Below are 53,757 nucleotides of genomic sequence, written 5' to 3' on the forward strand. Positions count from 1 at the left end.
GGAAATATGGTGTTTTTGTGTTTTTTAACATAAAAAATAACAGTGACAATAGCTGGCATATAAAGGGTGTAACATTGAATTTTTTTTTTTTTTTTTTTTTAGTGGTCAAGGTTGAAGTTGTTTAAGAGATCTGAAGCAGTGAAAGTAAAAAAAAATGTTGACACAACAAAAAAAATTTCAATGCATCAAAATCAGTTTTACTATTCATCATTGACATGGTCCAGACTCTATTTATTTAGAAAAAAAAATTTTATCTAGATCATTTTATATGGGAAATATAGTGTTTTTGTGTTTTTAGCATAAAAAATAACAGTGACATGGTGTACAATAACTGGCATAAAAAAGGGTGTAGCTTTGAATTTTTTTTTTTTAAGTGGTCAATGTTGGAGTTGTTGAAGAGATTTGAAGCAGTGAAAGTAAAAAAAAAATGTTGAAAAATGATTATTTTATTAACACCTTTCTGCATGTCTGTTTTCTATACAAACAAGGACAGATGGAGCTAAAAATTACAAGGGAGAGAGGGTTAAAAAGGCCAAATTATATTGACCATGATTGGTTTTTAAAACAATTGAAAGGGGTGCAATACTTTTAGTCGGCACTATAACCAAAAAAACAAAAAATAACTTACTGTATGTTGAATAATGATGCTGAAAAATGCAACACAAAAAATGTAAGAAACTGACAAAGTGAAACATTTCAAAGATCATCTGCAGAACATTTCAGACAGCAGCTCTCTCTCCTCTTGTTTCATAAAGACTAAACTGTCAGTCAAACGGTCCAGCTGTCAGGCACACACATACCATAGTAAGAATTTAAAGTATTCAGCTGACAACAGACGTGAAGTTCAGACAGTAAACCAGCAGGGGCGTCTGTACTCTCATAAACCATGTTTACACGTGCTGTAAGTATTTTTTTAAATCTGATTAGAGATTACAAAGTCTCAGTGTCAATGACTGCTAAATAACTGATCTGATCATGCTAGTGGTATAAATGCATCGAACATTTACCCAGAATAAAACCATCTGGGCATGCTCAGAGCTGTCTCGCTGGTTTCATCTGCAGAAGAAGAAGCTGTTCCTTCCTGTTGAAATATAAAGAACAATGTGCTCTAACTTCTTACAAACTGATGTTTTAGTATTAACTCATCAACAGCAGCAGCAGCAGCCAGTGAGATGCTCTGGTCATTTTTACCTCCACCAATGAGGTTATGTGATCAGCAGGGTTTGTTAGTTTGTTAGCAACATAACTCCAAAAGTTGTGGACGGATTTTGATGAAATTTTCAGGAAATGTCAGAAATGGCATAAGGAAGAACTGATTAGATTTTGGGAGTGACTCGGATCACCGTCTGGACCTGAATTTTTTAAAGGCTTCTGTACTATTGGGAGATAGGGCTAATGGTGGAGGTCTGCGCTCTCCCAATGCTTTTCTAGTTAAGTATGTGTTTCTGTTAATGACCATGTTTTAATAAACATGTATTCCTTCCTCTCTCTCCAAGCTGTTATACAAACGCCAGACTGACTGTTTCCCATCTCCGTCCATCCATCTGGGTAATGCCTGTTTATGCTTGACGCATCCGCAAGGTCGTGAGTGTCCGCGCGTGAAACGTGATGTCAAATATTAAGACATGCCCCTTCATGGGGGTCCTGTGCGGCCAATCTGGCCGTGCACATCCCCGAAATTTTTCCAGACGCAGACACGGCAGATGTCAAAATGGCATTAAACACACTACAGACGTGAATCTTTAAGACACTGCCCCCTAGCTTTTGGGAGAATATCAGTTTGCAGCGAAGGGGAAGCCAGCGCTAGGTATAAATGCACCAGACGTTTCCGCATCATGATTCCCCATCGGTTATTGTACGTGCAGCTGTACAACCGAGCCTTAACACCCTGTAGTCGGTGTTTGATGGGATACCGTCTACAGCAGTGGTCTTTCATGAAAAAATTGGTTTCCCTGAGATAACAAGGAAATTCTTCAAGAAATTACCAAATTTCCCTGCTGTCTGAGGAAAATTGAGTCAAATAAAATGCATGCATGCATGCATGTCCTTCTATAATGAAGCACTTTCAAACATTTTTGTTTGCACTTTCTCTTTGTTGATTCATGTTTTCTTCCATTAAGATTCCAAACTGTAACATTTTTCATCAAAAACACTTGGTAATGATTGGATTGCATAAATCAGGGTCGTGACTGGTCAACAAGAAGGTGGTAGATGGTCCTGGCTCTAGAGCAGTTGAGAACCTCTGGTCTATGGGATGGGTCAAGTCAAGGTCAAGTAAAAAAGGCCAAATACATCTTTTCCACCAAGAAAAACTTTTAATGTTTTGATCTTTGAAATGGAAATGTCCATTTCTGTTTAAACTGCCACTGTAGCTACATCCACACTAACCTTTTTACCAGGTATCATTTTTTTCCCACACTTACCCCTCATTCTCCTTAAATGATGCTGATTGGTCCGTTCATTCTTTGACCTGAAACAAGTATTTAATCAGCAGCCGTTTTATTACAATAGGAGGACTCTAACAGCTTTTGAAGCCAATCCTTGGCGGCCTCCATATTGAAATCGCTGTCTCAACTGAAGTTTAGATCAACCTAACGGCAGAGAAGAGGCTGCCCGCTGAGCTCAACTTCCTGTCAGCCAAGCTAGCACTAAAGCTAGCATTCTGGTGGTAGCATCTGCCCATCAAGCTATCTGTCAATCAAATGACACGTGCCAATCAGTGGCAGTGAGGTTTTTCCTAAATATTATCGAAACGACTGTGGTAAAAACAAATCCCCCGTTTGGCTTTTTGAACCAGGCTGTAAACCAGTTTATTTCTAAAAAACAGCTTTTTAACATGTATTGTGTACCTGGTGTTCCTGCAGCCAGCCTCAAGTGGACACTCGCAGTAATGCAACTTTTTGCACTTCTGCATTGGCTTCATTTTTCCCGGCCAGAGGTTGCTGCTTGGGCTTTCCAAATGAATATGCTGAATGACAGATTTGGAATCTGGAGAGTCTAGTGGCTTTGCACAGTTAGAGTTAGACTGAAAGCTCAGCAGCAGGTGAGCCCAGAGGCATAAATAGTTCCCCTCACAGGATGTGAAAAGATAATATCGACATCTGTGCACCATATAATTAGTGTTTGGCTGACATGCATCCTGTAGGCCTGTTTGGTTTAATTTTAAAACTGGAGGCGGCTGGAGAAAAATGGAGCCGAAATTGGACTTGGCATTCTGAGCATGCTCTGTGGTTTCACGCCAGGCTTCAACAAGGAAGTTAAACAGCATTAAACAAAATCACATGTGTGTGCAGATTCTGTATAAAACCCAAAACTGTTGCACCTTTTGATTAAGTTTACCTCCACGTCACCTCCCCCCATGAAACACACCCGCAGGAAATGTGTTTTGCACGCCTGGCTGTGATGATACTTCTGCTCAACAATCTCTGATTAAAGTCAGGTCTCTGGGCTCATAATAAACAAGATAATACAGGAGATGTGTCACACATTAGTGTTTGAAATCCTGGTTTATTTGTTGGTTGTAGTTGGCAGTATGTTTCTGTCTCCACGCAGGCAAATGCTGTGATGCTTTGTTAAAGCTCCACAATAAAGTGCTAGAGCTAAAACTTTGTAAATAAGCCAAAAGGCACAGCTTTAATACTCCCATAATTTGATGTAGGCATAACACTGCAAATACACACTGGTGCGCAGAGATGCTGAGCCATTATGCAATTATTTTGGGAGAAATCACCTCTTTCCATGCAAATCAGCCTTATTGCATTAATGCTAATAGAAGGACAGTAACAGGGCAGTCTTCAGAGCTGATGGAAGTGTGCTACCGTTTTTAACTTCCAAAACTTTTAAGAGATTAGTTACAATTTTCCCTCTGAATGACTGAATAAAAGATGTATAAGTAAGGTTACTTTGACATTATTACTCAGCCATAACCAGAAGTTAAGTCAGTCTGAGGCTCTCAGCTGCTCTTTCATCCATGTGTGGCATCTTTATGCATGATAAGGATGTGTCTGCTGTGGTCGTTTTCTAGACTTTTCCTTCATTCAGGGAGGAAACGTTGCCATACTGGAGCTTAAGTGAACTCAATATTGACATCCCTTTTATTAAACGTCTATTATTCTGAATATTTAACATGGATTGTCAGAATCCATTCATGATTTGAGGGGGACTGGACACACCTGTTGCAGGCTCAGGTAGGAGTGGACGCTAATGGAGGATTAAGAAAAGCGGCTAGACTCTAGTTTCCAAAATTCACAGCATGAATATGAATTTTCTACTCTGAACAAGTGTGTGTTAGCATTTATAGCCTTCAAAGATGCAATTCTAGTTTCCCTTGTGACATTTATCTTCTTGCAACATCCATTTCCCTGGATATTTGGTCACATTTAAGGAAGAAAAGAGAGTAAAGTGTCACTTCAGCTAAAAGATTTTTCTGAAATGACCCATTTCTGCTGCTTCCTTAAATCACATCAGTTTTTCCTCATGTATGTCCTCTGTGGGAAAGAGGAAGAGATAAAGCCGATAGATGTGATGAAGTTTTATTTTCTGTGACAACTGCCCAGGCTGTACAATATCATGAATTTCCTACTTTTTCTCTTAAGTTCTTAACACCAGATGTTGAGATCGATTATCAGCGAAAGGAGAAGAAGACGAGCCTGCACCCTTCATAAGTGTGTAAGCTTGTCCTCACTTTCTTTAAGAGGAAAAGGATTTTAGTCCTCTCATCTGAAAGTCTATGGGAATTTTGAATCATTTTTTGGTTAAATGCCTGAAATAAGGTCTGTGGTAAACACAAGCTCAAGAGAGTTTAACGTTTTATCCTATGACATAAAATACATCCGAAACGTGACCCAGCTTTGAATTGTGTATCTTTTCGCTTCTTAATACAGGCGGTTGCTAAAAGAGGACTACAGCGTTTCCCAGGAAGACTATATGTCATCACCCTCAAATACAACTGAATGGCAGGCTCAGTTGTATCTGCAGGTGATGACGTTAAATTCAGTTGACTGTGTTGTTCAATATAGCATGACGTTAGCTTTTTACTTTAGTCAGTTAGATTAACGAACCAGATATTATGCTTATATTGTCAATTTATTAAGATTATCTTTATCTTTATGAACAAAACATGTACAGTAAGTTTCATAAACTTCTATTGGATGCAGCTTATTTTCAGCAATAATCCAAAGCTCATTGAAAAATCCCCTAGGCTCAACGCTGAGGTTTGCCTACAAATTTACATCACGACTGCACCACCCTATAGTTAAAATGCAACCCCAATTCCAAAAAAGTTGGGGCGCTCTTTAAAACGTCTGTGTTAAAACTTTTTACAACAGTCTGTAAACGTATGGGAACTGAGGAGACCATTTGCTGGAGTTTTGGGAGAGGAATGTTGTCCCATTCTTGTCTGATGTAGGATTCTAGCTGCTCAGCAGATCTGGGTCTTACTTGTTGGATATTTTTTTTATGATGCTCCAAATGTTTTCTGCTGGTGAAAGGTCTGGGCTGAAGGCAGGCCAGTTCATGACCCTGACTCTTCTACTGTGAAGCCATGCTGTTGTGATGGATGTGGTTTAGCTTTGGTTTGCCAAAATAGTGAAGGCCTTCCCAAAGAGGGATGTTGTCTGGATGGGAGCATATGTTGCTCTTAAACCTCTTTCTACTTCTCAGCATTGATATTTCCTTTCCAGATGTGTAAGCGATCCACACCATTGCACTAATGAAACCCCATACCATCAGAGATGCAGACTTTAGAACTGTAAGTTAACAAACTGGATGGCCCCTCTCCTCTTTTCACTGTGATCCAAAATAACATACAAGTATGATTCCAATTAAACAAACATTTGAATTTTAGTATTTAAATTGTGCTGCTTCTCCTGTCAGTTTCCATCACTGACATCAGCCTCAGACAGGTGTGGTCATTAGTTTGCCAGGTGAGCCTGATTAAAGGGAAACTACCTAAGGAGGTTGTTGCACATTATTAAGCAAGTCACAGGTTTCACACAATATGGCAACCTTCCAAAGCAGATGGATACGCCCGTTTCCTTATTACTCACTGGTGAATCCATCTTGCAAAGCTCCCATCTAAACAGTTTGGGCCCAAAAAGTGACAGGACCAATCAGCAACGAGGGGCAGTACTTTGGGAGTGGTGGAGCCATGACGTAAACGAGCAGCAACAAGAGGACGGTGCAGTTATGGCAGAAGACATTAGCGTGAATGCTGCTAAAGCACCAGTTTTATCAGAACTTGACGCATTTCTTCATTAAAAGAAGGACAAGGAACAGCAGTGAGTTGTTTTCTTTTCAAAAACTACAAATGTCATGTACTGACATGTCTACAGTTGCCATGGTTCGTGTTACTCCTCGGTAACAGCGCATGCGCACCTCGACAATGTCACGTTTTGTTGCTCTGATTGGCCCATAAAGATGTGACGGACAGAACGTTCATCCAATCACCCTCAAAGTTTTTTTTTTTTTTCAAAGGTTCTGCCCTTTCCCAAATACTGTATATCGAAGGTATCTGACATGTTAGCAATATGGGGGACGAGAAAGATCTTTCTGCACATGAAAAGCCTGAAATAGTGATAGTGCAGTATCTTGTGAAAGGTATAAAACTCAGGATATTTCACAAAAAATGAAGAGAGACCATTGTACTGTGAAAAGATTTGTGTGTAATTCAGAGGGCAGATGGGTTCGTCCAGGTAAAGATGTATTCAGGAAAGTTTCTGTATGGCAAATTCATCGTATAAAGAGAGCAGCCAGGACAAAAGTCACTGATGAGTAGCAAGCAGGTATATGTAGCTGATGATGCCTCTGGAGTCCCAAGAACATCTGGACCAGGATCCTCTAGAGGCTTGCTGATGTGCATAAAGCTTAAAGTGTCTGAAGGTGTCAAAATGACCTCAGCAAAATTTGTGGTGATCCTCACTGCCCATTTCCTGCCATGGTATAAATAGAGGAACTGTGCCTTTCAGAGTAGAATAATTTTCATGCAAGACAACGCACCACACCATGCTGAGAAGAATCCCACTAAGGCCTCGGCTGCTATGGGCTTAAAGGTAGAAAAAAAGGTCATGGTGTGGCCACCATCATCCCCTGACCTCAGCCCCTATCTATTTATTTGTCTGTTTGTTTAAGTATGGACTTCTATGTCTGCTAATAAGGATGCTGAGGATGATGGTGATGAGAACCTGTGAAGCATCCTTCAAAGGAAGCTCTGAAAGGGTGAACAGCGGCCAACCTCAAAACAGCAGCTCTGGGAGGAAATTCTGACATCCTCAAAGGAAATACAGGCAGAACCTATACATGGACTTACAGGTCCAATGAAAGAGTTGTTAAGGTGATATAAAGGAAGGGCTCCTGTGCTAATGTGGAACTTTATCTGTAAAGATGATTTTGATCGAAATAGCTTTGATTAAAGAAAAAAACACTACATTTTAAGTTATTTTGCAAAAAAAAAAAAAATTAATTAAAAAAAAAAACATTCTCATCATTGGTAATTTTTTATCGAATTAAATCCAGATTACAACATAAATTGTTCAGGAATGAAAAATCCTGTTGACCCCCAATTATATAGACCACTTAGGAAAAATGAACAAAACAGTATATGCATAATAATTAAGAACACAGTGTCGTCCTCAGGACACAATGTTTGTGTTTTCCTCCAAAATTTTATTTCATTTTTTCACCTGACCACAGAACAGTTTTCCATTTTGCCTCGGTCCAAAAATGTCCACTTCCAAAAAACTGATATAAAAATAGTATACATTAATATTTTTTTCTGCATTAGCCAAAATATTGACTTTGATGCATTTTTAGTTTTTGTGTAGCATCTGATTTAAAATTTACTGTCCTTTTGAGTCACTTGTGGACAAAAACGTCCCATTGACTCCCATTCAAACCACATTTTTTGATCTTTAAGTAATCAAACTGGCATTTAAAGGGTTAAAATCCTCACAATGATTGAATGTTTGGTAGTTTTGAACAAAGCTGAAGTTGTTTAAGTGATTTATGCAAAAAAAGTAGAAAAAAATATAAATCTGTTAAGTTTTTATAGCAGTATTTTGGAAGTGGACGTTTTTGTCCTTAATGGCTTTGAAGGGTAGTAAATTAAAGTGATGCCTGAGGGTTAAGGGTGAACAGCTTTTTACAACTTAGACACAACAAGATGCTCTTTAAGTAGTTTTACAAGCAGTTGTGGTTACCTCATAGAGGACTCTCCTTTACTGGAAGCCACGACAGGTAAAATGCCAACAGTATTGTTTACACCTGAAACCAGCCAAGATGATCAACTGCTTTAGTCAGTGAGAAACTATCAGTCCCAGAGGATGTGAGAAGAAGTTACAGTGCAGTTTGTGTCAATAAAGTTCTTATCTTACCTCACCTTACCTTACCTGATCTATAAAGTACTTTCAAAGAACATATGTGGTTTCAGAAAAGGTGAATGAGGCCGAGGGGAGGTGTTGAGTCATGCTAGGCTTTCACAAGATTATGCCAATACCAGGAATTGTGCAATACAACCAAAAAATGATTCATTTCTAACTGGAAAGATTAAGTCAACATTTCCCACGATTTCAACATCTTAAAGCTAACCGAGAACAGTACCGTTCCACAATGATAGTGATGCATGGAATTTTGTTAAGAGCTCTACAGTCTCTGCAAAAAGAGCTCAGCATCATCAGCAAGTCCAGATCTGTGATGTGGACTTCACCCAATGACACTGCACGGTTTGCTGCCCCCCGTTACCCGCCCCATTATCAGGTCCATACAGGTACTGGAGAGCATAGGGGCTAAGACGCATCCCTGCCTCACTCCAGAATCTGCCAGGGAAAAGTCAGAGCTGGAGCCACCACACTTCATAGCACTCTCTGGACCAGAATATAGGGGAGACTTTAGCTGGATAAGCAAACGTGGAGTCCCGCAGAGCTCCAGAATCACAACTTTGGCTGCAAGCAACCCTCTACTGAATTCCCAAAAGTGCTTATTGAGGACCTGAAGTGCCAGGATGTGGTCTACCGTAGACTTCTAAGGTGTGAAGCCGGACTGGTGTTGGAACAGTAGAAGTATCAGAGAAGTGTAATACCCCTTTAATTGTTAGACTCTAACACATCACCCTTTCTCTGACAAATAGGAACAATGATGACCTTCTTTCAGTCAGCTGGGGTGATACCTGTCCTCTGAACAGGAGATGAGAGCATGCAACCACAGGAGTCTCAGCCTGGGTCCTTCTGCTTGTTCTCTGCCTTACTGTGGGGAAGATCTGCCAGATAGAACTTCTATAAAAATAGCTGGACCATTAATCCTTGATATCTGACTCCTTGGTCAGAATCAGGCACCTTATTTAGGAGCAATGTGGAGATGATGAAGCTGCCCTGTGAAAACTTTACCGGCAAAAGGCTTGAAGAAAATATTTGCATGGGGGATTTTTGGTTGTCACCAAAAATAAAACAGTTGAAGATTTTTTTTGCATCCTTGCATACTCTCATAAATGTAAAAAAAAAAAAATCCCAAATATTTTCCTTTGGGACTTTTTTCTCAAGACTTGATTAAAAAAAATAACTTTAACCTTCAATTTTAACCTCATGCCTTTCTCTCCAGGCCCACAGTACTTAGGCTGAAACCTAAAAACAACTTTAGCCTTCTGACACCTGAGCCTTTGTTTTGGAAACATTTTCAGTTTCTACCATTTATTTGGGAAAAGTAGGATCTGAAAGTTTGAAACATCAGTGTGGTCTTTAAACAGGAATATCTCGAAAATTTTCCTTTCCTAAATTCACACAAATTCCCCAAAAATTTCAAGGAAACACCCAAAATTTATGTTAAAATTCTTAAACATATTTATAAAGTATTCAATTAAAAGTGCCCAAAAGTCTCTCTGAAACATTCCCAAATGTTTCAGTGAAACTTTATCATCAAAACTATCAAAAAATGAATAAATAAATAAATGAAACAAAATAGACTTAAAAATCGTGGATTCCTAAAAATTCAAGCGGGACCTGGATGCATTGGAGGACCTCCACTTCACACTGGAAGTCGAATGAGTGCCGCCATATCTTGTGTTCTAATACCAGATGTCTCTTGAACTGAACGGCTTCTCTGTTGTTTTCTCCGTGTGTTGCCGCCATGTTAATATAGGCAAGTTCGTCACATGAGGAAACATAAGTAGACAAAAATATGTGACTTTTCAGACTAGCAAGCACAGTGTTTACATAACTTTAATTTTACTAAATCAAATACAAATACAAATCAAATACATTTCATTAAAATGAATGTAACGTTATCGCTGTGCTTGTTAACCCAAAAACTTGCAAATTTTTCGTCTACTTGTATTTCCTTACTTGGAGGACTTACCTGTATTAACATGGCGACAACACACGGAGAAAACAACGGAGAAGCTGTTCAGTTCAAGAGACTTCCGGTATTAGAAGACGAGATATGGCAGTGATTTTGAAGTGTGAAGTGGAGGTCCTCGGATGCATCCAGGTACTCTTGAAAAATTCCCCAAATTTGAAAGCAAATACCTCAAAAATTCCACAGCAAAATCCCAAAAATTTACAAAACATTCTCCAAATTTTCATGACAAAGACAAAACATCCAAACATTCAAACAAATCCTTTAAAATTTCCATGAGAATTATTTGGCATTTTAAGGAACACAACCCCATCTCTTAATTCCCAATCAAATTCCTAAAAAAATTCAAATTAATTTCCTTGATTTCCATTGAAAGGCCTGAAAATTTCCAAACAAATTTTCCCATATTCCCATGAATACGTCAAAAGAAAAATTCAAAGCAAATTTCCCCCAAGACTTCCAGTCCAACTCTCCAAAATGTAAAAACAATTATGCTTAATTTCCATGAGAATATCAAAATGGGTTATTGTCCCAAATTCTAAGCAAATTCCTCAAACTTTGGTGGACATTCTGGACAAATACCTCAAAAATCTAAAGAAGAAACTATTATTATGTAAGAAAGTTAAAATGCTATGTCCTCATATGTGCACACGGGGTCTTATGAGGTCAATGTTTTCCACTGATTTAAAAGAAACTTGAAGCATTTCCTTGTTTTTTCTTGAATTGACTCTTCAAACTGTTCATCAGTCTGGTCAGGTTCACAGAAGAGGAAAGACAGAAAATGCTGCCTGTCTTGTTGGCCTCTCTAAGTTAGGTAAGTTAAGTAAGCTGGTGTAGCAGATGTGCATTAATAACTCAATAAATCAAATATAACTTGTGAAGTGCCCATTATAAGTAAAAGCCTGCAGGAGAGCATATTCATGCAGAACAAACATTATAGACAAATGCACTAAAAAGTAGAAAAGTCTGAGTGTGAAGTAACCACAGTTTTAAAGACTTCTTGGAAGAATGAAGAGAACGTATGTTTGTTAATCCTATGGAGGACTTATTCTTGGTAAAAGCTGCTAAACAGGAAAATGCTGACTGCAAAAAATGTCTCTGTTCTTTCAGGGGTCTTAATCTTTTTACGGCTAAAATCCGCTCGCTCATAAGATGAGAATTTTACAAAACATCAGTCTAACAAAAGATTTATAATACAGAAATGCTGATCTTCCAGAAAATTATGCTCATTTATGCCTTCAGTAATTGGTTGGAGCTCCTTTTGCAAAAATGACTGCAATCAGTCTGTGGCAATGCTGAGGTGTTATGAAGACCAGGTTGCTCTGATAGAAGCCTTCAGCTCGTCTGGATTGTTAAATCTGAGATCAGTAATCTTCCTCTTGACATTTTCGCAGAGATTCGGTGATACCACGGTCAGAGAACCAGTTTCTGGTGGTTTTAGCTTCACTGTGGGCAGGAGAAAAGGAGATGAGGATCCCTGACTGTGGAAAATGAAAACACTGGACTTCCAGCTCTTAAGGATTCTGGGCCTGTCCTGTCTTCCTCCAGACTCTGGGACCTGGATTTGCAAATGAAAAGCAGAATTGATCTTCATCTCAAATCAAAACTTTGGAGCACTGAGCAACGGTCCAGTTCTGTTTCTCTGTACTGGTAAGAGGCTTTTGACGTTTAATGCATTAATAAGGAGATTTTAGTGGAGGTAGCATTTGAAAATATATACACAAGAAAAATAAATAAAAAGATTAATATTTTTTCTCAAGGTTATAATATATACTGTTCTATTGATGGTCAAATTAAACCTTTAATAAGATATAATAAATTATATACAGGTGCATCTCAAAAATAGCATATAATTTAAAAGTTCATTTTTCCTGTGGTTTCTTTCAAAACATAAAAATACACATATAGTAGATTCATTAAACATTAAGTGAAATATTTCAAAGGTTTCTTGTTTTAGTCCTGATGATTATAGCATAGAGCTAAAGATAAAATGGTATCTCAAAATATGAAGATTTGTGTAAAAGTCCAGAATCCTCCAGTGCTTACAGCAGTGGTTCTCAATGGTGTGGTAAGGCACACCAGTGTGCCGTAGGAATATGTACAACCATAAGCACTTACTACAACTGCACAATTACTTCAGTCCAGTCGGGACCCCTTTGTCAAGAAACACACCTGATGTACAGCTATGAACTCATTTCTTTATTAGCAGATATACATTTGCACTCATTGCTTTCATGAATGTTTTATAAGGAAAGCCTGGAGCAGGGAGAGAAGCAGCAAAAAGCCCAGATCAGAGCAGGCATCATGAGTCACACTTATAACATCAGAGGCAGAATAAAGGAGGAGCTGGGGTGGAGGAGGCCAAAGCATAGCCAGGCTAGAGCAGTTTAAATATGGCAGCATGAGTGCGATTTGCCAATAGCATGCTAAATGAATGAAACAGCTTGCCGTCAGCTGTTCTCAGTTATATGGCAGCGCTTGACTCTGTGGCCTGCCTGGATTTACTGTAACAGGTAAAAGATGTTTTGTACAGATATAATGTTGGTGTGCCTTGGGATTTGGCTTGATCTTAGGTGTGTCTTGGGCCAGAAAAGATTGAAAACCACTGGCTTAAAGTCCAGTGTTTTCAGTTTCCACAGTCAGGGATGGTTTGGGGTGCACATCTTCTGCTGCTGTTGGTCCTCTGGTTTTTATCAAGTCCAGAGTCAACACTGTCAAGCATCTACCAGGAGATCTTAGAGACCTTCATGCTACCATCTGCTAAGAAATTTATGGAGATACTGATTTCTATTTCACCTGCCCACAGCGAAACCAAAACCACCAGAAACTGGTTTACTGCATGGTTTCACTGTGTTTGAGTCGGACCTGAACCCCACAGTGAATCTGTGGGGAAATGTCAAGAGGAAGATGAGACACCAGATTTAACAATCCAGATGAGCTGAAGGCTGCTATCAGAGCACCCAGGGCATTTTAACACCTCAGCAGTGCCACAGATTGGCTCCATGTTGTACTTATGCAGTAATTTATGAAAAAGGAGCTCTGACCAAGCACAGTGGGCAAAAATGAACATGGTTTTCTAAAAGGTTTCCCAAGTTCCACCAGCATGTGAACTGTGCTACACTTGGAAAAAACCTACTGGATAAAGTCTACTCCAACATTAAACAGGGATACAGGGCCAAAACCATCACCCCACTTAGGCCAGTCAGACCACATATCCCTGTTTATGTTACCAGCCTACAACCCCCTCAGGAAAAGAGACCCCCCCCCCAACCTCAAAAACCATCAAGAGACAAGTCTCCTCACAGCACGACTGTTTTGAAAACACAGACTGGAGCATCTTTGAGTCCCAAGACCTGGAGGAGTACACAACATCTGTACTCTGGTACATCCAGTACTGCACAGACACAGTCACCAAGGACAAACGCATCCGGGTGTATTCCAACCAAAAACCCTGGATGACAGGAGAGGTCAGGACCCTGCTGAGGAACAGGAACATCGCCTTCCGGTACCGTCACATGGAACTGTACAGTGTAGCCAGGGCAGACCTGAAAAGGGGCATCTGACAGGCCAAACAGGACTACAAAAACAAAATTGAGGACCACCTCCAGAGCAAGGGGTCCAGAATATCACAAACTACAAACCCAGACCCAATGTTGTGGATGGCGATGCTGCACTGGCAGAAGAGCTGGACTGTTTCATCGTCCGCTTCAAACAGACAACATCAGAAGCAGCTCTTTCTCATCCAACAGCCAACACCAGCTACTCCTTCATGGTGGAGGAACATAACGTGAGATGTGTACTAAGAAGAGTAAATCCCAGGAAAACAGCAGGACCTGATGGCATCCCTGGCAGGGGCCTAAAAGACTGCACAGACCAGCTCACTGGGGTCTTTACAAAGATTTTCAACCTGTCCTTAGCTCAGGCCACCGTCCCACCCTGCCTTAAGTCCTCAGCTATCATCCCTGTCCCAAAAAAAGACCCCCATCAGCAGCCTAAATGACTTCTGGCCAATTGCTCTGACTCCAGTCATAAGGAAGTGCTTCAAGAAACTGATCAGAAGCCACATCATCCAAGGACTTTCACCCACATTTGACCCTCACCAGTTTGCATTTAGGGAAAACAGACAAATAAAAAATGATTCTGATTCTGAGGTTGACATTTTTGTATCTTAAACCTTTTTCCTGGTGTTTTGTGATATTCTAATATTTCAAGAAACTGGGAATTTTATTTGTGTTAGCAGTCAGCAGTAATCATCACCAAACCATTTCATGATAGTTTAATATTTTCAGATGCATCTGCATTCAAATCCGTTCTGCAGAGACGAGGACAAACCTTTCTTTAAAATTGTATTTATTTATAACAGAATACATATTTGCATGCAGGACTGATGAAGAAGAAGCAAGAATGACATAGCAGATGTTAAAGCAGTACATAGCAGTACACCAACCGTGGGTCTAAGAGGGGAATGTGTGCATAACTCGTGTATGCTAGGAATTCAAACCGACAGGAATGTCTGACAGCCTTTACACCACAGAAACAGCTCATTTAACATTTCTGCTCTTCTCATGCGAGCACAACAATGACAGGAGTAAAGAGAGCAAACAAGTAGAGAACAATGGCAACACAGAAGAGAGTCAATCCTGCAAAGAGGAGAAGTAAGTTGTTGAAGCAGCTGGGGTTTGGTTCAGCATGTGTCTGCTGACTGATCTCTGCTTCCTCAGCCAAGAAGCACTACATAAGACTTCAGGTCTTTGTGTTTGGTGGTACTCAGGGTCATAGCACAGGGGGGAAAAGGGTACTGATTACCTAGGTCCACAGTAGGGAGGGGCCCTTGAGAAGCCTGCAATGAAAAGTGTATTTGGTTTATTTTTTCTTAGTAATTTGTGAAATTATCACATCAAAAGTGACTAAAGCAGTGATCCTCGATGCAAATTAAGCTGCCTTTTGCAGTTAAATGCCACTTATTTCCCATTTTGCCACTCTTTGATGCTTCTGGCCCATTTAAATCGCTTTTCACAAATTTTTCGCCACGTTTTTGCCACTTTGGGACCATTTTTGTCATTTTTCTCCCAATGTTTGCTGCTTTTGCCATTTCTTTTTGTCACTTCTCGCCCATTTTTGACACTTTAATCCTGCTTTTTGTTATATTTTCCCCCTTTCTGCCTTTTTTTGCCACTTCCCCCGTATTTAAGCTGCTTTTTGCAATTAATTGCCACTTTTTGCCCATTTTTCCACCTATTTTCAGAATTTTCCCAGTTTAGTCACTTTTCACTCATTTTTTGCCATATTTTTGCCACTTTGGGACCATTAATGCCACCGTTATCTCATTTTTTGGTCACTTCCCACCCATTGTTGTTGCTTTCTGCCATTTATTGCCATTTTTCTCCCACTGATTGAAGCTTTTAGCCTATTTTTGCCTCTTCTTTGTTTTTTTTTTTGGGGGGGGGTACTGATTACCTTGGCCCACAGTAGGAAGGGGCCCTTGAGGAGCCTGCAATAAAAAGTGTTTTTATCTAATTTTTCTCAGTATTAGTGTCATTATTGAATCAAAAGCTACAAAATGAATTGGTCAACAGATTGAAATTTGTACCAAATAGAGTAAAATAAAAACTGTGGGGCCTCTGCTACTCCCTAAAAAATGTCCAAATGGTGTAGTCCAGTGCTGTGAAATAATGGAAGTAAATTCAGTTTAACCATAGTAAAGATATTGCTCATAAATTATGAGTCATTATGGACCTAACCACCATTAGTTATTATGATTATGGTTCAAACATACATTAAAATGCAGAGATATTTGTGAAAAATGATGCAACATTTGTTGCTTGGCAAGCCAGTTAAGGGGGGGCCTGTGTAATGTTCTTTCTGGGGGCCCAAAACCCCTAGCTATGCCCCTGGTGGTACTGGTCCTGTTACACAAGGCAAAAAGGGCAAACAGCATGCATGCTTCATCAGAGAGCTTGTTTGATTCAGAGACTATTTGGGGAGTGCAGAAGGTTAGAGTGAATCGTGAAGGCGGCGTAGGCGATGGGGAAGTCTCTACTTGTGGTTCCACTAGAGGGAGGGAGCAGTGCAACCCTTTATTTCCACTCTGCTCAAAACCATCACCTTTCAGTTCTCGGTTTAGCTGCACTCGGGGAGACTAATTTCCATTTCATGATCACTCCCACAGCCACAAAAAACAGTGCGTATTTCAGGGAAATTCAAAATATTGTTTGATGACAAGTTCTTAAAAACCACCTACTTGATCATGGGATTACAATTCGTGGGGGTGAGTGAAGTTAGCTAACAATCGCAGAGGGAAGAAAGTTGGAAACTATTGTCTTAGGAGAATTAGGGGTGAACTCACCGGGGTTACAGTGTTATCTAAAACAGTGGTTTCAACAGGTGGGGCAGGACCCAAAAATGGGACGCAGATGAGTGACTGGAAAAAAAAAAATGCAAAAGATCAATAGTGCACAGAAACTGACATTTATGTGTTTTATTTTACATTTTACCATGATGAGTCAGTGCTTATGTTCCACCTTAAGCTTTTGACTTACAGACCCGATTCCAAAAAAGCTAGGACATGTAAATTGTGATAAACATGAGAATAGTGATTTGCAAATCCTCCTCAGCCCATATTCAACTAAAAACAACTTAAAGACAAACTTAACTTCCAATCTGATAAACTACATTACATTTGTGGAACTATACATGCATTCTGAATTTGATGCCTGCAAAATGTTCCAAAAAAGCTGGGACAGGAGCAAGAAAAGGCTTGAAAGTTGTAGATTGCTCAAAACTACATACATAAAACCCCAATTCCAAAAAGGCTGGGGATCTATCCATTGTATTCTCCACTTATCCTTTTGAGCAGTGTACCTGGAACATTCCACAGGTAAGTAGGTTAACTGATGACAGGTGATAGTACCATGACTGGGAATAAACAGAGCCCTCCTGAAAGGCTCGATCAATGATGTTGTAAAGTTCTCCACTTTGTGAATGACTGTGTGAACGGTTTATGAACAATGTTCCTTAATGTGTGACTAAAAGGAAGTTAGAGATTTCATCATCTAAAGTCAATAATATCACCTAAAGTTTCAGAGAATGTGGGTTAGGTCGCGCCCCGTGGGTTCAGGTCTGGCCTGCAGCCTCTTTCTCACGTGACTAATCTCTATTTACTGCTCTATCCACTGTCCTCCTATCTAAATAAAGGCATAAAATAAATCAATAAAAAGATTCAGAGAACTGGATAAATCTCTGCATACAAAAATCCTGGCATGATTTTTGATTTGCTTTTAAATTTGACAGACATATAATTTCTGTAGTGTAAGGCTGCTTTTATCAATTATGTTCCTTAGCAAAAATGAAACTGTTTATATCTTTTACACACACTAAAAAACTTAACTGCTGATTCCGGGTCTTTCTGAAGCTCTCCATGGCATGTGACTGCAGGACAGGATGCAAACACAGAAGGCTCACAGGGGTGAGAGATCAGTAAAATCCAAATTAAATCAAATCATAAAAACAATCACAATGTTTTTAACTACTATGATTATTGTAGGGGATGTAGTTCTGCTCTAAATGAAACCACAAGAGGAAGATATAATTATAATTTTAACACCAGTAGTGGATGTCAAAACATGCTACAAACATAACGATGAAATCCCTGGTTCAGGTGCTTTCATCAGAAATGACATTTATTGTGATGTAATAAGAAAGGGAGACATTCAGATGAATTAAAATAGAGGAACTGATGCTGGGATATCATTTAAAAGTCATATGTGAAGCAAAATTAATTTCATAATCTTAAAATTTGCAGAAAAGATCAAATACTGCATGTTTAAATGAGTACTTGACCATATAAGTCATGTGTGTATGCATATTACTTGATTATACAAGTGTTAAATTTATAATTATCAATGAACTAGAATTAAAAATTCTGTCATTCTAAATCTAGACTGCTGATAAATGCAAAATTATACATCTTATCCTGCCATATCAGCCCTCAGAGGTTCAATAGAGTGCTCTAGTGTGTTAGATTTTGTTCTGAACTGCGAGGATAAAACTTTGGTGAATGTTTAATCTTCATAAAAAGTGCCTAAGTGTGTTTTAAGAACATATTTCTTCTTAAAAACAGTTCATAGTAGGGACTCCCAGAGCTGAAGGTGTTATGTTTTTAGGTAATGTTTACCTCACAGTCACATAACCACCAGGCAATAGTTCTAGTTCAGCGTTACTCAACTCTGCTCAACCAAAAAGCCAAAATGTTGAAAAATGCATTTGCAAGAGCCACAATGTAAGTAGTGAAAAGTGGCAAAAACTGATTTAAGTGGCACTAAAAATAAGTTAAAGGTTGCATTTAATGGTCAAACAGTGGCAAAAAGGGGGCAAAGTAGGCATGACATGGCAAAAAGTGGGTGAAAAGTGAAAAAACAGGGAGAAGAAGTGACAAAATAGGGCAGAAAGTGGCAAAAATGGGTGAAGTTACCAAAAATGAGTTACAGTGGCAAAAAATGGCCAAAACACAGCAAAACATGGCAAAATAATGAGTATAAAGGTGACTTAAATGGGCAAAAATGTGGGGAAAATGGTCAAAAAGCAGCAAAAAGTGGCAAGAATGTTGAAAACAGTGGCATTCAATGGCAATATGCGGCTTAAATGGGCGAAAAGTGGCAAAAGATAGCGAAAAAGGGAAAAAATTGCTAATAACAAAAAGCAGTATAAAAGAGGCACTGGTGGCAAAATGGGATAGAAGTAGTAAAAATGGGCAAAAAGTGCCAAAAAGAAATGGCAAAAGCTTGCTTAGAGACGTGTAAATGGATTTAAAGTGGCAAAAAATTGCAAATAAGGGCGATGGAAATATACAGACTAAAAATAAAGCATGAAAATTAAAGCCACCTGTTTTAATTTGGGGATTCAAACTGATTAACGTGACTTGCAATGGATAATTTCTGAGGTCCTAGTTTCCCTTTTCAAAGGTTTTCTGGGGAATAATATTTCAAATTTAGACATAAAAGAGCCACAAATCATCACTCAAGAGCCACGCTGTTCTAGTTAGTTCTTTTCCCACTTTCATCAAGACAACTACAGATGTTTGTAATCTTTTGAAGAAACACCCTGCTAGATATCCAATCTTTAATCTGTGACTGAAATCAAAGGTGTTGGACGTCGACTGATTGTTCTCAGTTTACGCTCTGTAAACATCACTGATGTTCTGATCGTCACAGCGTGTTTTCCTAGATGTGCATATTTGTGTCTTTGAGATTTGGGACTGGAACGAAACTAAAAATATTCTTTTAAAAGATGTCAGACAGCTGACAGAGATAAATGTGAATTCTTCTGCTCCTTTCATTTGCATGTTTGAAGTTCAGATCAGTTCTACTCATATTTATCTGATCACAAAAGACCTTCAACATTCCTCTAACCTTTAGTCTTTAACTCCATGCCATGACATTTTCTTCTTTCACTTAGTGCAGAGACCACTTCAGGTCTCTGAGGTAGGCGTAAGGAGACCCCAGAGAATCCCCTCAGCGATGGAGAATTTCACTCCACCCAGCATTTTTCCATGCCGACATGCAGAAAACCCCACCTGTTAGAAACTTGAGTCAGAGGGATTAATCACACACCATCTATTCAAATATGGCGGCCTGATCAGATAGTGTGAAATGGAAAGAGGAAGGAGTGAAGTTCATGAACAACAAAAAGAGAAGTCTGTCAAAGATCTGGAAATAATTCAATAATTAATAAAACTGAGAGGACGACGGTCACATGTTGGGGACTTTTTAATGGATATATAAAAACATTACACAATCTGTTTTTATCAAGACATTTTAAAAAGGTCAACCCAAATGAGCATCAAATGTATTCAACTTTTTATAAAAGTCAAAGTTTTAAAGAGAGAGCTGGTAGTTTCAGATGTATCAATGTTTTTATGCACCTTTATTCATGCAGACTACATTTTAAGACAAAATTAACCAACTTCTTAATCCCTTCATCTGTGTCGACTCCGTTCTTTATCTCTGGACTTCTTTGACTCACGACTGCGGCTCCTGTCCCGGTGGCTGTGGCTTTTGTCCCGGCTCTCTTTCCCATGTTTGTGAGACTTGTGTTTGTGGTCCCTGTCCCGGGAGCGCGATCTTGAGCGAGATCGAGAGCGCTGGCGTGCCATCTTTCTTTCTCGGGAGCTATCCTCGCTGTCCTGGAAAAATCACAACAGGCTTGTGATGATGACAGATAAAGACAGAGTGGTAAGGTTGTGCATAATGTTCATTTAGTCATAACCAGAACTGAAAATGAGACATGTACATTTTTTTTCACTCTCACACTAAACTCTCAAAATGTTGAGCTACATGTTTGAATGAAAGCCTTTTTAAATCCAACTTTTACCAGAAGCTTTTCTGCCAGCTTCATAATATATTCCTTTTTTCCATTGGAGGCTACATACAGACATATACACCACGTTCAAAATTATTACGCAAATTGGATTTTAGTGTCATAAAAATTCAATTTTTTGTTTTTCAGTTAAACTCATGGATGGTATTGTGTCTCAGGGCTCTTTGGATCACTGAAATCAATCAACACCTGTGATAATCAGTTTGCCAGGTGAGCCCAATTAAAAGAAAACTACTTAAAAAGGACGTACCACATTATTAAGCAGGCCACAAGTTTCAGCAAGAGTTCTCTGCTGCTGAAAAACCTCAAATAGTGCAATGCCTTGGACAAGGCATGAAAAAATTAGATATTTCAGGAAAACCTAAGCATGATCATCGTACTGTGAAGAAATTTGTGGCTGGTTCAGAGCACAGACGGGTTCAAGCAGATAAAGGCATAATGAGGAAGGTTTCTGCCAGACAGATTAATCAGATTAAGAGAGCAGCTGCTAAAAAGCCATTACAAAGCAGCAAACAGGTATTTGAAGCTGCTGGCGCCTCTGGAGTCCCACCAACCTCAAGGTGTAGGATCTTCCAGAGGCTTGCAGTCGTGTATAAACCTACTATTCAGCTACCCCTAACCAATGCTCACAAGCAGAAACAGTTGCAGTGGGCCCAGAAATACATGAAGACTCATTTTTAAACAGTCTTGTTGACTGATGAGTGCCGTGCAACCCTGGATGGTCCAGATGGAGGAGTAGTGGATGGCTGATGAATGGCCACCATGTCCCAACAAGGCTGTGACATCAGCAAGGAGGTGGTGGAATCATGTTTGGGCCAGAATCAGGTATGCAAAAGTGATTAATAAATGGGTGAAAGGGAAATAGCTATGTAGCGCCGCATTATGTAATAATGCCACATTATGTAATAATGTAATACACTTTCCATTCATCATATAACAACACCACATTTTCTAAGCCACTAAGCGGTTAGGGTTAGGGCAAGGTAGTAGGGTAGGTGTTTAGTCTAGAGCCCTGAAGGGGGGTTACATTTAGGCATAAGTCACTAAGCGGTTAGAGTTAGGGCAAGGTAGTTGGGTAGGGCATACCTTGGAGCCCACACTAAGTCCTATGGTTAGGGTTATTACATAATGTGGTGTTATTACATAATGTGGCTTTACAAGCCAGCCATTGTAAGGATTTGGGTGTAGCCAATCAGATTTTGGGGGGCAATAGTCAGCCCTGGCTACCACTGGCTTTACCTCCTGGAACGTTGTCAGTGCTGCTATTTGATGCCATGTTTCATTAGAGCATAATAAACCAAGATATTGTTATCATTTGGGATGCAAATGTTTGTACCTTGTACAGTGTTGTTAAAATTTAGTCCTGGAAAAAATAGCAATAAATTCTTCTTGTCAAAATGTTTGTTTACAGTTCTCATGGTAGCAATGTCTTGTGCTGAAACTAATGAGAAGAATACAGTCTAGCACAAGTGTCATGCTCTAATGTGGGCCGTATTTAATTTAATTTAAAGAACTTGTTGCAGGCTAAGCAAACCGCAGGCTGTATTTGACCCCTGGCAGTGTGAGATTAAACGGCCGGTTCAAAGACAAGGATTCACACTCCCCCTCACACTCCTACCCTAAACCTAGCAGTGCCCAGAGTGAACATAAAGCCCTGGGGCAATACAAAAAAACAGAATGTGGTTTAGTCACTGGAGCAATGTTTTTGTGTTAAATTTTAATCAGGAGTGTAATAAGCACTGCTCTTTGTTTGATTAAGGTAAGGTTTATTAGAAACACTAATTCTTCTTTCTGGGGGTAAATCAGTGATGAGAAATAACATAAAATACTCCAAGGTTCAACTCACAACAGGACGGAGCCTGCCAATGTAGCACACACAGCAAAGCAGCTCCTTAGCTAATAATGAAAATATTTGAAAATGTCTGAACATCATTTCAGACAGAGCAGCATAATAAGTTCCTGCCTCTGAGATCACTGATATTAATACAGATTTACTGGACACAGCCAAGTTTCCATAATCTTCACTGTAACAGTGTGTAGCCGTTGTGATCAAGCAAGAGGTGAAGAAATTTTTACAGCCTTTTCCTTCATTATTTAGAGCACACAGAACAAATGTAGGCTCCCAGGAATAAATTGGGCTGTAGTTGCTCTGATAACCGAAGAATTATTGGAGTTGTGACTAAAAGTGTTTAATATTCAGGTCTGTTTCAGCTTCTAACACACACTGAGGGAATCAAAGAGAACCATTACATTGAATGCTTCATCTTTATCAACAGATCACGACTGAGGTTTTTCGTCTTGGTTTAAACTCTGAGACACTTCCCTTCAAACTGCTGCACATCAGAGCGCTGTAACCACTTATGTAATCTTGATCTGTGTGCAGAGAACGACTCATCAAGTGTTTTTATAACAAGGAAACTCTAAATATCAAAGGTCAGTAAAACCAGATTCTAATGACACAGCAGGATCGCCCTTTGCTTGTAAACACTTGTTAGGGCAGTAACAAGTGGCAGTGTGCCAGACGATTACAGGAACCTCAGAGGGCATTAATTTGTCAAATAATTACGGTAGCTAATACAAGTGTCAAGAAGTCCGATTTGGCAGCATTACTCTTCAGCAAATCTCTGTGGTAAGGCTTTTATTGATGGTGCTTGATTGATCAAACCGAATCATTAACGGCTGAATTAAAAATGTGCCATCTGGGGTGCTCAGATGACCTAGTGGTTAGGTCGTATCCCATGTACGAGGGCGACCTGAGTTCAACTCCGGTCTGCTGCTCCTTTCCCACATGTCTCCCCAGCTCTCTCATCCCGGTTTCTGACTCTATCCACTGTCCTCCTCCATAAATAAAGGCATAAAAAGCCCCTAAACATATCTTGAAAAAGCCATCAGTAGACAATAAATAATGCTTGGGGTCACTGATCAGTAGGGCTGGTTTACACAGAGGCTTAAAGAAGCCCTATGTGTGCAGTGTAGAGTGATTATAAAAGCTAACTGAACTTCTAAACAGGAAGCATGAAGCATGTGAATCAAGTTGAAATGTAGAACCTTAAGGTTGCTTTGAAAACAACTCTTTCATACTCTGCGGCAGGTCAGTCATCCTGGCAAGATCCCTAAACCTTTGTTGTGCTTTAAAATAATCATATGATATCGACAACCACATTGAAACTTAGCTAGTTAGCTAACTAAATGATGTGACGTATCAATATAATGTGTTTAAAGGGATATTTAGGTACTGAAGTGGGTTGTAAAAAACCCAACGTTGGCTCACTTGTACGTTGAAAGCCTCTGTGTTTGGCACTACATTGCAATACAACACTCGGCTACATGTTCTTCTGCCTCAGTGTGTCGCTGTTTACCGATAAGCTGTTTGAGTCTGAGGGCTTCATCAGAGAAAAACAAAAACCAACTAAATAAAATGAGCAGTTTCTATTTGAGCGACAGTATTGTGCTGTTTACTGCAGATTGAGGGGGTACTTTTATGTCCCGGAGAAAACAGAGGAACAGCTTGTGTGGAAGGAGGCTGAACTAGAAGAGCGAGAGAGGGGAAAAACAAGTGAAGGGAAACAAGTGAGCAGGAGAGACCCTGGTTTACTTGGTGGTGTAGGTGTGGAAACTGTGAGCTGCTGCGATCATGAGTGGGACTTCACAACATTTCTTCAGGACGTTTCTGATCCAGGGTATACACAGAAAATCTGACAGAAATTTACCGCTTTTTTAAGACCCTCTTCAAACATTTTCAAACACCTTATAGTCTTGCATTTAAGACTTTTAAATACTTTTCAAAAGCATTGATTTTCGCTAAATGTATTTATCCAATTAACACTTGGGCTGACCAGTGGTGCAGTGGTTAGCTGCTGCCTCACAGCAAGAAGGTACCTGGTTCGCATCCCGGTAGTGTTGTCACTATACCAACATTTTGGTATCGATACCGTTACCAACATGTATTTTGAAACTTTTCGATACTTTTCCAAATAAAAAGAGAACACAAAAATGTCATTATTGACTTTATTTTTATAGAAAATTTTAGAAGTATAACTATGCATTAGTAAAAAAATTAATGTGTTAAAAAACATAACATGTCATTGTTTCTGTCAATGTTTTAGGATACAGAAAAAAACTCAAACAAACCAAAAGAACAGATATTTTCTTTGTGTGGGATTTAAAGATTTAAAAAGCTAAAAGCTAATATTATTATCATCATTACTATTTTAAATACTTAACCATTTACTGATATGAGGATATATATATGTTTATATATATAAACTGTTATTATGTACATATATACTGTTTATCAAAAAACATTTTTTCTTTATTTGTCAAACTTAATATTATCTAAAGGTGTTACTACAGACAGCATGACGTGAAAAGCACCACCTTCTGATTGGTTGGCAATCCTCCCAAGATGCTTTGCATGACAAAATGACCTCACTGCCCAAAACAAAGATGGTAGCACCCACGGAAGATAATCAAAACACGATCGAAAATGGATTAAAAATTGATAAAACGTTATTTATAATCAGCTCCAACGCAGTGGATTTAATCTTTAAAGACCCGGAAAAGTCACCGAAGTTCCAGGCCTGTTAGAACGCCGTCCTTTAGAGCTATATGGACGTCCAGGGTAGCAAATGAATGGCGAAACCGTCAGCTTTCACAGGAAAAAAACAGTAAGCAACTGTCATGTATGGTTCAAAAGTTATTAATGTTTTTATAAACCATGCACTTTTTATACAACAATGGCCGTCCCTAAGGGTTAAGGCTCGCCTACTTGCTATGTCTTGCTCGCTCGGCTCAAATTACAATGCGGGGATGTTACGTGGTGACATAAAGAAAAAAGTACCGGTCTCATCTAAGCACAGTATAGTATCGTTTGAAATGCCTCAGTACCCCAGTACCAATTTAGTACTGGTATACCGAACAAGCCTACTTCCCGGTCAGGTGCTTCCACCCTGAATATGTTATCATCATTATTTCATATCATCAAAGTAAAGCTGGACGGGTAAAAGTAGTGCCATATTATATGATTATATTATATATCATATTGTATGATTATATTAAATAATCAATATGAATAAAAATCATACTATTATTGTATCTGTTATGATTATATGATGATGTGATAGCTAATTAGAGGGTGCAGGGTAAAACTTGTGAAAGTTGTTGTTAGTACCCCTCCCATTTTGATTTCTACTGGGCGTGACCCTTCCTATGATGTAACCATACACTTTGCTCGACTGTTCCAAATGTGTGTTCAAGAGTCGCCAGAGAGGACTATGGCCTCGCCTCCAAGGGTCCTGACTCAGAATGAGTCTTCCCACAGAGGAAAGATCCTGGGCTTTGAGAAACAGCTTACGTGTCAGCCCGGTGATTGACTGGCGACCAGTCCAGGCTGTACCCCGCCTCTCGCCCTTAACAGATGGGATAGGCTCCAGACCCCCGTGACCTCCAACAGGACAAGTGGTATAAAAAACTGATGGATGGATGGAAACCCTGTGATCAAGAAAAGTGGCCCACAGGTGCTTGCAGCCTGCATCACTCCCCATCTGGAGTTTCCTGTCTAACTGAACACTGGCGTTCTATAGACCTTCCTCATCTTTCTGAGATAAATTGGAAGAAAAAAAATGACCCCTTACCAGAAGAGCTGAATGGAAATTTCTCATCTAAGTAAGTTCATGGCTGTGGCTTTATTCGTCTAATGGCTGATAATTAGACAAGCTAAAGTCGACACGATCTTTATTTTATGATATAGGGTCTGCCATTGGAGTGGGAAACACAGAGGCTTTCTGGGTGAAAAATCAAACACTTATTCAATGTTTTTGATTAAAAAAGTTGAGCCAACATTGTTTTTTGGCCCAAACTTGCCAAATTACATGGAGAAACTCTACTCATCTGTTTCTCTGTATCGCTTCCCCAAGTGTATCCTTCTTAAAAGGCCAATACTCACTGAAACCACTGGAGGATAATGCCACTACTATCCCCAAATACCTCAAACAACCCAACTTAAAAATATCCCCTCAAGGTCATTTTGGTAAAAAGACTGATCCTGAAACAACTGGTCATTAACGTGTGCCAGTATGTGCAGCATCTACACTGCCAGTCTAATCTGTAAGAGGAATCCCAGACCACGTCTGTATCAAGACTATGCTATCAGATTTAAATTCATATGGAGGTGCATCGACACTAAGAATTAATATGTACCACTTGGTATCTGAATGCCAAAAGAATGGATGCAAATGTAGGGTATAGATGATGGTGTAACTAAACTCAGGAGTATAGGCTTAAAGGTAAATTTCTTGCTTAAGCTGTCCATAAATTGGGGGACAGACCACTGGAATCACTAAAGGAGGCGTGTGAATGTTTGGCTGTCAGGTGGAAACATCTACAATATTTCTCTGGAGCACAATGCTCCATTTTAAGCATTTAGATTTTAGAGAAAGGGGGACATTTGTAAGCAGGTGTGTGAAGATACCTTGTGCTTTTTGGACTTGCGGCTGTCATTTTCTGAGTGATGGTGGTGATGCCGCTTTTCTTTGTGTTTCTTTTCAGAGTGTCGATGGCTCCTCGCTCCCTCCTTCTCTTCCTCCTCCTCCTCCTCGATCAGTAGGTCATACTTAGAGCTTTGGAGACAGTTATGGAAATCTCCAGAGATACAAAAGAGTCAATCATAAAAAGTCTGCCAAGACAAACTGAGAACAAAAAGCTGAAATTGTCCCAGCAGAGATAAAAACCACAGGCTGACATGTTGTGACATGTAGTGGAAAAACCTGAAAATTGAATTCCAGGCTCATAAAAACACAAGGATACTCTTGTTTGGGCTTCACTTGGTCCTTGAGAGCCAGTTTAGAACGGTTTTCCAGGTCTTTCTCGTAGGCTTTGAAGTCGTCTTTGGTGTACTTCCCACCTGTAAAAAAAACAAAGAGGTCATGAGCAAGAGCTCTGTTTGTGAAATAACGTCAGAGTGACCTCAAGGTAAAGATGACAGTAACACCTGATATACAAAAATAGGTTTACACAGGTGTGAATTGCTCTTACTGCAGAACAAAGAGAAACATGCAAAACATTTAAACCACAGAGGTTTCACTGTGAATACCTTTCCCTTTCCATTTGATCTTTGCCACTGACTGGCTGAAGTCCACGTGAATGCGTCGATCATCAATAAGCACGTTGTCCATTTTGAAGTAAGCCTTTTCACACTCCTCCTGCTGTGAAGACAGAAAACATAACAAGATGTGAAAGAACAAGTAAACAAAACCCTGAAACTAAATATGATTTATAAATATTTGACAACTATGCATGGGTAAACTCTAGTGAGAACTCGTACTAACTGTTTCTTTCATCAGTTAACCTGCAGATCAAACTCTTGATGACTTTTTGATAAGAGACTTTATCATAAAAGAACAAAATATAACAGGAGACGAGCAGCTTGGGTTTGGTTTTAAACTGTCTTTTCAGACTGCCAGTTCAAGGTGGGATATTTATGACCCTATGACGTTTTTCTTCAGTCAAATGTCACAGAAGAGTGTTGGGAAGACTTTGATTTATGGCCTGAACCTGAGATCAGCCTGATATGGCTGATCCACACCCCTCCCCTCAGGCCCGGGATGGGTTGGGCTCAAAGAGAGTCAAATGGGGCTCTTCCACTACGACTTTTGGCCGTGCCAACCAAGGTTATTATAGTTTACTAAAACTAACTAAATAATTAAAACTAAAATTCAAAAATCATGAAACTAACTAAAAACTAAGCTCTACAAAAAAAAAAAGAAAACTAAAACTGTAAAGTGTGCTTACAAAACTAACTAAAAATAAAATAAAAATGGAAACAAAATTTTCTTAGTTTTAGTCTTTGACACAACCATACTGACTGGCACCTACACCAGAGTCTGGGGAGTGTAAAATTGCCTGATCTGATTGGTTAAGGCTTCACACAGTGGTAGGTTTATGTCTGGAGTTTTATTCAAACATTATCTTTAAATAAATAAAATGATATGTGCAGAGTAGCCTATTTGAATATGTTTTTAAAAATGTATGATGCTCACTCACCCCTGACATCTATCCGTAAAAAACTAGAACTAACACTAAAACTAATAAAAACTAAACTAAAACGAAGCATTTTTGCAAAATAAAAACTAAACTAAACAAACCAGCAGTCAAAACTAATAAAAACTAAACTGAAATCGAACACAAAAAGTGAAAATGAAATAAAAATAAAAGCTATTGAAAAATGTAAAACATTATAATCTCGATGCCAACTCAAGCAAAGCCATGCTGATTTACTTTTCCATCACCAGTTTGGGCGCACCAGACCGCGCCAGTATTGGTCCTGCTGGGCCAAAGCGAGCCAACCCCACCTCCAAGCATGCTGCGCTGACATCAAATTGATTCACAGGGTGCAATCAAGCGGCAACTTCCGGTCCTGAAAAATGAAGCCAGTGTGGAAGTGCAAAAAAACTGCTGTACCGCGAGTGTCCATTTGAGGCTGGCTGCAGGAACACCAGAAGCCCTCTGATGATAAATTTCAGCCCATGGGGAGGTACGTTTTATCCCTGCCTCTGCTCGGACTCACTACAACTCTGTAACAGCTTTCGTTTGTATGGCTGAAATGTTTATGACACCAAAACTTAAGATTCATGTGCTCATACTGCGGTCAAATAGCTGTGCACAGCCTGAGTTCTACCACTGATGAGTGAAATCAGGACAGACCAGGATTACAACTTAAAGTTTGGCCCTTTCCCCTTCTTACAGATAAATACATTCAAGCCTGTGATAGAGACTGTCGGTCTACAGTTTAATCATTGCTTTAAAATTATGCAAAGTCAGACAGATCAGACAGTGTAGATATCAGACTACTGATGAGGTCGAGTAGGGCTCAGAACGCAGAGTCATCAGCTCTAGATGCGCCCTCAAACGGGTTGTGGTGGAAAAGCAAATCCCCTGCTGTGCTGGGCTGCTGTGCCGAGTCAAACAAAGTCAGGCCGAGCTGCCCCTTGCAATGGAAAAGCCCCAAAAGACACCCTGTCAGGCATAGCTACGTAGCGAATTAGAAAGCAATGGGCACATGTCTTCACCTCTCACTGTGCGTCATTGGGTGAATCCTTTGTCCGTCAACCTTTCCCAACCAATTGACACTCTGGAATCTCTAAAGCCCTCCCTATCACAGTTTTTGCAGGATAGTTAAGGTGAGAGACAGGAGCGAGCAGACAGAGTTAGATGGTGAAGCATTTCAATGTTGCAGAAGCCTTGGAACAAAAACTTAGAATCAGTGATGAAGATGACGCAGCTTCATTTTGGTGAAATCAGAACGTCAGACAACATTTACGCTCAAAAAACAATATGACAAAATATTATTTTAGACATGTTTTCTGCACTAACCTATTATTTTATTCATTTATTCCACCACTCTTGTCAAGCTAAGACTTTGGTAAACGTATTTAAGCACCAAAATAATTCATCTACATGAGTGAAGGTGAAGATTCAAAAATGTTCAAACATCAGATTTCAAAATTCAGCATTTGGGCTAAAAGAGCTCTTTACACAGTCCTCTGGGACAAAAATGTGAATAAAAGGTGAATAAAAAATTTGTGTAAAAACCAAGGAAATAACCTTAGACCTCAGAGCGTTAAGTTCATTCTTTGGAAAGTCGGTCTTTAACCAATTTTCACTGCTGCCTGCTGATGCAAGCAACTCAAGCAATTTCAAAACTGTATGCACCTATTCAGACTCAAACATAAGAGTAGAGGACTCTCAAGGAACTCCCCTTTAATCCCATAAGTTACATAAGCTGGAAGAAGAATAAATAAAGAGAAAATAGCAGCCATAAACCTGGGCAAATTCCACCACAACAAAGTGCTACATTTTTTTATCTAGATCTGTGATGGCCAGCTAGCTAAACATGATTAAGGTAAATATAATAGACCAGTACTACTATTACATGTATTTATTAACACTTCCTTATTATAGTGACCCAAGTAGCCCATGCAATAACTATAAAATCATTATAATAGCTATAAACCTATAAATCCTTTCATACTTCCTCCTATCACACCAAGCAGGGGTTTTCCATGTCACTCTCACTGCTCATACTGTAAAGACACAATAAAAACTGAATTACAATGCTGAAGAGTGTGTTTCTAAGCTCTTAGAATAAAAGAGGCAGCTCCTGCTGTGACCTGGTGACCAAAAAAGCTGAACTGTAGTTCATAAGTGTCCTAGGGATCTGAAATGTTGGATGGTCTAAAGTGTTTTTTATAGTTAAATGACACAGTCAGATCATACATCAGTCAGAGAGGCAGTCCCCCTGGAGAAGTGTCTTCAAATATCACAGTCACAGCGAGAAATTTAGGAGAATCTTCAATTCTAATCTCTTGACCAACATTAAGACACTTGTCCTCTCCTGCTTCGTTTATTTATAAACGAATATTTATACCCACTCTGCCCCCTGCTGATGTAGATAAAAGTTTTACATGCATTGATTTTCTCCTGATCAGACCACTGCAACTCCTTCCTGTCTGGTATCACCATAAAAATCATTCTCCTGCCCTCAACTGGTCCAAAGAGTTTGGTTTCCTCAAGTTTGCGTGCTTCGTATTTTCAGTTAAGACAGCCAGATTTTAACACAGATTCTGTTTACAGTCATTCATCTACCTGCATTAATAGCTTGTCTGTGTACTTACCTTTTCAAACTCAATAAAGGCGTAGCAGAGGGAATCTCCAGTTTTCCAGTCTCTGATTATTTCACAGCTAAAAAAAACAGAACAATTTAATCAAAAGAATTACCAACTTAAGAAAATACTTTTCACCTAAACAACATCAACATGCAAAAACAGGTTTAGAAGGTGGGGTAGTGCTGGGTGATTCTGATTTCAAAGACGACTTTGGGTTCTTATGATCATGAAAACAAGTTAATGATAAATCAAACAAGGCCTGCATTTCATGCATCTTCTTCAGCACCACAAGTCAAAACCCATCTGTTGTGACTGCAGCCTTGCCTAGAAATAAAACTACCTAAAAGGGCCTTTTTTTCAGAGTGCCTACATCCTGATTTTGCAACATTTGAAATACACAATCAATATAGTAATGATAAACCATAAAATCTGATGTACAGCCTGCACCTTTGATAAATAATTTTTCATTTAAAAAAGTGGCCGCACCTTAAATACTAGGCTTGGACGATTCAGGAAAATAACTTTATTGTGTTTTTTTTCCCTCAACATTGCAATTTCAATTCAATATGCTATTATTTTCTGAAGTTCCTCACGTTATGTGCTTTTCAACAATATTCAAAAAAGGATATCTGATTACATTTCTGCAAAAATCCATTCCTAAAATAATGAATGCTTGTAAAAATCATGTTGATAACAATACAGATGATAATGTTTGTTTGCTTTTTCATTACTTATTTTTGTAGAAAATTCCCACAGTGCCAAAGTTTTTTCTCACGTGTGCAAGATTGATTAAACTAGGGCTAAAAATTGTTGAAAAAACTTTCTAACTGTGATTACTTTGACTCATATTTTAAATTGCAGGGAATGATATTTTTATGTTTTTCTCATTAATGAGAAAAAAATACAAAAATGAGGACAGTATGATTTTTGTAAACTATTCACTCCAAGGATTGTGTTATATGTCAGGCACAACATTTCTGCAGAATAAAAAAGGTGTTAAACTAATATTGGCACACATCTCAGGTTAAAGAAATATTGCACCTTCTGCAATTTGAAAATTGCAGCAGACCATATTGCTGTTTAATCTAAATTTTGATTAATTGCCTCGCCCTATCATATATCAGGACAATTTGTATGCCAGTATAAAGTGCTGCCATTACCATAAGTGCAGGCAACTACTGTCACATGCTGCACAAGAACTAGAAAATTCCTCCTCATCCACTGCACATTGCAAGTGACTATTTGGAATCACTGCTCAGAGCATGCTGGAATACATAAGGACACAAACTAGCAGGGTTGGTGCTGCTTTTTAACTGCTTTCCCCCCTTGTTAGGTCATTAATATAAACTCAGGAGCGCTGGTTTGACAGAGAACACTCCAAAGTGTACTGTATTATAACTAGTAGATGTGCAGACACTATATGACAAAAACAGATGTACTAAAAGAGCAGCACAGCTCTGCAGAAACTGAACATTGGGGAGATTTTAAAATACAGACAAGGCTTATAGACTGGGGTGATTTATATACCAGATTTTACAGGCTACTGTAAACAGTGAATTAACATTATAAGAGGTTTTTCCATAATGAAGTAGTCTTTGACCGGATCACCTTATAATCGTCCCAAAACGAGAAAAAATAATCTCCAGGTCCTCGTCTGTGGTCACAGGGTTCAGTTTGCACACAAACAGCACGTTCTCTGGAGGCCTCACGTCTGCGTCAGGAAGGTCGCCAACCTGAAGAAGTGAATTGCAGCAGGGTATAAATGTCTGCATCTTTAAAATCAACATTTACAGACTGACATGTGGACTCACCATCTCCAGCAGGATAGCCTGTGTCTTTGCCTCCTTCTCCTTCAGCCTCTCCTCAATCTCCTCAGCTCCCTTCCCTTCTGTATCGTCCACAACTTCATCTGCTCCAATCCGGCCACTCTGCAAAACCACAGTACAAAGAGATAATAGTTAATTGGTCACTCTAATTGGTACTACTCTAGCATGTTTCATATGGTTGCTGTTTATGTTTTCTGATCAGGTTTGATGGACAATGACTGCTTTATATTTTTTATATTTTGGTCAGAGGAGAAAGACAAAGTTGTAAAATAGGGAGGTAAAAAACCTCTCAGTACTATTAAAAATAGACAGAAAGATGGAAACGCTAGATTCATCTTATTGCAATACTTTGTTTTAACCATTTTAAATTGATGCACGTGTCTTTGTGTGTGTTTGTTTCGAGCAATAAAGAAAACAAATAGATACTGCATCTACAAGAAATGACCAAGAGGCTCAGGCACCTTGACCTTTAAGCTCAAAAATCTAATCAGATCAGATTCTTGTGTGAAAATGCAACATACTATAGCTTGAAACTTTTTAACAAAATCTGCTTGGAATTAACATTTTACTCCTTACAAATCTGCATTTTGTTGCAGTTGTTTCAGCATTCAGTTGAATAATGACTGAACAGTATCTCTTCACTCACATCCAGCTGCTCTTTGGTGGGTTCAGGGGATCGATCAGGCACTGGCAGATCAGGAGGGTCATCAAACGGGTCATCGAGGATGACTGTGTGGTTTATTCTGCAGCACAATGACACATTTCATTGGAAAACAATTACGTGTTGTGATTTTATTCTAATGCATTTTTAGACACACAGGCTCTTAAGGGCGTATGTCTAAGCTGACCTGATGTCCTGAAACGGGACAAAGTCCTTGTCCACAAAAGTCTCGTTGATTTTGGCCAAGATGTCCATGCCCTCTGTCACCTCTCCAAACACAGTATGGACCCCATCCAGGTAGTCCAAGTTCTCACCTGTTGTAATGAGGAACTGAAGACGAGAGTGAACCGATCATGAAACACATCCTGAAGGGAACAGTTCTTTTATTTGGCTGATCAACTGAATCATTAAATAATAATAATAAACTATTTTACCTGAGAACCATGCTGATCGTTTCCATTGTTTACCATTGACACCGTCCCCTTCTTCCTGTGTTTAATGCGCGGTGCTTTCTCTGAATCAAAATAACGTGCTTGGTCCCCATAGAGTTTGCTATGGAGGAGATGAGAGAATAATAATCACTGTGTTCAATGTGTGGTTTAATAAAAAAAAAGAAAGTCAGCAGCTGGTCTGTATATGACTGACCTATAGATCGATTCTCCTCCTCTTCCTGTCCCAGTAGGATCTCCAGTCTGCACGATGAAGTTCCTCTGATGGGAAGAGAAATATATGAATAAGGGATCAGTGACCAACAGTTAGGAATTAAGACCTACAGTTTAACAATGGGACGGATTTAAATGATACAAAAGACACAAAGACCATGAAAAAAACATTTGAGGAGAGGTATTACAAGAACAGCTTAACCATCCTTAATGCTGCATTTAAAGCTGCAGGGAATCCACTGTCCAATGTCATACAGTACCAGTGGAGGACAGTCTTTAACTTCATAACCTGAGTTAAAGTATGGGTATTCTTGGCCAAATATTGCTGTATTTCAAGTGAAAATTGCTCACTCATATTACAACTGGAGTTATTGTACTGGAGTACTTGCCTTTGAAAATACCAAAGGATTAAAAGTACTTTAAAAATTACAAAACATGGTGATATTTTTACAATAGTAGAGAACAATCAGGAATACATGGAACTAAAATAGGAAGACAGTAACCTGACACATCAGACGGATTTGTTTCACACATCCATCTGGAAAACCTCTCATACACAGCGTTTGAGAAAGGGCAGAGCCTTTGAAAAAACTTGGAGGGTGATTGGATGTTCGTTCTGTCTGTCACATCTTTACAGGCCAATCAGAGCAACAAAACACGTGACGTCGTAGTCCCAGACCGAGGTGCACTGCTACAGAGAATAAATTCCATAGAGAGCAGCATACCCAACTGTAAACATGTCAGCACATAATTTTTGTCATTTTTGAAAAGAAAACAACTCACTGCTGTTCTTTGTTCTTCTTTTAACAAAGAAATATCGTCGAGGTCTGATAAAACTGGCACTTCAGCAGCATCTACGCTAATGTCTTCTGCCATAACTGCACCAGCCTCTTCTCGCTGCTTGCTGTCATGACTCCGCTGCGCCTGAAAGTACTGCCCCTCGACGCTGATTGGTCCTGTCACTTTCTAACCGGGCCCATGTCCATGTCCATGTAAACAGTGCATTTTGGAATCCACAGTCAGGTTGGTTTTAATAAGATTGGCCCCAAACACATCTGAGAGGCTTTATCTAAGAAATCTAGGAGTTCTTTTTGATCAGGATGTGTCCTTCAACACCCACGTAAGGAATGTTCCAAAGACAGCCTTCTTTCACCTTAGCAACATCTCCAAATAAAGGCGCCTCTTGTCTCAAAGTGATCAGAAAAACTTGTCCATGCTTTTGCAACCTCTAGGTTAGACCACTGTGATTCTCTTTTATCAGGCTTTCCCAGTAAGTCACTAAAGACCCTTCAGCTGGTCCAAAGTGCTGCAACACGTAAACTGACCAGAACCACAAGAAGAGATCATATCACTCCTGTCTTAGCTTCTCTGCATTGGCTCCCTATAAAATCTAGAATAGGATTTAAAATTCTTCTCACTTACAAAGCTCTTGATGGTTAGGCACTTATCTATCTTAAAGAGCTCTTAGTGCCATGTTTTCTCTCTAGATCATTACCAATCAGGTTCCAAGAGCCAGACATTCATGGGGCTTTTCCACTGCATTAAACGACTTGGCTGTACGTGGTACGACTCAGCATGGTAGCCCAGCGGGACAGGGAATTTCCTTGTCCACCACAACCAAGCTACCTGTTTGAGGGTGTGTCTAGAGCTGACGACGTGGGTTTTGAGTCGATGACATTAAATAGCTGCGCTTCAGTGAGCACTGTTTGTCCAAGATTTGGCGATTGTTGCTACTTTAAAGTTTTTTCTTCTTTGGTAATCCCGCAGGTATCCCAAAGTTTGGCAACTTGAACATGTCTGCGAGGCGTCTCCGAATAATGATGATCTGCTGTAATGTCACCATGGCATGCTTGGAGGAAGGGTGGGGTGTGCTTGGGCTCTGCTACAGGGCAGGCCCATTCTTGGCATGGCGCAGCCAGCAAAGCCCCATCTCTTTACCTTAGAGTAGGCTTAAAACCTTCCTCTTTGATAAAGCTTATGGTTAGGGTTGGCTCAGACCAGGACCAGCCCTTAGTTAGTTATGCTGCAATAGGATTGGACTGCTGGGGACCATGAGAGCTTCTCACCCTCTCTCTCTTTATCTCTGTATGCATTCGTATCAAATTACTGCATATCACGTGCTGTGAGCCTTTATGCTCTACTTCTGTCACTTCTGTGTCTGTGGGTCTCTTCCCAGCTCCTGTGCAAAAATAAATTCGTCTGGATCTTTGCCGGGACAATCTGCTACTGTGGACCAACCTGACTCCACCTGATTCATTCTTTAATATCATTAGAATTAATTATATAATCATAAATTATTATCATCACCATTGTTATTACAATTATCATAGTCATAATTATTATTGTTGTTTTTGTTATTAATATCATTATTATGATTACAGTATAAACCTGCCCTCTTTTTAAAGTGTTTTGGAAAATCTCTGGATATGAATTGGCACTATATAAACAAAGACTGATTAATTGATTGAATGAATAAATATTGCACATGTAAACATAGCTAATGTCTTGTTTTATTTCCTGTTTCTGCTGAGGTTGTTTGCTGTGGCTTGGATTTTTCAGTGTTTTTCTATTGTGAGTTGTTATTAAAGTTTAAATAAAGACAGGCATAGAGAATTCCCCTTTTTTTGTCTCAAAGGGTTTTGAGTTTGGGACACTGAGCTCAGAAAGAAAGCGATTTCTGATCGGGTAAATCCTAAATAGAGATTAATCTCACACAGTAAATCATTTGGATCTGCTGAGATTACATCGCCCTCTTCAGGAAAGTTTGCCACTCGGTAAATGTCAAATTGTATTTGTGGCTTCAAATTTTTGGTTTAAGTTTTTAAATGTACATAAGGACTCACCTGTACATTGTGGATGAGGCAGTAGTTGTAGTACTTTATTTTACACAGTTTAATAAAGTTGAGACAAGCTGTAAAAAAGAGAGCAGGGAGAGGTTAAAGATGAATCCAAAGCATTAACACTTATTTAAAGAAATAGTTATTTAAGACTAAAGAGTATATAATAATGTTTAGCAGGGTATTCATTTGATAAATCCAGTGTTGTTGATGTGTCAATGTTGGCTGAAATAAATAAATGGAATGCATGTCAGCTAGCATTAGCTAGCACCATCTCATTCTTTTCTTATTCCTATACTCTCATTGACTAGCTAACTTCACCAGCGTCAAGTTAATTAAATGAAATTCAGTTTTGTGGATATCGCTTTAATTTCTTACTTTTAGGTCGTTCTTCTGTAAACAAATCAATAACAATATCACCCAGCGTCGTTTCAAGGAGCACCGCCATGCTGACGTCTGTGATCTCGCGAGAGGATTGCGTGAATACATCGCGCGCATGCGCACTAATACACCTCGCTCAACGTTTTTTTGTTTTCGCTCTTGCTACTGGGAAAACACAGGACAAGATGACAATGGCAGGCCTTATATTTAGTGTTTTATGTCTTCTTTTTGCTTCAGCGTCATGCACAGAATCGCTGCCAAGGCAACTGAACACGGTAAGGCCTCAAATGACAGGTGTTAGCAGCATTAAATACGTTTCAAAGCGATGAGATTGATGTTAGCAATGTATTAGCAGAGATTCTCCATCTGTGGTGTTAGCTCACTGGTCTGATAAAGACGTAACTTAACTCATGTACAAACGCAGAGGTTTAAAAACTCATCTTAGATACGTTTAATATCATTTATTTAAACCTATTTATCTCACAGGAAAACATCCTGATCAACGTGACAGCAGGGACACTGGCGGATACAGAATTACAAGATTCAAACAACTTGCAGGTAAACATTTATAAGCCAATTTACTAAATAAAAGAACAGGGTGTTATCTTTTTCTTTTAAACACCCAAACACAACCAGCAAAAACAAGCCTTCTTGTGTGTATGTCTCCTTTCAGATAAATTTGAATATATCCGTGGGCAAAGAGCAGGTGCTGGTCAATGACATCCCAGTGGAGCTATCAGGGGTCACCAGGTTCAACTGCCAGGCTCTTCTCTGTAAGTTTCTATCTGTTTCTATCAACACAAACATTAAGAACATAAATTTAAGTTAAAGGCTCACATAAATCAAATGGAAAAATATTGGACTCTTTATAAACAGTTTTATTTCTTTTTTTTTTTAATAAAAGTTAAAGAATGTTAGGTAGCTTTTCTTTCTTTATCATATGCAGTTAGTGAGTGTTTCAAAGTATCTTGTCATTGTCATGTATTATATCAGTATGAAGTCAGATGGTTACATTATTGCAGAGCTTGTCACAGACATAGTCGTCTGTAATCATAAAGAAACTACACTTAATTGGCAGGTTAAAGACTCTTTGCACTTGAATGGCAATTAAACCGTAAAGGGTATTTTAATGAATATCATTTTTTTATTTGTGCTGTACAATAAATCTAATCACAATGCCAGGTTGTGTAATTTCACAACCACATAAAAGGCTGCAATTATTTTGTATTACTGTCATGGATGAAAATGTTGGCACCCCTGGAATTTTTCCAGAAAATACATCATTTCTCCAAGAAATTGTTGCAATCAACAAATGTTTTTGGTATACATGTGTTTATTGCCTTTATGTGCATTGGAACAGCACAAAAAATCCAAAGGAAAAAGACAACATTGACATAATTTTACAAAAAAACTCAAAAAACTGGCTGGACAAAATTGTTGGCACCCTCAACTTGATATTTGGTTGCACACCCTTGGGAAATAATAACTGAAACCAAAAGCTTCCTATGACCACCAACAAGCTTCTTACACCTCTCAGCTGGAATTTTGGACCACTCTTCTTTTGCAAACTGCTCCAGGTCTTTCAGGTTTGAAGGGTTCCTTCTTGCAACAGCAGTTTTGAGATCTCTCCATAGGTGTTCAATGGAATTTAGATCTGGACTCATTGCTGGCCACTTCAGAACTCTACAGCTTTGTCTCCAACCATTTCTTCTTGCTTTTTGAAGTATGTTTGGGGTCATTGTCCTGCTGAAACACCCTTGACCTCTGACGCAGACCCAACTTTCTGACACTAGGCCCTACATTGCGGCCCAAAATTTTATGATAGTCTCCAGATTTCATGATTCCTTGCACACAGTCACACCCAGTGCCAGAGGCAGCAAAACAACCCCAAAACATCCTTGAACCTCCACCATGTTTGACTGTAGGTACTGTGTTCTTTTCTTTGTAGGCCTCATTCTGTTTTCTGTAAACAGTGGAATGACATGCTTTTCCAAAAAGCTCTACCTTAGTCTCATCTGTCCACAAAATGTTCTCCCAGAAGGATTGAGGCTTACTCAGGTACATTTTTACAAACTCCAGTCTGGCTTTTTTATGTCTCTTTGTCAGCAGTGGGGTTCTCCTCTGGCTCCTGCCATAGCACTTCATCTCATTCAGATTACGACGTATGGTTCGGGCTGACACTTTTGCACCCTGAGTCTGCGGGACAGCCTGAATTTGTGTGGAAGTTGACTGAGGATGTTTATCCACCATTCTAACTATCCTGCGTTGCATACTTCTGTCAGTTTTTCTCTTTTGTCCACATCCAGGGAGATTAGCCACAGTGCCATGGGTTATAAACTTCTTGATTATATTACACACAGTGGACAAAGGAATTTCAAGATCTCTGGAGATGGTCTTGTAACTTTGAGATTGTTCATATTTTTCCACAATTTTGCTTCTCAAGTCCTCAGACAATTCTGGGCTCTTCTTTCTCTTCTCCATGCTTGGTGTGACACACACAGGCACACAACACAAAGGTTGAGTCAACTTTTATACATTCTAACTGGCTTCAGGTGTGATTTCTAGATTGTCAGCACCTGTTACTTGACACAGGTGAGCTTAAATGAGCATCACATGCTGGGAATAAAATGATTTACCCACAGTTTTAAAAGGGTGCCAACAATTTTGTCTGGCCCATTTTTTGAGTTTTGTGTAAAATTATGTCAATTTTGGCTTTTTTCTTCAAATTTTTTCTATTGCTTTAATGCACATAAAGGCAATAAACATGCGTATGCCAAAAACATTTGTAACTGCAACAATTTTTGGGAGAAATGGTGTATTTTCTGGAAAAATTCCAGGGGTGCCAACATTTTGGTCCATGACTGTAAGTAGTCCTTGACAGGTTTACAGAAATGCTACAATAGGCCTTTAAGTAAACAATAATGCCACTATTTCACTCTGTTTTTATCTTTTGGAAAATATTAATATTAAGATATTAATTTTTATTTGTGCTAGTTAATATGTGTATTTTTTGAGTTGAGAAAAACACACTGCTAAACTGTCATTCTTCTCTGTATTTTCCTTGATAACCAAGCGATTAGATGCATGCACCCTTTATAGACTCTATCCTTATTGCAGTCACACAATGCAATATTGTCCAGTATAATCACACATAATTACCAGATCATGCAACACTAAATTTCACATGTGTAATGATTACCTGGTAGTATATCACTGTAATCAACATCATTATGCTACACCTGTGTGTGTTGTAATATTTGGTATCTATACTTACAAAGGTGAAGGCATGCATATGTAAATATGTGAATACTTTTACTTTTATTATGAATATGTTTTTTTTTTTTTTTTTTTAACGTATAGGCCTAATTATTGTATGTGCTCTTTTATGCTTTTCTTTTGTTGTATATTTGCAGATTACTTAGTGTGAGCTGTTGTGATAACCAAATTTTCCTCAATAGGGGATTTATAAAGTTTATCTTATCTAATCTAATCTTAACTTTAACTTTTAAAGGTCCCTTAGTCCAAAGAGTTGCTGCGAGGGAAGACGTTTCTTGGAATCATGATGCTCTCTAAGAATATCCCAAAAGGATAAGAACAGCTAATTATAAAGAAAGAAACAGTCATTGGCGCTTCTTAAACAGAGTAGGAAGTGGCAGACGATGGAAAGATAGATGATGATGCAGTTATAGCCATGTGACAAACTTAAATAAAATAATTAGCATTATCACCATGGCAAATAAACATTAGTAAAAGACTGTAAACGGACACGACAATGAAGGAGACGCATACTGAAAAACAAAATGGTGTACAAATTGGAGTCTTCATCAAGGATATTCACAGTTGGACTGAAGAGACAAAAATGAGTTATGCAGACATCTTGGACTTTCCTCAATGTACAGTGAGACACCTGTGATGGCATGTTAACACCATAGGGGGATCCAGTCACTGATTAAGGGCTCCTCAGCTGCAGATAGATAAGCATGGGAATACACTAGTGCACTGGAGCATTAATTTTGAAATATTTCATAGGCTGTAACCCTTTTTTCTTTTTTTCTCTCTGGATAAATCAGTCCCAGCTTCTTAAAGAATCTCAAATACCTGGCAGCAGAGCCAGCTCCATCTCCTAACTGAGATAAAAGATTCTGTTCCCTCCTTGCTCTGAGCTACTCTGAGAATAATTCCAAATCAGTGGGAAGTGAAGACTTCTTACTGGAATGGTTTTTAAGATAATATATAAAAGTAACCTGACATGCCAGATGGATTTGTTTCACACACCCATCTGGAAAACCTCTCATAGACAGTGTTTGGGAAAGGGCAGAGCCTTTGAAAAAAAAAAACCCTCGATGAACGTTCTGTCTGTCACATATTTACGGGCCAATCAGAGCAACAAAACACGTGATGCCATAGCCGCTACAGAGGAATAAACTCCATAGAGAGCAGCATAATGCAAATCATGGTGACTGTAGACACGTCAGTATCCGACTTTTGTCATTTTTGAAAAGAAAAGAACTCAGTGCTCTTCTTTGTTCTTTTAAAGAAGAAATGTCATCAAGTTCTGATAAAACTGGCACTTTAGCAGCATCTATGCTAATGTCTTCCACCATCATTGCACCGGCCTCTTGTTGGCGCTTGCTGATGTCGTGACTCTGCCGTGCCCCAAAGTACTGCCCCTCGTCGCTGATTGGTCCTGTCACTTTCTAACTGGGCCCAAACTGTTCAGATGGGAGCTTTGCAAGATGGATTCTCCAGTGAGGAACACGGAAATGGACGTATCCATCTGCTTTGCAAGAAGGGATTATCATAAGAGTAGTAAGACTGTAGGAAAAAGTAGCTAGCTAGAGGGCCCAAAATGAAGCTCATTGTTACTAGATTTCATCTTTTGTTTTCCACAAGGGAAATTTTACAAATGAATGGTTTGATGTAAAATAAGAATCTCACATTAGAATTGTGTTTACCACACTGTTAAAATGGAGGAAAGGCAAGTCACAGGTTGTTGGTAAAACTATCTTATAAAGTCAACTAAAAAGGGGAAAATTAGGCGGCTTTTATTAAGTGGGTAGTTGGACGTTTGGCTGTCAGTGAGCCCTTATGGAAAGTCTTGTTTATGTTCAGCTGAGTGTGGTGGAAAAACCTGTTTAAAGAAGGTATGAAACAGAGAGAATGGCTTAAGTGGCTGTTTGATTAAGATTTTGCCTAATGATCATACAATGATGATCATACAGGTACAGGTCCAGATGTTTACATTGAAAACAGGAACTGAAATTAACAGATGCATGAATGTCACAGTGTGACTGGAACGTCATTCTGTCTGTCATTATGATAACAGGAATAGCTGATCAGATAGATATATACAATGACTGGTTATCTAAAAGAATTTTCCCTTTACTCTGAGGAAAAATATTTATTTTTTTGTTTGGCACACGATTGATTGTTTACAAAACACAGAACTTAGGCTGGGAAATATCAGGGTTTTAAAACAGATTGATTAAAATGTTTTCAGTGAGATATGGGATAAGACAGTATACTTCATATCAGTGTAGTTTATAATGACAACAAAGATGTCAGGCCAAATGACGATGTGATATTTTCATAGTAAGAACTACTAACAGCAATACGATGATTGACCTCAAGATAATCTATTTGACATGTATGGTTTGAATTTGGAATTTGCTTTTTATTGATTTTTTTCCTTGTTTAAGTAGTCTGTCCCCCCATTTTTCATGCATATGTGTGTTAATGTTGTGCAGGTGCAGCTGGTTGTTTGTGATAGTGCTTATGCGACATTTGAATTTTAGCCTGTGTGGATTTAAATTGTGATTGTTTTTATTTTCTTAAAAAGAAAGTATATATATCTGTAGTGTATCACCATCCATCTAAAAATACTGAGATATGAGTTTTGATCTATGTTGCTCATGCCTACAGCAGACAATCACTTGATGTTTCTCACTAAAAAGGATCCTTGACTAAATATGTGTAATCTATGTCTTCATTGGCTAATGTTGTAGTGGTTGGAAGTCATATCCATCATACACACTGAATATAAAGTATCGTGTTTTCCAGTGGACAGCGTGAACGGGAGCAGTGACTTTGAATCTGGGGACCTGGTATCAACAGTCACCCGGGTGATGGTCAACCAGAACCGGCTGTACAGTGACTCAGAGGAGGTTGTGGCTCTGCAGGTGTTCAGTGAAGTGATAGAGATGGAAGGCAAAGAGGTAGGTATCTCTGTGGGATGTAAGGTGTCTATTATTGAGTCATCATACTGATTTGAATATCTAAACTTGTAAATCAGTCAACAATAACAGCACTGCCACCCCTTAATATCTACAAGTAGACGCTTAGGTCCATAGATATTTGAACAGTTACACAATCTTTAGCATTTTGCTTCTATAATTTGCTTCATCACCACATTAGATTAAAAACAAAAACATCAAAATGTGGCTGAAATTTAGACTTAAGCTTTAATATAAGGTGTCACACTGAAATAATTATTCAGACCCTTCACTCAAACACCTTTGGCGGCACTTACAGCCCAGAGTCTTTTTTAATTTGTCGCCACAAGCTTTGCACACTGGGATTGGGAGCTTTTCTGCCATTCTTCTTTACATACCTCTCAGCTAGGTTGGATGGGGACATGGGACAGCCAATTTCAGGTCGCTCCAGTGATGTTCAATATTGTTTAGGAAGTCAGGGTTCTGCCTGGGACACTCTTGGACATTCACAGAGAAACAACCACACCTGGCTGTGTGCTTAGGGTCATTGTCATGTTGGATGGTGGTGGTCAGGTGATGAGCGATTCCTGGTTTCCTCCAGACAGAATGTTTAGTTTGAGGCCAAACAGTTCAATCTTGGTTTAATCAGACAGGAATTCTTGTTTCTCACGGTCTCAAGAGTCCTTCAGGTGCATTTTTGCAACCTCCAAGCAGGCTTTCATGTGTTTTGCACTGAGGAGATTCCTGCGTCTAGCCACACTGCCATAAAGCCCAGACCAGTGCAGGGCTGCAGTAATGGTTGTCCTTCTGGAACTTTGTCCCATCTCCACACAGGATCTCTGGAGCTCAGTCAGAGTGACCATCAGGTTCCTGGTCACCTCTCTTACTAAGGTCCTTCTCCCCCCAATTGCTTAGTTAGGCCAGGCGATCAACTCTTGGAAGTCCTGGTTGTGCCAAACTTGTTCCATTTGAGAATTATGGATGCCACTGAATCATGTCCAGTCAGTTTAATTACCACAGGGGGGCTCCAGTCAAGGTGTAGAAACAGTTCAGCAAAGATCAGGGAAATGAGAGAAACCTGACCTGAGCTAGAAATCATACATCATACTTTCTTAGTGCATTGTACAGTAGGCAAAATTACACCTGGTTTTAAATGGGTATAAACTAATATAGGAAGGCTTCCTGATCAGCATTCCCGAACTAATCACCTTAATTTTACATTTATGGGTTCTGTTTTAGTTTGGAGGACCAATCAACATATCAAACAGAGAGAAACAGGGTGTGAACTGGAAGTATTAATGAGTGATTTCACATCTGTTTTGGTATCTTTAGGTCCAGCAGCCTGACATGTGCGAGGTAAAAATACTGATGAGCCCAGATTTTCAAAAGCTGGCTCAGTTTACCAACATCTACCCCATTGGACACAGCGAGATCTTCAGGGTCCCAAGGGAGAACGATGTTGTCGTCACAGATCCACCAAATCCTGGAAAAGGTTTGGAAACATGGTTCTTATTAATCTAATTATTGATAATGTCGAGGTACTCCACAGCAACCTTATCAAGCATTTCTTCTAATTTTAAACCAGATGAAGAACAGCTGATGTCTCAGACCACCAGCCAGTACCCTCTTAAGCAAACAGAGACCACCCAGGAGGAGATAGCAGCACCAGGAAAGCTCCCAGAGACTCCCCTTCGAATGGATCCAGACCTGCTGAATGAAGTCGGTTATGATGATGAATTTGAGGAGAGAGAGTTGAGCCAGACGGACCAGATTCAGATGGAATCTCCACCAAAAGAATTTGTGTCATCTTACTCTGTGAGTCATATCAAATGCTGCTGTGGGGTTACTTTAAGTCGCATGGTACTATTCATACACTACTAAGAAGTGTCAGGATTTATGTGTAACACTTCAACGGAGAGGGATGCTGTACATAATGATAGATTTTTGCAGATATTCAACATCTTGAGCTCAATTTAGCCAATTCTGAGACACTTAATCCCCTTTTTTTCTGCTACAGCCTTTGTATTGTGAAAGTCTAAAAGCAAAGTTTTGATCGTTTGCAAACTATTATAATTAAACTCTAGCGTGCAGCCCTAGTACCTGTAGAACAAGTAGAGTCCACTAACTATAGACAATGCTGACATCTCCTTGTCCGTGCTCCTCAGGCCATGTGTCAGTGGGTGGAGCAGGTCAGAGAGCGTCTGAGGCGCTTCTGCTCCGAGTCTCTACCTCTATTCTTCCTGGTCATGTGGGTCGTGGTGATCGGTGTGGTGGGATCAGCGGTCATCGTCAAGATCTTGGATGTGTTCTTCCCAGCATGTGAACACAAGTAAGTTAATCTGTGAGGTAGATCAACCTAACTTATTTCACTGATATTTAGCTTACAAAGTTTAATTCGAGCATAACTCCAGTTACCAGTTATGCGGCTATCAGGCTAAACTTCACCGCTCTGGTATCTTTACAAATGATGTATGCTAACAGAGTGAACTGTTTGTCGCCATAAAGCAGGTGGTTTTGTGCTAATAAAGCCAAAGTTGGAGAAGCTATGCTACTGTGCAACATTTCTTATTTTCTTACTTCCTATTTCTTACTCAGTATATTCAGTAGCATGAGCTCAAAAAGCTTAGTTACACATGTAAAACTAAATAATTGAAATGTTGTTGCCTGAAATAGCGCCATGACAGTCCTATTGAGCCCTAGTAGCCAGACCTCTAAGCCTTTTCAGAGATGATTAGACATAAAATAAGTTTCTAAGCAAAGCTAACAGGCCACTAAACTTTTTCTTCTTGTCTTACAGGAATATTTTTCACATAAACCCTGCCACTCTAATGCCAGAGGAGGAGAAGCATAATCTCCTGGACAACATTGAAGTAGAAGCAGAGGAAGAGGAGAAGAAACCTTGAGTGAGGATCGACTTGGCCAGCTCCTTTAATTTCAGTTTGTTCCTATTTGTTCATGAACCTTGGTTTCTGTGTTATGCTCTTAGCTTGGCCTGGTTTCCAGATTTATTTATTTTATACCCTTTAAGCACACATGCAGTGGAAACAGACATGTTTAAGGCAATCTTTAAACCAAAACTGAGTTTGTTTGTGTACTGCTATTCCAGAGAACGAGGTTGGTAGGATGTGTCTTAAGCTCATGTGATATGATGTCAGCTGTCTGATCTCTGGTTCAGGTTTGGGTGGTGATAAGCTCACAGGGCGTAAACCAGCATCCGTGCTATCAGCTCATTGTTTGCACACCAAACTCTGCTTCTGTGACCACATGAGCAAGTCACTGTTGTTAATCGCAACTCATTTTGTGACTTGTTTTTAAAGAAACAAGTCACTTTTAACTGAGTACCTTTTCCTTACTAAAGGTACCATGTTTTTTTTTTTTTAAATACCAGCAGGACGCATAGTCTCACCTTAAGGTCCTTTAGCAACTCTTCTATAAAAATCATAAAAGTTTTAAACTTTCTGCATTTAAAAAAGTAGTTTGACAGTTTATGGAACAATAGCAATGACAGCAATGTTTATTTGTCCTCGTTCGGGCCCTGGGGGGGGCTCAACTTTCCTTAGATATAAATGGGGGGACAGAGGGGAATCTCTTATTTTTTACTGTCCCCCTCAGTTATTTTCATACACTGTTCTATCCATAGCAGATTCTTTTTTTTCTGCTGAAGTTGCAACTTTCTATCCACCAGGAGTTCCTTATTTTCTTTCGAAATAAAAGCAGGTTTTTATCCAAACAGAAAGCAAAGTGCGCTAAGGTTAAGACAGTGTCATTAGCTTCATTAGCACACTGGCTGACATGAACACCAAAGCCTAGGGAGAATAAAATCACCTGATTTGATTGAAGACAGTATAACACAGTGGTACATTTTAGGTCTCAAGTTGTATACAAACATTAAAACTGAATAATTACAGTGAAAAGTTAAGAGCTCTTTTGGGTCTTGACCCTGGCAGGGATCCCACTTTGCCAAAAAACCTAAAACAAATAAAAACTAAACTAAAATTAAAAATTTTTGCAAAACAAAAACTAAACTAAAACTAAAACAGCAGTAAAAACGAATTAAACATAACTGATATGTAAAACAAAAGGTTAAAAACTAAATAAAAATTAAGCTAATGAAAAATCCAAAACTATTATAACCTTGTTCTGCACCCTGTCAAACCTGGGGTCCCTGCTTTCTACAGCTGAGAGGCAGAATATATATAGATACATAATATTTTGACAGATTTACCCACAGTGGAGAAATGTTGGGGATTTTAAATGTCTGACAAAAACAAAATTACATTTTAGACTAGTTTTAGTCATCTTGACGAAAACAAAATTTTCTTTTAGTCAGATTTAGTCATCAAAGATCTGTTTTTGGCTAGTCTTAGTCTAGTCTTGCGCAGTGAAAAGTCAGTTGACAAATATTTTTAGTCGACAACATTATCACTGGGTATCATTAGTCCTAATTGCTTGTTTTTTTTTTAGGAAAAATGCAGAGAATAACGATAGTTTTGAAGTGTGCATTTCTCATCTCAAATTATACAAATAGCATTAAAAAACCTAACAAAACCCGAAGCTTTTACAGTTATGCTTTCAAAATAACTTCATTTTTTCCATAAAATTAAAGTTTTTCTTCTTTCTTTAGGAGAAAGGTTCTTCTACAAACTTAACAGCCATTTTGCAGGTATTTTGTAAACCTTTCAAATAATACTTTATACAAAAATAATTTCAGCCTTTAATGCTGTTATGTGATTGCACAACCAGACATCACAATTGCAATGAGATCAGTTATTATTGAGTACAGAAGCAGAAGTGTAAAATCTGAGATGATAATGGCTCTGCACAGTGAGCTTTAATAAAGTAATGTATTGCAGTCGCACTATTAGTGATTACTGGAATGAATTGATGACCAAACTCTGAGCCAGAGAGAACAAACAAGCTCAAAGGTTTCCTTTTAAGCAAACGTGAACAAGACTGACACTGGTGGTCATACACCAATCAAAGAAAGGCTGGGGTGCTTTTCAACCTTGACCTCTTTTCTCCGAATATTCAGTTAATCCTGAAAATACATCGGACATTTGTGCAAAGTTTGAGGAAAACCCCTTATTACACTCTTTAGTTACCTTGAGTTGAACATGAGGCTTAATAACTGCAGTCTTTGCCCTGTAACTAATCTATTCATCTTTGAGTCAGAGTGAACATTTTTGCATAGTTAGAAAAAGTCCTTCAAGTTTTCTTGAGATAACACATTTACAAGAATCCTTCAGACATATGACAGTACATACATATGTACAAACAACCTGAGAACGATCACCTGTGTGCATGAATAAAAAGGCAGGCTGGACCACTCTAAATGAAGTCTGCATACTGATAATGTTGGTGGTAAAAATCTTTAAAAGCTACTAAATGCACTTTATGGTGAGATTGATTTGTCAAGGTAGGTTTTCCCTAGAAGGCTGCTTGGTGTCACTGAAACCTAATAAATAGAGAAAATCCTGGGAAATCAAATATGAAGACTGCAGGTTTAAAAGATTAATATGAACAAACTGAGGGTTTTTGCTGGGCTGCATCCAAGCTCTTAATGTTCACCAAAAAAAGACTCTACTTGTAGCGCTTGTGTTTTTTTTCTCCAAAATTGTACCCTCTTGCTGAAACAATTTATGTGATGAAAACTATATGACAGCAAATGCACAATACTGACATGAATGAGTATATTTACTTATAGAGGCTGGCAGTAGCCCTGCGATCTCCTCCTGAAGGTAAGGAAAACCATCACATTTGGATCAAATGTCATGGAAAGATCTGATTCTGCTATTTTTATTAGATAAAGAAAGGATGTTCATGACTGTGTCTGCAGAATGATTAAATCGTACCTTTTATGTCTACACATTCAGTAATCATCAACCCTTTGTCAAGCCCGGCCCTCCTCAGTTACTGTTAGATGCTGGGCTCCCTCTCATTTGAATCACCGTGGGTGTCCAGAGTCTAATCCAAAGCAGATATTTTTCTATTTAACCTTTTGATTACAATGTGAATATCTTGATTCATTGTTGCAGACACTCCAAACACGCCTTTTAACCAAGCTGAATTAACAAAATTAAAGCCACAGCTTCACCATGATGCACTAAAAAGTCTGCAAAAGTCGGTCTAACTGGAAGGAACCCTGCACCGGTATCTGACAGGGTCCGCTCTCCACCTCTTCTAAACTCTGAATGTCACCACTGAAAGACTTTCGCTGTCCATTACTGAGGCTCATATATTGATTGTCTTTCTTCACAGTGCCTCTGGCTGCTTTTGGGGCTCTATAAGGAAGAAAAATGATTCTTTGACTAATTTTGTGAGTTTCTGTTACTAATAGTGGAGAATGTATGTGAAGTTGTTCAGATTGTCTATGCACTCTAAACGTGAGATAAAGCACTGCTGTTACTGGACTGATGAAAAAGTTCAGTGTGTGCACAACTCATCATCAATACATCCCCACTAAGTCAAAAATAAGTTTAAAACATTTTAAAAGAATCTGCACTGAAACGTGAATGCAGTGAAACTGTTTGACAGTTTTTCACGTGGTGGTTTGTGAGGAATCTACGGAGGAGTGTTAGGGTTGAGCATGTGAGAGAAAAATGAGAGGATGTTTTCTTTTATTGTGAAAGATGAAACGAGAATAGAATTCAGATGCCCCTAAAAGGTAAAAGAGCACAAATTTTGACCTGATTCTCATCATGTCGGCTTTTTTTTCTTCCAAAATATGTACTTTTTCCTCAATATCGCCACATATTTTCCCAGCATTTTCACTTTTCTCCCTGAGATCGACATTATGTTCAACATATTGACCTTTCTTTTCTCACTTTGACATTTTATACTGACATACATTGACTTTTCCCTCAATATCACCACATATTTTCTCAACATTTCAACTTTTTCTCCACATTTTGGCCTTATCCTCATCATTTCAGCTTTTTTCTCCAAAGTTTTGACTTTTTCCCCAACATTGACTTTTGTTCTTAATATTTTTACTTCTCAGCATTTTTTCCCTTGACATTTTGACTTTTTCCTCATCATATCAGCATTTTTTCTAATCACTTCCACTATATCAGCATCTGCTTTTTCCTCAGCATTGTTACTCTCCGTGACTTACTTTTTGTCTCCTCATTTTAGCCTTTTTTTCTCCAAACACTTTGACTTTTCTCAACATCTCACCTTTTTTAAACCAATATTTCTACCCCTGAACAATGGCTGTTTTGTTGACATTTTTGCTTTTGCTCAAAAATATTTCTACCTTCTTAAAGACTTCTTGTCTTTTCCCAAAATTCTGACTTTTCCCCCTAAGATCAGAATATTTTGTTCTGACCTTTCTTGCAAGAGTTTGACATTTTAAATAATGTGAATTGACTTTTTCCTCATCGCCACATATTTTCTCAACATTTCAACTCTTTGTCCACATTTTAGCTTTTTCTCAAAATTCGGCCTTATTCATGCCATTTCAGCCTGTTTCTGAAGTTCTGGCTTTTCCCCTCAACATAACTACATTTTATCTCAATATGTTGACTTTTCTCTCAACATTTTATTTTTTCTTAGACATTTTTAATTTTTCTTGACATTTTGACCCCTTGCCCCTCAAGTTTTTTTTCCTTCACATTTCTGCATCTTTTCTCAACATTTCCTCTTTGTCAGCATCTGCCTTTTCTCAGAAGTTACTTTTTGTGAGAATGTCACATTTCTTTCTTCATTTCAGCTTGTTTTTCCAACACCTAAACTTTATTCTCATTTTTCATTATTTTCCCCTGACATTGTGACTTTGTTATTTTAGCTTTTATCCCAAAAGCCTGACTTTTGTATTTGCAATTCAACAGTTTGACTTTTTCTCAACCTCACTACTTTTCAAAAATTTTCTACCGTTTTCTTGCCATTTAATTTTACCCAACATTTTGACATTTTGTTGACATCTAAACTTTTTCTAATCATTTCAGTAACATAATAAATAAAACCTTCCTGCTCTCATTTTTCCTTTTTCCTGCCCGACTTTTAATACTCCTCCAGCTGGTCAAAAGAAAGTACATTTTGTTAAAAAGTAGTGTTTTGATTCATCAATTCAAATTGAGCTCAGCTGTTTGTATTTTTTTCAAATTTCATGCAGAACACCCTGAAATCGTCCTGCTTGTGAACCTCAGAGCAGCTGAAGTGATTTTGCCTCCCTGAGGTTCAGTTAATCTGCAGAATGCATGATGTACTGTGATAGAAAAGGTGCATGTGTAGTCTAGCTAGTGAATGCTCTGTGCTGTTTTACCAGCAAAGTAAACCATAAAAAACTAGGAAGCTGCATGAAGAGTCTAAACAGCTCAAACTGAATTTGGATCAGCCTCATATTCCTGATTTATCGACTGAATTCAACACAACAAAGTGCTGTAGATGAAAATAAGTTAGCCTGTAAGGCATGATGTCAGAGTTGTTGAAGAAAACACAAAAATATATTTTGAATTCTTTGTTCAAAGCTGGTCGACTCGTGTTACTTTTTGAGACATTTGTGATCATAAACTGTATGAAGTACAGCTGGACTGTGTGACCAGATCTAAATCCTGCTGATTAAAAGCTTTCCTTATGACTAGAACGCTTCCTCTGTCTGGTTATTGACTTTCTGTCCCCACTCTATGGTTTCTGCAGCTCAGGCTCTGTTTGTTCATGTAACGGTTGTGTAGTCTCTCATGTGATGAATCACAGATAGAAGTTTATCCTGATGAAAACAGAAGCTTACCCGGTCTCACAACCACTCATGAGCTTGTTTCAAAGTGACTTCAATTCTTCATTGTAGGGAAAAAAACACTTTTCACTGGTTAAAAAACACATTTAGGCTCAGGTGTCGTACTATACAGGCAACAAAAGATGCAGAGATGAAAGCTTTGAGATTATGAAGCAAAAACTCTTCCTTCCCCTGTTCTTACATCATGAAAACAGCAAAGCTCATTAAGCATGACATGCAGGACTGTTTCACATATCAGTGAATAGGATATGATCCACATCCATCTGGGCAACACCCCATAGACGGTGTTTGGGTAGGGATGGAGGTCAACAGCTCATATAACAGTTGGTGGTAAAAACTTCAAACTTACAACAGTGATGCATCTTATAGAGGGCATGTCACTTTTCTTGGTGCTAGCATGTACCGGTGATTTTATATAAATATGTGAAATATTAAAATTCATAGTGGATTCTCTATGGGAGCAGATTTTAATGAACATGCAAGCATACGACAAAATGATACCTAAAGCACCCCCAGGTGGTCAGTTATCAAGCATTTAGCTTTATATGCTAATACAGTTTTTCCCCAATAACTTCAACACTGTTTCTCCTACTCTGAACCAAAAGGTCCAAACTGGCTAAACTGAATTATTCAAAAACTAATATTTGTACAGCATGTTCCTTGGATGATGCTAAACATTTACCATGCTGTGCATTATCAATTTATTACTGTAAGTCAATGATGAAAAACTGAAATGATCCCAAAATTGCCACAGACATTGAATACTCACTATCAAACATGCCGAATTTTATTCCGATCTGCCAAACGATGTGTAATAAGCGCTGTATGCAAAATGCTTTTTTCTTTGCCAAATATTTAATCAGACATTCCCAGTTATTGGGAATAGCTCTGAAGCTTTCAGGATGTTTCAGATTTTTTTTTTAAATTAATATTAAGATTTTCCTGCATGCTGTCATTGCCTCATGGAAATGCAGGTATTATGCATCAGCTCCTTCAGTGTTTCGGTGAATTCAGGAAACAGATTATTATTCATTAGACCCCAGTTCAATGCTCTGTGGTGTCCATGCT

The 53,757-nt window shown here is 38.8% G+C and overlaps 2 protein-coding genes across 5 annotated transcripts; one reads left to right on the forward strand and one right to left on the reverse strand.

Annotated features, from left to right (window-relative positions):
- Nucleotides 1-20,089: 20,089 nt before the first annotated feature.
- ppil4 (peptidylprolyl isomerase (cyclophilin)-like 4) lies at nucleotides 20,090-37,860 on the reverse strand. The gene is made up of 13 exons (XM_041804770.1): nucleotides 37,741-37,860; nucleotides 37,369-37,436; nucleotides 34,509-34,573; nucleotides 34,298-34,415; nucleotides 34,051-34,193; nucleotides 33,849-33,945; nucleotides 33,188-33,304; nucleotides 32,985-33,109; nucleotides 31,386-31,452; nucleotides 27,806-27,917; nucleotides 27,520-27,616; nucleotides 27,185-27,332; nucleotides 20,090-20,521 (listed from the first exon to the last, which is right to left on the reverse strand). The coding sequence occupies exons 1-13, from the start codon at nucleotides 37,808-37,810 to the stop codon at nucleotides 20,315-20,317; spliced, it is 1,434 nt and encodes a 477-aa protein (XP_041660704.1). The 5' UTR covers nucleotides 37,811-37,860; the 3' UTR covers nucleotides 20,090-20,314.
- ginm1 (glycoprotein integral membrane 1) lies at nucleotides 37,859-52,539 on the forward strand. Of its 4 annotated transcripts, XR_005992820.1 has the most exons (10): nucleotides 37,859-38,018; nucleotides 38,230-38,301; nucleotides 38,417-38,516; nucleotides 43,804-43,958; nucleotides 45,288-45,447; nucleotides 45,541-45,770; nucleotides 46,121-46,284; nucleotides 46,753-49,693; nucleotides 49,829-49,904; nucleotides 49,991-52,539. XR_005992820.1 is itself a non-coding variant. In XM_041804771.1 (8 exons), exons 1-8 carry the CDS (start codon nucleotides 37,929-37,931, stop codon nucleotides 46,856-46,858), a joined length of 1,077 nt encoding a protein of 358 aa, XP_041660705.1. In that variant the 5' UTR covers nucleotides 37,859-37,928; the 3' UTR covers nucleotides 46,859-52,539. The 4 variants fall into 4 exon arrangements, 1 of the variants encoding a protein (XP_041660705.1); XR_005992819.1 differs by having other exon boundaries at nucleotides 46,753-49,904; XR_005992818.1 differs by having other exon boundaries at nucleotides 49,829-52,539.
- The last annotated feature ends 1,218 nt before the right edge of the window (nucleotides 52,540-53,757 follow it).

Source organism: Cheilinus undulatus, linkage group 14, assembly GCF_018320785.1.
Source record: "Cheilinus undulatus linkage group 14, ASM1832078v1, whole genome shotgun sequence".
Lineage (NCBI taxonomy): Eukaryota > Metazoa > Chordata > Actinopteri > Labriformes > Labridae > Cheilinus > Cheilinus undulatus.

Bases quoted from the DNA above. Each gene is read 5' to 3' on its own strand.
- ppil4 (XM_041804770.1), bottom strand. From the start codon at position 37,810: ATGGCGGTGCTCCTTGAAACGACGCTGGGTGATATTGTTATTGATTTG. The intron at 33,110-33,187 runs GTGAGTCCACAT...TCACTTCTTCAG, and splicing joins AGGCTATCCTGCTGGAGATG to GTTGGCGACCTTCCTGACGC. The intron at 20,522-27,184 runs GTATCTTCACAC...TGATTTTTCCAG, and splicing joins GCAAGTCCAAAAAGCACAAG to GACAGCGAGGATAGCTCCCG.
- ginm1 (XM_041804771.1), top strand. From the start codon at position 37,929: ATGACAATGGCAGGCCTTATATTTAGTGTTTTATGTCTTCTTTTTGCT. The intron at 43,959-45,287 runs GTAGGTATCTCT...TGGTATCTTTAG, and splicing joins TAGAGATGGAAGGCAAAGAG to GTCCAGCAGCCTGACATGTG. The intron at 45,771-46,120 runs GTGAGTCATATC...CGTGCTCCTCAG, and splicing joins AATTTGTGTCATCTTACTCT to GCCATGTGTCAGTGGGTGGA.